Here is a 72089-nt window from a genome sequence, read left to right on the forward strand (position 1 = left end):
CTTTCTTATGGTGGAGTCATGAACACTCACCTGAACTGAGGCAAGCCAGGCCTGCAGTTCTTTGGATGTTGTCATGGGGCCTTTTGTGACTTCTTTGATGAATTGTTGCTGTGCTCATGGAGTAATTTTGGCCAGCTGGCCACTCCAGGGAAGGTTCTCCACTGTTCAATGTTTTTGCCATTTGTAAATAATGACTCTCATTGTGGTTTGCTACAGTCCCAACGTATTAGAAATGTCTCTATAACCTTTTCTAGACTGGTAGATCTATTGGTAGTTATTTTCGTTCTCTTTTGTTTTGGAATTTCTTTGGATGTTGGTTTGAGGTTCTTTTGGTTTACTTCACTTTGTCAGGCAGGTCCTATTGAAGTGATTTCTTGACTGTGAATGTGTGGCTAGAGAAAGTAAACTCAGGTGTGATAAACAAGAGAAAGAGAGAGAGAGAGAGAGGGGGGGTGGGGGTGGGGGGGGGGTTGTGCTGCAAACACTTTTTCACATAGGGCAATGTAGTTCTGCATTTAGTTTTTCGTTATTATTGTCATTCTTTATCATTATTGTCATTATTAATATGATGTATTTACTTGAGTTATCTCTAACTAATATTTAAGATTGTTTGATGATCTGAAAGAAAAAATGTTTGATTGGCTACAGAATAATCCACTTTAGTCCAATGGCTTGCCTAGTTAATACAGTTAAGCCTTTAAATTGCACTTTAAGCTAGCATCTTGTAAAATAACTAGTTAAATATAAAAGACAAAATACATCAAGAAGATGGTAAATAACATTAAATGACAGTAAATATTGAAACAAAAATTTCACAAGAGGGATAATAATTTTGTCTTCAACTGTCTATATGAAACATATAATGCAAGCCTATTATATGAACTTGATCATTTGCTAAAGGGCAGTGCATTAAGACCAGCTCCTGTGGTCCAAAAAATGCCATGAAATTTGAAAAATATTCAGCAATGCACACATCACGCTTCTTCCAACACTGTCGTGTTCTTCTTTCTCCTTTTTTTAAATACTTTTCTGCCCCCCCCCCCACCCATGTCCACAGCCTGCCATTACAGAAAATTACAACTTATATGTCTACATTCTTGGAAGTGGATAATTGGACGGAGGCCCATTATCAAGCACTCAAGCCATGCATGGAGCTGTATTTCCTGCTTTTAATACTCTTACTCTTTCCTACTTAAATTTTTGGCTTTAAAAAAATATGAATACTGTAAAATAGAAAAGAAAAAGATGTGCGGTGAAATGATGTCTCCATCGGCAAGAGTTCATGGGACTCTTCATTTTTTCTTTTATTTTTTTGTGAAACTCGCTGCATTAGTCTGCTTGCCAAAAATCAAAAAAAAAAAAAAAAAGCGAAGTCATTTTTCATATATCAAGACAAATGTGAGTGACTATCAGTGAAGACATGGCAATACATTTAACAGCAAAGTAATTGGAGAAAACCTAAAAAACTAATTTTTAGAATCTATTGTATTTTGTTTTTGTACATTACAAGAATGAAAATGAGAATTTAATTAGCAGATTTACTAAATAATAGAATACCATGTTAATGTAATGTTAACAATAACAAAATTATTAATAACATATCGCCAGTGATGGGTTGCAGCTGGAAGGGCATCTGCTCAGTAAAAAACATATACTGGATAAGTTGGCAGTTCGTTCTGCTGTGGCGACCCCTGATTAATAAAGGGACTAAGCCGAAAACTAATGAATGAATGATTAACATAAAGATGTTATAAACATAAATCAGAAAAAAGTGTATTTGACACTAATATAACTTTATTTTATGAAACATATTTTGACGCTAAAAGGACGCCACATATATATTTGCACTCACATTTTATTAGGTACACCGGTCCAACTGCTTGTTAAAGCAAATTTCTAATCAGCCAATCACATGGCAGCAACTCAATGCACTCAGGAATGTAGACATGGTCAAGACGATCTGCTGCAGTTCAAACTGAGCATCAGAATAGGGAAGATAGGTGATTTCAGTGACTTTGAACATGGCATGGTTCTTGGTGCCAGATAGGCTGGTCTAAGTATTTTCAAGGGATTTTCACGCACAACCATCTCTAGGGTTTACAGAGAATGAAAAAATTATCAGTGAGTGGCAGTTCTGAGGGCGCAAATGCCTTGTTGATGCCAGAGGTCAGAGGAGAACGGCCAGACTGGTTCCAGCTGATAGAAAGGCAACAGTAACCCAAATAACTACTCGTTACAACAGAGGTCTGCAGAAGAGCATCTCTGAATGCACAACGTGTCCAACCTTGAGGCGGATGGGCTACAGCAGTCACCAGATCTCAATCTAATTGAGCACCTTTGGGATGTGGTTGAACAGAAGATTCACATCATGGATGTGCAGCCGACAAATCTGCAGCAACTGTGTGATGCTATCATGTGAATATGGAGCAACATCTCTGAGGAATATTTCCAGTACCTTGTTGAATCTATGCCACAAAGGACTGAGGCAGTTCTGAAGGCAAAAGGGGGTCCAACCCGCTACTAGTAAGGTGTACCTAATAAAGTGGCCGGTGAGTGTATGTTGATCTAAACAGACCAAAACGCTTTTTTTCTCCTTAATACAAAATTAGAAAACTTCAACATTTTGCATAATAAAGTCCAGGGATATTAAAATATGTGTTCTGAGGTTGTCAGATAACAGACAATTTTGTTATTAACCACACAGCCAAATTGGAATGATAAAGCCTGAACAATCCTGGACATAGAATTTGTTTTAACAGTTTAACAGCAATTCAGTACTACATGCTTCAAAATCTTTGTAATGTGTTTCAACAATGAATTTCTAACATTTATTATGCCTTTAGAAACAATTCCTAGATTTATTTTTTTGACATTAAAGTAACACTCCACTTTTTTCTTGAACTATGTTCATTTTTACAACTCTCCTGAAGTTTAACAGTTGAGGGTTACAATTTTTTAAATCCATTCAGCCACACTTCAGGTCTGATGGGAGCACTTTTATCTTATCTTAGCATAAACCATTCAATCAGATTAGACCATTAGCATCAAACTCCAAAAATATAGCAATAGTACATGATGTAAATACAGAAGAGTCCAGATTTAAATAGGAAAATGATCGAAACTCTTTTTGGTTTTTATTTTAGCGAGATGCTAACGGTCTAATCTGATTCAATGATATATGCTATGCTAAGCTAAAAGTGCACCTGCCTCTATGGGACTTGCAAAATGATCCTAACATCAAAAGAAGTGGAGTGTTCCTTTAAGGATCTTAAACATTTGCAATGTTTTGTTTGTTTAGTAAAAACTGCAATTTTTAGAAACATTTATGTTTATCTTTCAGGCCAAGATAGACCTAAACTTTCATGGATCAGAAATTTGCAAAGTAAAACACTACATGCTCCACATATTTTTATGAGTTTAACCGATGTACAGTAAAAACATGGTCCCAAAGCACTTTTTAAGCACTGTTTAGCGGGTCTAATCTGATTCAATGATATATGCTATGCTAAGCTAGAAGTGCACCTGCATCTGTGGGACTTGCAAAATAATCTTTTTTTTTTTAAGTGGAGCGTTCTTTTAAGAGTCTTAAGGGTCATTTGCAAAGCTGTTTGCATTGTAAAACTATGCAATTTTTAGAAATGTTTAAGTATGCCTTCTAGGCCAAGGTTGATCCAAATAGGATTTTTCACAAAAAATTCAATGAAACAGTAAATAATGATAAAATGTTTTAGATTTTGAAGTAAAACACTACATTCTCCAGATATTTTTATGAGTTTAACCCATGTACAGTAGAAACACGGTCCCAAAGCACTTTTTCAAGCACTTGTAGTTTAGCTTAGCATAAATCATTGAATCAGATTAGACCATTAGCATCACACAAATGTAACAACTTTTTATTTTCTGTCAGTCTTAGTATACGATGTAACTACAGAAAAGTCCAGTTTTAAATAGGAAAACACTTTTTAAACATTTTTTAATGAGATGCTAATGGTCTAATCTGATTCAATGATATATGCTATGCTAAGCTAAAAGTGCTCCCGCCTCTATGGGACTTGCAAAATTACCCAATTTTCAAAAAAGTGGAGCATTCCTTTAAGGGTCTTGAGCATTTGCAAAGATGTTGTTTGCTCAGTAAAAACTATGCAATTTTTAGAAACGTCTACGTATATATCTTCCTTGTCAAGGTGGACCTAAATATGATTTTTCACAAAAACAAACTGCAGAGAAACAGCAAATAATAACTTCAGATTTTGAAGTGAAACGCTTCATTCTCCAGATATTTCTTAGTTAAACCCATGTACAGTAGAAACATGGTCTCAAAGTACTTTTTAAAGCACTTTTAGCTTAGCTTAGCATAAATCATTGAATCAGATTAGACAATTAGCATCAAACTCCAAAAATATAACGTTTTATTTTCTGTCAGTCTTAGTATACGATGTAACTACAGAAAAGTCCAGCTTTAAATAGGAAATTGATGAAAGCTCTTTTTTTGGTTTTTATATTAACGAGATGCTAATGATCTAATCTGACTCAATGGTATATGCTATGCTAAGCTAAAAGTGCACCCGCCTCTATGAAACTTGCAAAATAATCCTATTTTCAAAATAAGTGGAGCGTTCCTTTAAGGATCTTAAGCATCTGCAATGTTTGGTTTGTTCAGTGAAAACTGCAATTTTTAGAAACATTTATGTTTATCTTTCAGGCCAAGGTTGAGCCAAAAATGATTTTTCACAGAAAATGCAATGAAACAGTAAATAATAACTTGTAGCTTAGCATAATTCATTAAATCAGATTAGACCATTAGCATCAAACTCCAAATATAGTATAGGATAGGATGTAACGACAGAAGATTCCAGCTTTAAATAGGAAAATGGTCAAACACTTTTTTAACATTTTTTTAGCGTGATGCTAATGGTCTAATCTGATTCAATGATATATGCTATGCTAAGCTAAAAGTGCACCCATCTCTATGAGACTTGCAAAATGATCCAATTTTCAAAAAAGTCGAGCGTTCCTTTAAGGGTCTTAACTAAGCATTTGCAAAGTTTGTTATTTGCTCAGTAAAAACTATGCAATTTTTAGAAATGTTTATATCTTCCAGTCCAAGATTGACCAAAAATTTGCTAAGATTTTGAAGTGAAACACTTCATTCTCAAGATATGAGTTTAACCCATGTACAGTAGAAACATGGTCCCAAACTGTATGCATATATAAAGAAACCCCATGGCAGCAATCGTAGGCTAAAGGACAAAACAATACAAGCAAGAATAGTCCACACAGTTCTGTACAAATCTGCACAATGCACATGTCAAGCGAAAGACTGTAGGTCCATTATTTTGTATAAAGTATATACTGCTTTTCAAAATGACTGCAGAGCTGCAAAATTACGCTAGTTAAGGAACTGAATTAGAGGTTTTGGAAATATAGGCGCATAGGAGGAGGTCTACCTGAAAGGTTAGTTGGCTAGATTGTCACTTGGAGTTGTTGAGTAGCCCGACAGCTTGCGGGAAGTCTGTTAAATGAGGAGACGGCGTTCACAACAGGGTTACAGAATGTGTAAGTGCTCAAAAGATTCGGATAAAGCTTTCCAGATACAATATGTATGTGGTATTCCAGTGATTGCCACATACAAGTCTGCAATTAAATAGAGAATGCACATTATGATTGCAAAATCTATGCAGATATCCAGCAGTGTATCTCCCTGCCGCGTATGAAAGTGTGTGCTACTAATATGTGCAAATGGATGCCTGAGTAGCTCTCATTATATGGTTCCCTGGGTTACTCGGGTCCGGGTCATGTATGCTTCCAAATCCATCTGCAATATTTACTGCCAGTTTAACCCTCGACCTCGGAGGAAACTTAAGTGAAGGCAAAATAGCATCCAAGTAAAATATCCATTTCAAGAGAATGGCACGTTATAACAAATTATTCGCTGGTACACAAACAGAAGATGCAGAGTGAATAGGGGAAAGGAAATTGAGAGAGCATTTGAAAGTTATCAGTTTAGCAGTATTTATTAGGTATGTAGGTTTGAGGAAAATGTTAAAATTTAGGGGTTTTGTTTGTGCTGTTAAAGTGTGATGAGATTTATTTTCAATTTTAAATAAAAACACCTTCATTTACATATCTATTTAGGGGGAAATTAATATAAACATCTACAAATTATTTTTTCTACTTTATACCAAAAATAAAGGCTCTAAATCAGGGGTCACCAAACTTGTTCCTGGAGGGCCGGTGTCCTGCAGATTTTAGCTCCAACCCTAATCAAACACACCTGAACAAGCTAATCAAGGTCTTACTAGGTATACTAAAAACACCAAGGCAGGTGTGTTGAGGCAAGTTGGAGCTAAACCCTGCAGGGACACCGGCCCTCCTGGACCGAGATTGGTGACCCCTGCTCTAAATGACTTGTGTTTGACTAACACAAAGGTTTTGTTTTATTCTATAAATTAGTGATCACATTTCTTCCAAACTAAAATAAAAATATCAGCATTTAGAGCCTTTTTGAGTAAATTGGTCATAATAACATTTGTTTTCATTGGCTGTATTTAAAAAGCATGATTAATCCACCATCCACAATTCATATTTGTATCGACCTTATTCTTCAATGTTGAAATGCGCTCGTTTTTGCAATTTTTTTTAGAACTTATGACTTAGTTGCCTATGGGGGAAATGACTAGGAACAATAAATGACAGAAAACGGTCAAACAACTTGCTCTTTGACTATACAGACAAAGAATAATATTATAATAAATCATCAGCTTGAAAAATAAATAGAAGCTAATGAGACCGGAAGTCTTGAGCCAAAAAGATTCAAATAGTTGCGCCCGCTTGTACACCGAGAATAAGGTGAATAGGGTTTGAATGACACCAAATTTCTTTAAAATTTTAAATACAAATATTGTCATTTAGAGTCCTTGTTTCATTTGAGTTATATTTGGAAATCAGGGTTAATCCAGAAGATTTTGACTTTTGAACTTATCTAAAAGTCAAAATATTAAAATTATGTTGTCTAAAAAGGAATATAACATCTGAAAACATGGTAAAACATGGTCTTGCTACATTATACCATGAAAAGACTATAAAAACTAAATTGTTTTTAAAAAAACCCAAATTTGTCATTTACAGCCATTTTTGCATTAAAAAACTAACAATATCATTTTCCTGACTTTTATATTCTTTTTTTCGACAAACATTAAAACTTTTCAATGTTTTAATTCAGATAAGTTAAGAAAGCAATATTTAGGAACAACCCCGATTGTCAATCACAACAAATAAAAACATTTGTTTTTCTGATTGTCATTTTACTATGTATTCTAGAAAAAAATCTAATAAGAATCAAACCAGAAAAACAGCAAATAAATGAAAATAGACATGTTTTAAAGCTGGATCTTCTAAACATCAGGGGCCTCATGTACGAAGACTTTCGTTGAATTCATACTAAAACGTTGTGTACGGACAAAGCTGTAAATGTGTGTATGCAGTAAAAAGTTTAGATGTATGAAACACTGCATACGCGGAATCCCACGCATATTCTCTTTGTACATCCGAATTAACGTGAAACTGAGCGCACGAGCGCAAAACCCCTCTTTGCCTCCTCCCCCTATTAAATATGGTAATGACTCCACTTTGGCAAAACCAAATGAAAAAACAATGGCCAAAGCAAGCAAGAAGACAAACTCCACAGAATGTGAATTGGAGGTGGTCCTATCGGAGGTAGACTGTGTTATTTGCAAAAAACCTGTGTTATTTGCAAGTTTGTCCTCTGGAATTAATAAAAAAAATAATAAAAATACAGTGGAAGAGTTTAGCTGATGCGGTTAATGCAGTGCGGTCTGAACGTCGCACTGTGAGTGAATTAAAAAAGAAATGGTCCGATATAAAGGTGCAGGTAAGAGGAGAACAGCAGCGCACCGTCAAAGTGTGGACTGAACAGGTAGGGGAACAGGGGATGCTGAACTAACACCCTTTGAGGAGAGAGTTGCCTCAATTGTTGGTGACACTTTACTGTCTGGAGTAGTATCTGTGTCTGTGGGAGACACAGATGTATTAAAGGAACACTTTGTTAGGGCAGTATAGCAGCCCCCCTCCGCTCTCAAGGCAGCGCCACCAGCAGTTCAGCTGCCCAATTGCCCGCTCTACAACTGATGAGTGTGAGAATGGGCGTCATTGTATCTGCTCTCTTGGTCAGTTTGTGGGTTGATAACAGCCACGTCTTTAATAGATAACTGCGAGCTCCTGATATGGAGTTAAATAATTACGTTCAATAATAAATAAAATTAGCTGGAATAATATCTTTAAATACATCACTCACCAAGAAGCCACCCATCGCGCACCCTGCCACCTTGGAGCCTTCGGATTCGACCATTGACAATGTCCTCTAATAAGGCCAACACTGCCATTGCCATAGATTAAGAGTTGTATACATTTGCAAATGCTTTTATATGTTCTAAATCACATAACTGGTAAAAAAAAAAAAAAAAAAAAAAAAAAAAAAATTATATATACATATTGCCAATTAACCCATTTTATCAATTATAAATTAATAGCAATGTTTTTCACATGTGTTGGTGAGATACCTTGTAGAGTGCAATTTAACATAATTGCCTCTAGGAGTCACCAATGGAAATAAAACAAACACACACAAGAAATACCAGCCTGGTCTCATGAAAAAACAGTGTTTTATGTTTTGTCAGTTTAGTGGCTAATTCGTATGAATTTGTACGAGTTCAGTCATACGAAATTGTACGATTTTAAAAAGGAGGCATGGTACCTATCCTAACCCCACCCCTAAACCCAACTGTCATTGGGGGATGAGTAAATTGTACTAAATTGTATGAATTAGATCCTACGAATTCATAGGAATTAGCCACTAAATCCAAAAGTTACGAATCGCCGTGAGATTGTGTTGGAAATACACGTACACCAGACATGAAGTTGGCGCGGACCAACGCACATTCTCACGTTAATTTCATTATTAGTAAATCCAAACGCGAGCATGAAACCTGGTGCACACAAACTTTTTGTGCATACGCAGCGTTGATACATGAGGCCGCAGGTCACTAGCACCTAAAGCACTTATTATAAATGAAATAATAACAGACAATAATCTTAATGCATCTTAAACAAAATGACTACATTAGTTTAAACAAAGCCACTTCTTCAGGATATATGCTTGAGCCTCGTTCAGACTGGTCGTGGTGGTGGAGTTGCATCAATCTTTAGTAATATTAGTGAGATGTAGAGATGATGCCAACCATCGAGGACCTCAAGGACAACACATACAAAGAGATGAGGACAACACTTATGAAGAGATGAAGAGATGAAGCTAACCATCGAGGACTTCCAGGACAACACATACATTTAATACACAAATACACTTCATTAAACATGTAGACATCACCTATATGCTATAAGATTGCAGGTTAACTATGCCTTTATATAATAATTAATATTTGATAGTAACTATAACTTGATTTGATTGCAATGCATTCACATGAATTGAATTGAATCATTTTCTGAAATGTTATCAGACCTATTCAGAATAAAATTAATATTCTGTAATGGTATTTTGCATTTTTTACAGCTGCACAAACAGATTTGGTAGTTTGTGGCATTTAGCATCCTGATACACACGAATGTCAAAACCAGAGAAACTGAACAAAATCCCCCAGTGGAAGTTATAATTTCAGTGCAATCAATTCAGCGATTTGTCACAATAGGGAAAGGTGAGATTTGTGTGGTACTTTAATTAGGAGCAAATTGTATCTTGAAGTAATTGCATAATAACCCATTAAAACTTTCACCTCTCAGCGATTTCCAAGTGCATTTGTTGATTTGTGAACAATGTGGTTTAAAATGCAACCCATGGTTCAAAATAATCAAGTATTAAGTCTTGCGTGGCAAAACGGTCATGCTGCATTCAAATAACTCTGTTATTTGCTTTATTCACAATATTGAATTAAAAAAAACAACATTTTATTTTTAAGTTATTAGTGGTACTTGCTAATGCAAATCTCTCTCATTTTGAGTTGAGAGAATTGAGGTGAAGAAACCTCTTACCTAAGAATTAAAGCTTGGGTCTCATAAATAAATACCTCAAAACTTCGGGATTTTAATAAATAAAATGTGTAGAAAATAGAACAGATTACAGATTAATAAAGATTAAAAATTATTAATCTTACACAACATGTAAAATTGCATCCAATTATTTTAATAAAAAGTGTTACATATTTGCTGACTTTTTTCAACACGTTTCTAAACATAATAGTTTTAATAACTCATTTCTAATGACTGATTTCTTTTTTATTTGCCATGATGACAGTAAATAATATTTGATTAGATATTTTTCAAGACACTTCTATACAGCTTAAATGGCACATAGGTTACCCCTTTTTTCATATTTAATATAAGTCTTTTGTGTCCCCAGAATGTGTCTGTAAAGTTTCAGCTCAAAACACCCATCAGATTATTTATTATAGCTGTTTGAAGTGTCTATATTATAGCTGGAAAAAAGGTTTTGCTATTTTTTGTACTTGCCCTTTAGGGCTAGTCCTCCCCGCCCACCGTTCCCACGTGCCTGTCAGCAATCGCCGCCCTCGGCTGCCTCAGGAAGCAGATCTCACGTAACGTGTGTGAGAAATACTACAGTAAGAACTTTAACAATCAGTATTTGATGCATTTTTTTGTGGATTTGCAACAATGAGTCACACACAATGTCCTTACAAAGTTCACGCACACACACACAGCAAGGACACAAACACATAGCGCGCACACATACACACACACACACATAGCTCAGACGCGGACACACACACACACACACACACTTAGCTCAGACACGCAGACACGCAGACACACACACAGCTCAGACACGAAGACACACACACACAGCTCAGACACGAAGACACACACAGAGAGAGAAAGAGAAAGAGAGAGAGAGAGAGAGAGAGAGAGAGAGAGAGAGAGAGAGAGAGAGAGAGAGAGAGCATTAAGCTTTGCACTCGTTTTGCATGCATGTGACATGATACTGGTAATATCCACTGCTGTATGGATATCTCTTTTATTAATGTATATTAATAACCGGGATTGAAGCGTCTTCTTTTATAATTGTTCTGACACGCAGCTGTGCTGATGAAGTAAAGCTGAAGTGAATCGCTGTAATTCATTACACACCTGCTCTGTTTTAAAACATGTTAAACTTGTAAAACTCACTCTTGATCACGTTTGATGATGATTGATGATCCTAGCGAACTGAACAGACCTTTTATTCCCGGCTGCTTTGCGCTCGTCCTGTCTTGATTATATTATTATACACGTGACTACCGGACATGTTAATGCGCGCAGCTGTCAATCAATATTGGTGGGCGGGGGGAGCGCTCTCCTACGTAAAGTTGCGGTCGATCTGAAAACCGCTCCAATTGGTCCATCGTTTTTATGTTGTTAAATTTGAAAAAAAAAGGACTGGGTGTGTTTATATCACCGTTTATACACTATACTTACACACATTTCTGTTTAAACAGCTTGAAAAGTAAATTTTTCACCATAGGTGCCCTTTAATGTAACATTTAAAGACTTAACTAGGTTAATCAGACATGTAAGTGTAATTAAGCAAATAATGGTATGTTCCGTAGACTATCGAAAAAAATGCTAATAATCTTGACCTTAAATGGTTTTTAAAAAGTTAAAAACTGCTTTGATCCTAGCCGAATAATAAAACTTTCTCCAGATGCACCTTGACTTTCTCCAGAAAAAAAAATATTATCGGAAATAGGCCTACTGTGAAAAATTCCTTGCTCTGTTAATATATATATATATATATATATATATATATATATATATATATATATATATATATATATATATATATATATATATATCACAAGAGAAATACAGCTGAAGTACTGAAACCTCATTTGGAAACCATTGTCCATCGAGCAGGAAAAGTAGTAGATCTACCTCAAAATTTGAACTAAATGTATTTCTGCATTATGACTTCACAAGCAGTTTTAGAGCAAAACTGTTTCTCCACTAAATGTTTTTCGGTGTTCAAAGTTTGTAAATACCTATAAAGAGCACCTGCAGATCAGCTACTGACATTTGAAACAGCCATTGAAGTATTGCCAGTATGGCCATTGTAGAACTTTATATTGTTCATCTTATTTTCTTGTCTGATTTTGCTACCTGCTACCAAATATACTCCTACATTTTGTCTGTTACTTTCTTTATATGTGTTGCATAATTTCCATCCATACTTCAAGCATTGGCCACTGTCTTCAATATTAACCAATTTTCTGATCTGATCTCAAGCCTTGGCAAATAACTGAAAAAGCACCAATTTTTATGATGTCGTCATGTAGACTTTACAGTATTTAAAAAATACAAAAATACAAGACACTAAAGTATTTCAATAGAAAATATTAAGCCATTTTCATAAACCCCATAAAATACAAATTACTAAATACTATTTTGCATTTAAAATACATATTTAAAATACATGTATCATAAATACTGCCCATCCCTGAGTAAGCCTACCTCAAAATTTAAACTAAATGTTTTTCTGCATTATGACTTCACAAGCAGTTTTGGAGTGAAAACAATTTCTCCACCAAATGGTTTTCGGTGCATATCTAAAGTAGCTCTAATGCCAAGAATATGATGATTTAGAAATCACACATATTGCAGTCAATCAACCTTGTTGGCTTCGGTTTCTAATCGCTGCCCACAAAATCCCAGCAGGGATGCTCAGGTTCCGTGTCAGAGCCTCCACCGGATGCACAGGCTATCTGAGGACATCTGAGAAGCTCGACCATCTGCGTTAAACGTTAGTAGGAGTCACACTTTCGTTGCTGTATGGCAAGCCATTTTGACATTTAATCTACAGTGCATCCGGAAAGTATTCATAGCGCGTCACTTTTTCCACATTTTTTTATGTTACAGCCTTATTCCAAAATGTATGAAATTCATTTATATCCTTAAAATTCTACACACAATACCCCAATATTAGGGAGAGTCTTGGTGTTTCCAAACATCTTCCACTTACGGATGATGGAGGCCACTGTGCTCATTCAAACTTTCAGAGCAGCAGAAATATTTCTGTAACCCTCCCCAGCTTTGTGCCTCGAGACAATCCTGTCTCGGAGGTCTACAGACAATTCCTTTGTCTTCAAGCTTGGTTTTTGCTTTGACATGCACTATCTATTTTCATGTTACTAGTGGATATTTTTTTGATACTAGTGCCTATTCTTTACTACTAGTATCTATTTACTAGGTATCAGTACTTATTCATTAGGTAGTAGTGCTTATTAAATAGATTTCTATGGGATCTGTCATTGAGATATCAACTGTTCAGTTTAGACTAGTATGCATTCCAGCTGGGACTAGTACATATTTTTATGAACTAGTAGTTAATCATTAGGTACCAGTAGTTATTTATTAGATACTAGTATGTAATTAATAGATACTAGTACTTATGTATAAGATACTAGTACTTATTCATTAGGTACTAGTATTTATTCATTGGATACTAGTAACCATTTAATAGATACTAGTACTTATTAAATAGATACTGGAACCAATTCATTATATACTAGTGACTATTAAACAGATACTAGTAGTTTTCATTAGTACTAGTATTTATTTATTAGACACTAGTGTTTTTTATAACTATTACTTGTAACAATTCTTATTTCATGAGTCAGATCTGTTTTTTTTACTCGTCTTATGTTTCGACTACAGTCCAAATGGAATAGTAGTGTTCAATTAAACATTTTACTAGTAAAATAAAGATTTTTACTAGTAACATTTTTAAAAAGTAATAATATTTAATAAATGGTAACTAGTATATTTTAAATAAGTTGTAGTATCTATTTTAAAAGTGCTAGTATCTAAATAATAAGCACTAGTATCTATTAAATAGACACTAGCACCTAATGAATAAGGACTAGTATCTAATTAATAGGTACTAGTAGCTAATAGGGTTGTGGCGATAGATGATGTCATCATCTATCGCCGATGGCCAATAGACATCACGATACTGAGCCGGCATCGCAATCCTCCACCCCGGCCCCGTTTACACTAATACGTCTTAAAATAGCATTTAGAATGAAAAGGATCCACGTTCACACTGACAGTCAGCCAAAACCCCAGAGAGCAACGCATGTCGAACGGATGTCCCACTGGATCGCATCTCACTCTGGTTATTAAACGGTATAATTAATTAATCTTGTCTCTATCTAACGACTCTTCTGTCTTTTAAATCTATCAGGTAACGTGTCACAGCGTCGGTACACTGCTTAAATCTTTGGCTTTCACGCTTGTACTTAGAAATGTTAGCGAAAACCTGATACTGTTGGTTGGTTCCTGTTGTTTGTGCACCTTTTTTACCAAACAAGTTTGTCGATGCCATTATAACGACACAGATCACTCTGCCTATTCATGCCAGAGTCCTGTGGAAATAGTGATCAACAGGTGGTAATTTGTGTGTAACTTATCTTTATTTACTTATGGTTTGGTTATGGGTAAAACAAAGACCCTGCGGGTCAGTTAGTTGAAACGGTAGGCTACAAATAATTAATTCGTTATGAATTAATTGATTATTTATAAATAATTAATTTACCACCGCCTATGACATTAATGACATCGTCCATCGCGATGTTCACATTAGACATTGTACGATGCTAAATTGGTCGACATCGCCCAACCCTTGTACCTAATGACTAATACCTAATGACTTGTACCTAATGACTCTAAACTGAATAGTTGATATCTCAATGACAGATCCCATAGAAATCAACAAATTTTTTTACATTTATTGCTAGTAACAACAAAATAGTTACTTGTCACTATTAATATAAGTTCTAGTATCTAATAAATAAGAACTATTCAGAGTCACACTCAACTTTATTATCCCGTTTAGGGAGACTAAAATTGCAGCAAAGTGCCATAACCCAGGCGTAGTTTCATGTACACATTAACAAAATATTACCACAAAACATACAAAACATCATTTTGTAGGTGCATCTCAGTATCTAATGAATAAGCACTACTATCTAATGAATAAGCACTACTATCTAATGAGTAAGTACTAATATCTAATGAATAAGCACTACTATCTAATGAATAAGCACTACTATCTAATGAATAAGTACTAATATCTAATGAATAAGCACTACTATCTAATGAATAAGCACTACTATCTAATGAGTAAGTACTAATATCTAATGAATAAGCACTACTATCTAATGAATAAGCACTACTATCTAATGAATAAGTACTAATATCTAATGAATAAGCACTACTATCTAATGAATAAGTACTAATATCTAATGAATAAGCACTAGTATCTAATGAATAAGCACTAATATAATGAATAAGCACTAGTATTATGAATAAGCACTAGTATCTAATGATTAAGTACTGGTATCTAATGATTAAGTACTGGTATCTAATAAATAAGCACTAGTACTTAATGGAAAAGATGTTAGTATCTAAAAATAAGTAACATGAAAATAGATACTAGGATTGGTTATTGATTAAATGTGAACACGGCTTGCCATAGTCGCAGATGAGATGTGTTTATCAGTGGCTCTGACTGGAAAGAAAACCGTAAAAGACACTAATGCTTAAAAACTGCAGCTCCTCCACAAAAACGTTAGCTTAATTTCATTTGTAGAACCGAATCCTTCAGCAAGACGAAACCACAGATGTCCTGCAAGCTTATACATCGTTAACATGTCCGGGAATAATTTCCTGTTGTCATTTATGTCTCTCTTTTTGTGTGTCCTCCAGCAACAGCGTGCACTAAAGCTAGTATAAAAGCAGATGTGCGTTGCAGGCCTGACCTTGGTTGCTATGGGTACGAGGGACAGACTTATATTCAACCGCCTGCCTGAGTTCCTGCTAATTGCCGTTGTCATGGCAACGAAGCACCTGATGTAATGGTAGGAAAGGGCAATAATCTTACAAGGGTCCATTTATTTATAGGGAGCTCTTCCACCCTGCGCCTGTCAACTCGGAAACGGACTCGAATGAAGTGCTAACATATGGAACAATAATGTTTATTAAAAAGAAAGACAGTGAGAGGAAAAAAATTGTGTTCGGGAGCACAGGGTTGTAATTTTAGGCAATTTCCTGAAACAAACAGCCGCTATAACAGCCTGTCACGTGTTTCTGTTTGTAACACGTTTCAATTCGTCTTAAATACACTGGAGTCCAACAGTGAAAACGCTTTACTTTTTAAAGTCCCTCTGAAATCAAAATGGACGCTTTTTAGTGTTAATATATCAATATCTTAATCTTAAGGTCATCTTTAAGCTGGTGTGCTCCAAAACAAAGACAAAATTGCCATTGAGAAGATACAAGCATTCGTTTTATTACTTCTGCCAATAAGCATCAATGATTTTTATGACATCATCATGCACTTTGCCTTATTATAAGATTTTCTGACCAATCAAATGCTCTCTAGTATCTAAGCATCTCAGAATCGGTCAGTTATTTAGCTACTTCCAGCAGCATAACGTGCCATGTCATAAAGCGCGAATCTGGTTTCTTGAACATGACAATGAGTTCACTGTACTCAAATGGCCTCCACAGTCACCAGAGCTCAATCCAATAGAGCACCTTTGGGATGTGGTGGAACGGGAGATTCGTATCATGGATGTTCAGCCAACAAAGCAGCAACTGCGTGATGTTATCATGTTTATATGGACCAAAATTTCTGAGGAACATTTCCAGTACATTGCTGAATCTATGCCACGAAGGATTAAACATGTCATTCGTTGATCAGAGTTATAAGGTTTATTTTTCCCCCGGTGTAAACTGTGGCCCCATCTTGGCCCCTGCCTTTAAAAATTCCAAGATCCACCACTGGATATAATAAACAATATCTGACACAGAGTTGACCTGAACTCCTCAATGTTTATTAGTCTAACGTTTAACAACGTCTAACCCAAAAGCCAGGATGCCAATATATAATATATACTCACCAATCTATGTCACAATCAAAGAGGGAAAATGCATTACACACGCACACACACACGCACACGCACACACACACACACACACACACACACACACACACACACACACACACACACACACACACACACACACACAGTCAGCATAAAGGAAACTAGGACATTCAAAATTAGGTCTGCAATACGCTATGCATTATATAGGGGATTTAAATAATTCAGAATAAATATGTTGGGATGTAATAAGTCTGGTTTTGAGTTTTGGTTACACAAAACTGCCAGAGCGCAAACACACTCTGGTCTGGAGACACAAGAGCACAGAAAAGATCATAAGAATTTGCATAAATTATACAATCCTTCAGACTCGTATCAGAATTGTATCCAGAATGCTGTATTTTGAAGTGGAGAAATGGTTAAACAGACTCAGCATTACTTTTATAGACTGTAGCTGTCATGAGTCACATGCTTTAGCTGGCAGAGCTGTGATCTATACAAAAAGCTATTGGCTATTTAAAAAAAGAGGAGGGGCTTCTTCATATGCCCTGCCCCATATTCATATTTAAAGGGATAGTTCACCCAAAAATGACAATTTACTCACCATTTACTCACTTTCTAACCTTTATGAGTTTTCTTTTTCTGCTGAACACAAAAGAAGATATTTTGAAACATGTTGGAAAATGGTAGCCATTGACATCCATGTTAGGAAAAAATGCTATGGTGGTCAAAGGCTATAGGATTCCTTAATTCTTCAAAATATCTTCTTTAGGCAAGTAAATGATGACAGAATGTTATTTTATTTAGGTAAACTTCTCCTTTACGTTAAATATTAAACTACACAAATCTCCAAGGCACTTTAATATTTAGTGCAATTATATTCTTATTTGTATTATATAAAATATACATAAAAAGTTTCATTTAAAAACTACATAAAAATTATTAAATCCGCATTTCTTTGTATTTTACCAACAGCAATGCTCAATTTGTATGAACTCCACAAGCTGAAAACCTGATGCCATTGACTTGCAATATATGCTTTGTTCTTTCTATGGATGTCAATGGCTCCATTTTCCAACATTCTTCAGAATATCTTATTTGTGTTCAACAGAAGAAAGAAACTCATAAAAGTTTAGCAGTGCGAGTAAATGTTAAGGAAATCTTCATTTTGGGGTAAATTATGCCTTAAACTCTACATCATACACAGTTATGTGCAATAACCCTACACCAAACCTAAAACATAACACTGCTTATTAAAACTGCACTTAAGTATGTACATTTAACATGGAACTATAAAATAAAGTGTTAGTGCATTAACTATTTAAAAGGCTATTTTTAAAAGGGGAGGGGCTTCTTGGTATGCCCCACCCCATATTTATGGTTAAAGGGATAGTTCACCCAAAAATGACAATTTACTCACCATTTACTCACTTTCAAACTTTTATGAGTTTCCTTTTTCTGCTGAACACAAAAGAAGATATTTTGAAAAATGTTGGAAACTGGTAGCCATTGACATCCATGGTAAAAAAAACCCACTATGGAATTCAATGGCTACCGAATTCAATAATTCTTCGAAATATCTTCTTTAAGCAAGTAAATGATGACAGAATGTTATTTTATTTAGGTGAACTGCCCCTTTAAATTAAAAACTAAACTACACAAATCTCCAAGGCACTTCAACATTTAGTACAATTATATTCTTATTTGTATTATTTAAAATATACATTAAAAGTTTCATTTAAAAACGATATAGAAATGATTAAAGAGCCCCTATTATTGGTTTTTAAAAATGACCTTAAATGCTGTGTGTAACAGCTCTAAGTGAAGTGAAATATGAGGCTTAAATCTGAAAGTGTGTTTAAAACTATTGATTCATCTATAAAAGTATAGACTTCGAGTTGTTTAAATGAATCGTTTGGGTAACGAATCTTTAGCCATGTCGGTGTGACGTCGATACGGAACTCAAGCCCCGCCCATTTGTTGCAGCGCAGACCCAGGAAAATTGAAACCCTGGCCCCGCCCACATACACTGTAGAAAGAAAAAGAGGAAGACAAACACTGTAGCAGATCCTGGTTGAATCAAGTCGCGAAGACGCTGTGCTCTGAAGTGTGAGGGAAAGTTAGTGTCATTTTCTCTACGCAAAGATGAGGCTGTGAAGAGTCAGTGGATGAAGTTTCTTTTTGCAAAAATACCTCCGCATTATAGCCCCAGCCTTGTGCCGTTTGTTAAAAGAAGGATCAGAAAAGACTACTGATGTATGGGACTTTGTTAGAGCTTGTCAAGAACTTTACAGTACACAGTTTATGGATCGGTTTCTTCCTCCATTTCACAAGTGTAAGTAATTTAAATTTTTAATTTAATTTAAGTGCGATTAAAATGGTTACCTCCTTGTTTTCTTTAGCTTGCAAAATGTGTATTTAAATCAGGGTTTCTGCAGTTTTCATCAAGTCAAATTTAAGATATTTAAGACCCGTTTAAGGCCATATGATCAAGATTTTAGACTTATACGGGGCTAGATACTAAACAAATTTTGTAATGGCCTGGTTGGACCAATCGAATTGGACAAAAACAAATGTAGATATTTCTTAACCACATATTTTAATGCGTCAAAAGAAGAAAACTCTAGTTGACTTTTTTCAACAATGTTTCTTTTTTTTTTTTTAAATGACAAGTTTTACATTGTTAAAAGTATATTTAAAATTAAGAAAACTACACGAATAATCAAAAATATATATATTTGTTTGCTTTAGGTGCATAATGAATTGAATATGACTCCTATTCAACCTAATGCGAATTTTCATGCCTATTTATAAATATTACGTCTACTCACTTTCTTCTGTAAATTGTTTTTGTAGAAATGGAAGATTATGTATACGACTATTTTGCTGGTATTATCATAAGGAATTGGTTAATTGTTTTAAGTTTTCATTTCCTGATTAGGGAATTTAATTCAACAAATTTGCTGTAAAATGTCTAACAGCTGTTGTGAAAAACATCTCTGCAATAAACCCTTTTTATAAATTATTCATATAGATTATTGGTGATTACATGAGTGTCAGCCTTATTAGGTAAACCTACAACACAATATTTCTGTAAATTTAAGACTTTAAGGCCTAAAACTTTGTTTATGAAACAAGACATTTCAAGACTTTTTAAGACCCTGCATACACCCTGTTAAATGTGTTTTGTTACTTGTAACCCCTCCACGTGGCTTGTACTGTATCTGGTTAACTCTTTATATTCTCATATCGCGTCTAAAGCCACGTTGAAAACACAAGGCGTGCCGCTTTGGTTACGTATTTAAATGCATTTTTTAGCTCGCGATCCTCTGCCGTTTGTCATTGCTATGGCCACCATCAGCTGTTCCCACACACGTGCAGTTTCAAAATACTTCAGCTTTTGCCCATGTGTGGATTAATACTGAATGTGTGTCACTGTTTTTACTTATGGTTAAGAATAGAGCAATATGCTGGTGTTAAACTGCATTGCTTTAATGCACTCCTGCATTAGGCTCACACATATACTCTGCACTCTGACTACTTCAAAATTTTTAATAACCTGCGCTGAATGCAGTCGACCAAATCGCAACAGACTGGGTCATTGGACCAATTCGCGCAGATTAGCATCGCGTTAAGGAGGGGTTTGGGAACAAATGAATCGCTGAACAAATCATATGGGAGTTGTTGGGATAATTAGGTAAAACTAAATGCATATTATAAGACAATGAAAGTGTTTTTGACCTTGCATGCATATCAGCCTGTTGTTGGAGACCCCATTTACACTTTATTTTATAAATGGGCTTAATTCAATGTGTTTGTACTACATTTTATTTAATCTGACAACTTCTCACTATATTTATTACATTTCATTAAGATTTTCAATCCCAGAGCAACTATATATATATATATATATATATATATATATATATATATATATATATATATATATATATATATATATATATATATAAATAGCTGAATGTCATGCATGCATTTATAATAATGGAAACAGTCATGATGAATTACATCTTCGCTCTTTAATAATTATCAAAAAACGTAAATAACACACACGCAGCATTTTAGTAATGCAGAAGAAAAAAAAAATGTTCTTGAACAGTGTTGACCTGAATAACTGAGCAACCTCTCAGTTCGGATTGGATGGTCGATGATAATACAGAGAGAAAGGCAAACAAGACTTCAGGGTTCAAGGGGTTTCTTCCTGCTCACATCCTCCGTGCTTTGCGCGGGCGACAGCCATTGTGTGGCACTGGGGTGTTGTCGGTGATGGAAACAACCTCCAGTCCTCCCATGGTTAACCCTTTAATGGCAGACTACAATCGAGGGAGCAAAATCAATTTAGGTCAAGTCAGCAACAAGATACAGTGTACAGAATCACATCCCCAGAGGATGTGCTTTACACATTTATGAAGGTTGCAGATTTACTCAGAAATAACGTCTGTGGCCCTGGACCACAAAACCAGTACTATTTTGGACGGGTATTTTGGTCACCCTTTACAATAAGGTTTCATTAGTTAATGTATTTACTAACATGAACTAATTATAAACAATATTTGTACAGCATTTATTAATCATATCTCAACATTTTATAATGTATTATTACTAATTCATGCATGTTAACATTAGATAATGCACTGACAGTTAACATGAACTAACAATAAACGACTGTATTTTCATTAATTAACGTTAACTAACATGGACAAACACTGTAATAAATTCTTTGTTCATTGTTTGTTCATGTTAGTAAATTAAACATCGTGCTCTCACAGCAATACATAACTTGATTTAGTGGCTAATTCGTATGAATTCGTACGATCTCATTCGTATAATTTAGTACGATTTGCTTATCCCCCAATGACAGTTGGGTTTAGTGGCGGGGTGTACTTGTACAGCATTTATTAATCATATTTATTTAAAGTTTCATAATGCATTATTGCTAATTCATGTTTGTTAACAGTAGTTAATGCACAGAGTTAACATGAACTAACAATGAACAACTGAATGTTCATTATTTAACGTTAACTAACGTGGACAAACACTGTGATAAATGTGTTGTTCACTGTTTGTTCATGTAAGTAAATGCATTAACTAACATTAACAACACAATCTCACGACAAATTCGGAACTTTTTGATTTAGTAGCTAATTCGTATTAATTCGTACAATCTCATTCGTATAATTTAGTACGATTTGCTTATCTTCCAATGATGGTTGGGTTTAGTGGCGGGGTTGACTTGTACAGCCTTTATTAATCATATTTCAACATTTATTAATGCATAATTGCCAAATCATGTTTGTTAACATTAGGTAATGCACAGAGTTAACATGAACTAAGAATAAACGACTGTATTTTTATTAATTAATGTTAACTAACGTGGACAAACACTGTAATAAATGTATTGTTCACTGTTTGTTCATGTAAGTAAATGCATTAACTAACATTAACAACACAATCTCACGGCAAATTCGTAACTTTTTGATTTAGTGGCTAATTCATATGAATTGGTTACAATTTTGTATGATTTGCTTATCCCAACAACATTTTAAGGACTAAACAATATATATACAGGTCTTTAAGTTAACAGATTGCCATTGGTTATGGTGTCAGAAAAAAACAAACAATCAATAGCACGTCGAAGAGTAAGGAAAATATCATTATTATTACTCAGTTGCTATCATTAGTGTTTACTTAAAATACAGCTCTTTATTGTGAGTTCATGATCACATTAGGGCTATTAAGTAAGAAAAGCTGACTTATTATTAGGAAATAATGCTCACTTCAGATGATTCATGTCATGCCCGCATTACCACATCAGGCGTAAATTATCAAAACTGACTTTTCGTGTTCTCACCATATGTGCTTGGTTTTATACTAAATCAATAAAGTGTTTACAAAGTTTAGTCTTTTAGAATTTATCTACGGTATACAATTTGGTCTTTTAATGCGTTGAGCCACGTTAAACATTATTATTATGGTGTTTTTTTACAAGATGAAAATGCTAATTACTTTTAAATACTTCGAATGTAGTCAACTATAGCTAAATGCAAGGTAATTTACGAAATTCAGGCACAGCAATGTATGACAACGTTTCAGATGACTGTTATATTGCCTACTAGAGCTAATCTGTCAGACTCTGGAGTGCATTAATGTTCTAAATAAAAGTATAAATAATAATTATCTTAAATAAATAAATTTAAAAATAAAATAATATTACTAAATTAACTTTTGATTTTGCAAAGCCACATAAAACAAAAGCACAAATGCAATATATATGCAAAGTTCACCAGCTAGAATCAGCTGAGATGATATGATGGCCAACAGCAAATAAATGTCATTGAAGTGGCTATGCCTTTATTATTATGCAGAATTTTAAAGCTTAAAATAAATAAAATAGATGAGTTACAAAAACAATTCACTACCTTATAGCTGTCATTAGGGGTAATATTAGTTATACACAGCAATTTTTTTTTTTTACTCTTACCACCCTTTTATTTCTGCTGTAAATGTGGGCAATTTAACATTAAAAATCTATGGAATTGACTGCCTTTTGGAGCCAGCCTCTAGTGGCCAGTTGATGAATTGCCGTTTTAGTCACTTCTGAACTAAACAAATGTAAAAATGTAAGGAAGAGGTTTCAAAATGAAAACATTCCAAAACCACATTCAACATGCGTTTCACATGGGTTCCACATAATTTAGGTGTGATATTCACGCATGAGACTCGTGTGGTTCTTCTGTAAGGGTGTTAATTAACCCTTGTGTACTGCTCAAATTGACTACTCTTTCGTTATGCTGGTGGCTGCTTTTGCCCCATTGACTTCCATTATAATGATATACAGTGTTCCCTCGTCATAATGCGGTTCATCTTTCGCTTTTTTTGGGGCAATTTGACATGTTTTTTGCAGCACATTGTGTTCTGCGTCCTAATTAGCCAATTGTCTTCTGCGCCCTGATTGGCTGTAGACCACTGTCAATCAATCTCATCCATGCTGTGTCTCCTGTAGAGTACAGAATGTGTTCAGCTTGTCAAATTTACATAAATCTTTAATCGCTAGGGGTTTAAATATTCTTTATTAATAATAATAATAATAATTTAGAAATTATTATGTTACTTTATAATAATTGTAAAAAATAAAGTGGATTACTTTGCGTTTTCATTATGCGGGTTATTTTTATAACGTAACTCATGTGAGAGACCACTGTATTTTGATTGCAAAGCCATGACACCATATAATCATGCATTCTTGATTGTTGGTGGTTTTCCATGTTGGGAAGAGATAAAATCTGTCATTTTGACTTTTGATACCACAGGTGAACTCCAATTCAGCTGCTGAAACTGATCAAATCAAGATTGATCAGTGGAAACAGAATGTACCTGAGCTCAATTTAAAGGCTGTGTCATTATGGGGTATTATGTGTAGAATTTTGAGGAAATAAAGGAATTTAATCCATTTTGGAATAAGGCTTTAACATAAAAAAGTGGAAAAAGTGAAGCGCTATGTATAACTTCTGGATGCATTGTATGTGCATTTCTCAGAACTGAATTTGCTTCAAGAAGAGTAATGTGCTTCATACACCATCGTCATGCATCTTTTCAGTTGCATGGGTATACAATCTCTGCAAATCTAGAAATAAATATCCATTTTTCAAACTCCTAAATTCCTAAAATCAACATAGGAGCTGTAGTGAAATCAGCGATGTTTCAATCCAACTACCCAAATCTATTTTGCTACAAGCACAATATTTACCTTGGCTTGCTTATTTAGTAATTCGATTCAAATAAGTCAGCGCTGCAGTTGTGAGGTTTGCATTGATTTATTTATGCCCAACCGCCATTTGCTTAAATGCAACTTAGTCTGGAGGCTTCTGACTGTGAATAAACCGAGGGTAGGTAAAAGAGTAATGCATGTCTTAAAAGCCCCCTGTTGCCTGCAACTCTGGAGGGGCTCATTAGATTCTCACCCAGCCCTAATGTCCTCCCACCCGACTCGAGTAAGAGCATGCAGACGACTGCTGAGCTCGCTGAACCCATCGCTCACTTTCACAGTATTGATTGTATAGTCAGCATGCATAACTGTTGCTTTTCCATCTGGGAGCGTACAGAGAATGATAAATACTCATTGCTACTAGGGCTGCACGAAAAAATCTGACATATTTTGTTTTTCAGTGATATATACACTCACCGGCCACTTTATTAGGGACTGCTTAAAGAGCCCATATTATGGGTTTTTGAAAATGCCCTTCCATGCAGTGTGTAACACAGCTCTAAGTGAAGTGAATTATCCAGCTAAGGCTTAAATCTGTAAGTGTACAGTGTTTAAAATTATTGATTCATCTATAAAAGAGTCGACTCATAGTGCTTCAAACGAGTCGTCTTGATAACGAGTCATTAGGTGTTTCGCGATGACGCAGCTACGAAACACAAGTAGTTGGGCGCGCAAACCCGGGAGATTTGAAACCTGCGGCCCCGCCCACTAACAGAAAAAAAGTCTCACACACAGAGACACACACAGACAGACACCGGTCAATGAAGTCACGCTGTGCAGATGGATATTATGGACAGTCAAATCAAAGATGAAACATCAGCAATATATCTCAGCCTTGAGCAGTTCTGAGTGCTTCTGAAAACTATATGCTTTCAAAGAAGACTTCATCAGTTTGTTAAAGGAAGGATCAGTATAGACTGTCAGAACATGGATCAGTGCATCATGAATCAGTTTCTACCCCCATTTCACAAGTGTAAGTAAGTGCGATTAAAATTGTTGCCTCGTTTACTCTAGCTTGCAAATTATGTATTTAGTTGTGTTTTGTTACTTGTAACTGCGTGTACTGTATCAGGTTAACTCTTTATATTCTCATATCGCGTGTAAAGCCACGTTGAAAACGCGACGCGTGCCGCTTTGATTACGGATCGTCAGCTGTTTACACACATGCAACGGACAAGTTTCAAAATATTTCAGCTCAATGTTATTGTCTCCTCGTGTGTGTAACGCACGGCTATTCGCGGATATAACTGAGCGCCGCTCCTCTATAGACGCGCCGGCCCTGTGTGTGTGTGTGTGTGTGTCTGTGTCTCCTCGTGTGTGTAACGCACGGCTATTCGCGGATATAACTGAGCGCCGCTCCTCTATGGACGCGCCGGCCCTGTGTGTGTGTGTGTGTGTGTCTGTCTGTGTCTCCGTCTCCTCGTGTGTGTAACGCACGGCTATTCGCGGATATAACTGAGCGCCGCTCCTCTATGGACGCGCCGGCCCTGTGTGTGTGTGTGTCTGTGTCTTCTCGTGTGTGTAACGCACGGCTATTCGCGGATATAACTGAGCGCCGCTCCTCTATGGACGCGCCGGCCCTGTGTGTGTGCGTGTGTGTGTGTGTGTCTGTGTCGTCTCGTGTGTGTAACGCACGGCTACTCGCGGATATAACTGAGCGCCGCGCCCTCTCTATTCAGCCGGTCCTCTATGGACGCGCAGGCCCTGTGTCTGTGTGTCTGTGTGTCTGTGTGTCTGTGTCTGTGTGTGTGTGTGTGTGTGTGTGTGTGTGTGTGTGTGTGTGTGTGTGTGTGTGTGAAAAGAGCAAGAAGACTGTGACTAGGAGGCTAGGAGATCTCGCCAGTTCTTGGACTTTTTGCTCAATAAAATAGTTAGTCGTCAGTATTTTCTAGTCCATCGTCTGTGTTTACATTCACCCACTGGCAGCCAAAATCCACTATGAAGCGCGTGTGCACTGTGACTACTTTTATATTGTAGATTAGCAGCTGGGCATTTCACTCTGCCTCGTGCTGAAGCCTTGTCCATGTCGACCAATCGCAGCAGGCTGTCATCGGTCCAATCAGCGCAGATTAGCTTCGCGCTGAGGAGGGGTTTGAGAACAAATGAATCGCTGAACGATTCAAATGGGAGTCGCTGGGATAATTAGGTAAAAATAAATGCATATTATAAGACCATCAAAGTGTTTTTTGACCTTGCATGCATATTAGACTGTTGTTGGAGACCCTTACAACCTAAATATGACCCTATTTCATGTATAATATGGGCTCTTTAACGCAACCAACTGCTTAACGCAAATTTCTAATCAGCTAATCACATGGCAGCAACAGAATGCATTGGATCAATCCTGCCTTATATCAATGGTTCAGGCTGGTGGTGGAGGATATTTTCTTGGCACACTTTGGGCCCATTAGTGCCAATTGAGCATTGTGTCAACGCCACAGCCTACCCGAGTATTGTTGCTGACCATATCCATGCCTTTATGACCACACCCATCTTCTGATGGCTTCAGGATAACACACCATGTCATAAAGCACAAATCAACTCGGACTGGTTTCTTGAACATGATAATCAGTTCACCGTATTCAAATGGCCTCCACAGTCACCAGAGCTCAATCCAATAGAGCACCTTTGGCATAAGGTGGAACGGGAGATTCACATCATGGATGTGCAGCCGACAAATCTGCAGCAACAGCATGATGCTATCATGTCAATATGGACCAGAATCTGAGGAATATTTCCAGTACCTTGTTGAATCTATTTCACGAAGGATTAAGGCAGTTCTGAAGGCAAAAGGGGGTCCAACCACGTACTAGTAAGGTGTACCTAATAAAGTGGGTAGTGAATGTATATTGCAATATGAATATAATTTCACCAGATGAATTGAACAGCTCTTTCTGGAATGATTTCATTCATTTAGATTGAGACTGGGATGATCAAGCCTTTTCCTATAAGTTTCTACAAGCATTTAGAAATACAGAGCACTTCATAGTTTTCTGGAGACTCTAACAGTATTCAGGTACAGAAATTAAACAGTCCAACGTTAAATAACATGGTCATCATTGTATAAATGACTTACTATTTAATAATGCCTTTATCTTTTAATCTTTAATGAATAATCTAATCCTGCAAAGTGAGTATTGTGGATCCACACATTGCACAATATATCGTTTGAGCATCAATATCGCAGTGTTACTATTCAAATGAAAGGATCAAGGTAAAATAAGAGATATTTTTTAAAGACAATGCCTGCAAAAAGTCACTAGTGTGATAGTTATCGGTCTTTATGTGTTATGAGTGATCCTGTTATTTATTTAACTCTGTACAAAACGCTGACTGAAATCTAATTTTACAATGGCATTCATCATGCATTTACACTTGGTTCTCTTTTTTATTAATTCTGTACAAAACAGTGCTGGTTCCCTTTTAGGCAATTTGTAAACGGGTAGATAAAACGGAAAGCTATGGGATAACTGTATTGAAATGTGTTTATTTATACCTTAATTATTTTTCTCTTATTATTAGTAGACAGTGTTTTATTTTATAGTTAGTTTTTTATGTTAAATAAATGTTGGGGTGAGAAAATACATTCTGAAATATTATATCATTTAATATTCTGTACTGTTCACTTGGTTTATTAAGTCCATTTTTTGGTGCGTTCCAGAAATTGAATGACAAAGTTCATACTTATTTAATCAAAACAGTCCTAAAAGAGCTATTGCTCTAGAATTTATTTAAATCAAACCTGCCTAGTCTGAACACGACCTTACTGACTTTTTTTGTGATATTTTTCCAGATTCAACCTGTAATTGGTAGATCCTATTGGTTTATTCAGAGTTTGAACTTGCTCTTTGTTTGTATTGTTTTCATTTGTAAACGTTTAGCCCTGATGAAAACCTGTGGGCTGAAATGCATTGGCACAATAAAGGACTGATTTTCAATAGCGCCGTTTTTATTTGCTGATTTCTGCACTCCACATGTGTTGATGGTTTTATGCCTAATAAGTACTTTTGCTTTTTATACACACCTTCTTTATTTTGTGAAATTGCACCAGAATAATAATCACAAGGCGTGATGTAAGTCATATAAGTAAAAAAGCCCTGCCTACATCTCAATGCCTATTTATCCATCCATGTAGTCTTATGCACATTTTAAGATGTCACATTTAAAAGTGCTGTTATATGACTTGATCATTAAATGATAAAATGTGGATTTTAAGAAATGCACGCTCTCCACTGAGTTTTCTTTTTACAGAAAAACGTTGAAACACATCTACTAGACACCTTTTTTTGGTTTTCTTGAAACCAATTCCTCTTGATAGTAATATCATTGTGCCTGCGGCAGCCAAAATGAGAGAATAGTTCCTATCGAATAGTTAGAAAATAGGTTTTCATTTCATGTTCCATCAGTTTTAGTACACGATGTAACTACAAAAAAAGTAAAGCTTTAAATAGGAAAATGATCAAAACTCTCTTTTTGAATTTTTTTGCGAGATGCTAATGGTCTAATCCGATTCAATCATTTATGCTAAGCTAAGCTAAAAGTGCTTCTGCCAGACCTGAAGATCAGTTGAAAGGATGGTAAAACTCAACTGTTTAACTCTCGGTGACTTGTTAAAATTAACATTTTCCCCTCAAAAATTAAGTGTTCCTTTAATAGTTTTTAATTTATTTTATTTTGTCTGACAAGAAAAATAGTAATGCCGAGTTCAGACTGCATCATTTTAGCCCTGATTTTGACTCACCGACAAGGTTTTGAGAAATTGTTGACAAATGCCCGAAATCACAGGCAAATCGGAGCTGGTTCACGTGAGTAACAATCACAGTAGTGTGAACCATCAAAGACATGATCTGAGAGATTTGCTGATGAATCGCCTATACCCATCAGATATTTGCCATGCTAAATATCTGGACCTGTCGGCGATTCAAAATCATGCAGTGTGAAATGTGTTCTGAATGAAAATAACATCAGCGATTACCTACAGCCAATGAGAGAGCAGCATCCTCTAGTATGGGTCTCTGCAGGCCAGCGGGAGGTTGGAGGAGAAGTTAAAAAGGCTTCTTTTTGGTCTATTTGGACCCAAGAAATGGAGGAAAAACTTTGGCAGGAGCACCCTGTGTCTGTTTCACGCGTGATCTGAGCAATACCACCACCAGGTCGAAAAAAGTGAACTTGCTAACTTTCAATATGTAGCTAATAACAAAAGATATACTACGTGATATACTACGTGACATTGTGTTGTTTCCATGTCACTTCTCGCATGTTTGGTTGTGAAACATAGGTTTGTAGCACAAATAGTACAGAAGGAAAGAATAGTAGTAATAAGATTGTCCCCTTTTACTACACTGAAAAAATGCACACAATCGATCTGTGTTGGGACACCATGAAGGAATTTAATTTAGCTTATTCGTTTTTACAAATTCAAGTGAATTGAACTAAAACCAGTTAAGTTGCTCCTAAATTTTCTTGCTACAACTTTAAAGTAGTTTGAACAAACAGCAAATGTTATTTTATAAGTGTACAACTCTAAACCAGTCCATTTGAACCAAGCATTTTCTTTGTGACCCCTGAAATTGTTTTTGCTCATTTGCAAATCTGCGCACCTCACACTGTGAACAGCACCTCTGAATGCACATTTGCACCCTGTGCCGCAGTGTTTAACAGCACTTCCACTGTACTAAACTTCTTTTTTCTTCTTGTTTATTAATATTAGCTCTGTATTGCAAGTCATCAGGAGGGTTAGGATGTGAACTAACAAACAACAGATGAATCAACAATAAAATAAACTTGGTTTAACACTGTTTTGTTGAGAAGAGGTGTGCCATTACAACTTTCACCTTGCATATATTAAACAGGTTGAAAATCTTATATACTGTACACATACATAATAAGCCAATAAGGGTTCTCTCTTTCTTGGTAAAGTCTAGATCGGATATGCGGCCGGCCGGAAGTGCAATATCCACATTAATAAAGCAGCATGTTTTTTATGACACTGTTTAACAATAATACTGTGAGGGTTGGGTTTTGGTGGGAGTAGGTGTTAAAAATACAATTTATTGGGTAATTTAATAGATAAAATAACTAATACTCGGTACAACTAACTGTTTTTACATTACTGTGACGATTGGGTTTAGGGTTGGGGTAGGGGTAGACGTAAAATACAATAAATGAGAAATTTAATAAATAATAGAAATTATTATTGTTAACTTCCGGCCACAAATGTATCCGATCTAGCAACAACCGTCTTTCTTGAAAAATATTAATCAGAATCAAAACGCATTCAATTTATTAAAAGTTACAGTAACAATTTATATGACAAATAAATGCTGTTATTTTAAACTATGTAAAACTAAAATATGATGAACAACTGTTTTTAAGATTGATAATGAAGCAAGTAATCATTTAAAAATGTTTTCTGTGTAAGAGGGATCATGTGACACGAAGGACTGAAAATACAGCATTATGTGACAAGATTAATTACATTTATCAACATATTCATTCATTTCCTTTTCGGCTTAGTCCCTTTATTAATCTGGGGTCGCCACAGCAGAATGAACCGCCAACTTATCCAGCATATGTTTTACGCAGCGGATGCCCTTCCAGCTGCAAAACATCTCTGGGAAACATCTATACATACTTATACACTGCGAACAATTTAGCCTACCCAATTCACCTGTACCATGTCTTTGGACTGTGGGGGAAAACGGAGCACTCGGAGGAAACCCACGCGAACGCAGGGAGAACATGCAAACTCCACACAGAAACGCCAACTGACCCAGCCGAGGCTCGAACCAGCGACCTTCTTGCTGTGAGGCGACAGCAATACCTACTGCACCACCGCGTCACCCTCAATATATTTAATTTATAATTAATTATTTGGTCCCGTTATATTAAGGGGCCTTAACTAATATGTACTTGCACTGAAAATAATCCTTTGTTCCAATCTACGGATTGTGTAAACACATGTTTTTACATTGTACTTAAGCTTTATTAAATACCTGCATGTAATTATGTCTGTAATTAATTTCTGCAATTACATCCTTAATTACACTGTTGAATAGGGATGTAACGATTCACCTGACTTACAATTCGATACGATTAATGATACTAATCTCACGATTAACAATTTAGTCACAATTTTCTAACAAAATTATTTTGATCAATTTTAAGGTGAAGAGCCCTTTAATTTTTTTTCTTAAATGCTGCACATTTTTGCAAAATTTATTTCCCGCCATAACTAAATTGCTATTTTAAAAACAAATTCCAAAACCAAATAATCTAACTTAAAAAGAAGACTCATTAATATAAACAAACTAAAACTGTGACTGTGCTGGGATTTTACATTTTTTAAAAAGAGATATCAGCATATCTCTGTTTTCTGGCATAAGGCTGAGGTCTTTGCACATTTACAATGTCCCCTGCTGATGAAAAACTCTTTCACTGGGGACTGAGATGGCTGGTGTGGAGAGGTAAGCCTTTCCTAAACCAGAGAGCAGTGTGTACAGAGGTGGTCATAAAAAAAATGATTATAAGATTACTAAACGTATAGTAGGATTTAGACAGGAGTTGAACATGATTATGAAGGTGAATAATTAATATTACTCGTATAATTAATTAGTATCAGTGTGATACACTTAAGAAGAGATAATCTTGAACATTTAAAAATTTTCAATCTGGTCCATGTGGTTTGGCTTATTAATAGTTTTTTTTTTGCATATAGATATCTGTGAGAGTAGTTTTTCACCGTGCTGACGGTTTATGTGCATCATATTCGTTGTTCTGTTAGTGTTTACTATTAAATTTAACAGTAAAATTTATTTTTTTACTTGTTCAAACTACTTAATTAAAATGAGCTGAAACAACACAATTCTTGGCATTTCATTGGGACAATACATTTTTTTTTAATGTTTAATCCACACAAATTTGTTAAAAGTGTTAACTAATCAATTTGTGTTGGGACAGTATATGTGTTGTTTTACAGTGTAAACATCTTTTTTTACAGTACTTGCAGAGTTTGGCTGCGTCCGAAACCGCCTACTACTCAGTAGGCACTGCATTTGAATTTAAACGTATTACTCGGCTGTTAGAAAAGTGCGTTCTTTACAGTATGAATGTGAGAAATATGAATAGAATTCGGACGTACTACATCCGCCATTTGTCATGGTCACGTGACCTACCTACGTCAGTTGCGTTGCTTCACTCATGAATTCTCTCACGGGGCATCATGGGATAGCACAACGTGCATGGGAATGCGCACTTCAGAATCTCGTCGGTAGTAGTAAGTCATTCGGGTACTTCTCGCATACTGATTTTCGACTCTATGAATTCGGACATACTCCTCGGCTCGATTTTAGCGTACTGTATAGTATGGAAGTATGCGGTTTCAGACGGTTGTTGCTAGATCGGATACGTTTGCGGCCGGAAGTTAACAAAAATTATTTCTATTAATTATTAAATTTCCTATTTATTGTATTTTATTAACGTCTACCCCCACCCCATCCATCACAGTAAAGTAAAAATAGTAGTTGTACCGAGTATTATTTATGTTATCTATTAAAGTGCCCAATAAATTGTATTTTTAACACCTACTCCCACCCCAACCCTAAACCCAACCGTCACAGTACTGTAAAAATTGAAATTATTGTTATACAGTGTCATAAAAAAAAGCTGCTTCATTAATGTGCATATCGCACTTCCGGCCGGCCGCATATCCGATCTAGACGTTACCGTTTTGGACGCAGCCTTTGTGTTTTGACTGGCGCACTTCAATGACTTCATTTTAGTCTGTCACTCCACCTCTGGTTTGCAGGTAAAGTGAGTTTGCACCTGTAAACACAGCACCCCCTCTGTTCAAAACATCGTGATTCATTCAACACTTCTACTGATTTGAATCGTCACATATTTCAATCGATTTTCAACCGACCGTTACATCCCTACTGTTGACCATCCCTTACACCTTAACCCACCGTTAAACCTATCCAGACCACCAAACCTGTCCATAACCCTTCCCATATCCCACCTCAAGAGCACCAGAAGTCCTCTGCAATGCATTATGAACACAGTAGATTGTATTTACTTTTTTTGATGCAATAACATAGTAGTTAAAGCCTCATATAGTTGGATCAAATATTTTAAAATGTAATAATAATTAAAAGTATTAATGTTTACTTAAATGTATGTTTGCTGTATAACTGCATGATTAACTACATAACTGCATATTAATAATAGTCTTCTATAATTAAAACAAAATCCTACCAACTGTACATTATTATTTGACTTTTATGAATTTTGTTTCTTCTTGTATTCATTGGTATCCTAGTGTTTATCTTTTTTTAATGCTTATTCTTTATTTATTGATTTTAATAATAATAAACAAAATAATCATCCAGACACCAAACTATCGAAAGTAAGAGTAAAATGTAAATAACTAAGTAAGAAGTCTTATACATGGACATTTTTGTTGTACAATATATTGCACCAAAATTTATTGCAATAAACAATATTATTGTCATTCTAAGACCATTTTATGCCACTCATTATATAATGCCAGAGGGACAATATAATATCATCACAGTGCATGTACACTCTTCCAAAGAACACATCATATTTTACTCTTATGAATATTTAATTTACAGTCATTTTAACAATTTAATAACTAGGCATTGGAATCAGAATGTGAAAATGCATATCCTAAATACATAAATAATAATAAATGTTAACAAAATAGTGCAAAGTAAAAGCAACAGAGGCTGCAATATCTGTTACCAGATCTATTTTCAGTTGTTAGACACCCACATGAAAATATACTGTAGTAATTTACAGTAAATAGAAAAACTATAGAGTATTTAACCATACTGACACTGACACCTCCGATAGTGATAGAGATGTTGCACAATCAGCTAAAATGTAGCTAGAATTGGTTTTTATGTAAGCTAGAGTAAATAAGTGAGTAAAAAGTCCCATACATAACCTAAAATATCACAAGATGATATTAAAGGTGGGCTCTTTAGACCTATGGGTACAGTAACATATAAATAAAACTCATAGCAATGCTTTAAAAAACAATCAGAAGTCACAAAGCAATGCCCTGGCAACATGCATCTATTTTAATTTACTTACAATCATTGTCATTTTCTTTTTGTATTTATTAGTTATGCATTTTGATTTATTTTATTCATTTCTCCATGGCCTTAACAGCTGCAACTCCCCCTAGCAATTTTTTTCCTTCTCTCTATTGTGCGCATAATTATGTGGTGAATAACAAAACAGAATATTTTAATTATTATTTGCATTTTTTCACGTCTTTGACATTTTTATAATAATATTTGCTTATCTGAAAACATACAGCAACAGTTTATGCCTTATATAAGAAGCAAACAGCAATATCAATAGCTGTACGGCCTAAAGATGCCCAATTTGCATTTAAAGATGCACAGGTTTTAAGAGAGTTACCATAATAAATCTTTAATGCGATCATTTAAATGTGAATAAATGTCAGCTGTCACAATAAGTAATTGGTTTAACAGTTTTATAATGCCCTAGCAATTCTAGTAAACTCAATTTATTTTAAGGAACTAATACAGATCCGTTTTTATTGTGTTGTATTTTATTGTATTGTATTGTATTGCATATCTTTAAAGCTGTTAGTTAAGAAAACTACTTACCAAGCGACCCGGTCCGAGTCCTTTCACCAGCACGCGGACGTAAGTGACCCCCTTCGCCCTCGCTTTCTGCTCAAGACAAACATACATACATTTAGGACATTTAGCTTAATAAAAACTAATGAATCACTGAGGAAAAACAAAATTGCAGGAGCCTAGAATCGGAGGTCTGTCCGAAGCGACTAATTTAGATCATAACGCTTGTGTCCATACAGCAAATGAATGGTTATCAGTGGGAAGTCATATACTGATTACACTGCCTGCTGCGACTCAGGACTGTCATTAAACTCTTCATGGCACACGCTGATGAAATTACAAACAAATTGCATGGAAGTAACTCAAGAGAAGTACAAACATGAAACGTAAGATTTGAAAGGCTATTTCCAATCGTGCAATTTCTCTTGGCCGGTTTAATTATCAGTATGAACGTCAATGAAATGGTTGATAAAGATGCTGTTGATAAGCAAGAACAAACTATACAAACAAACAAAAACCTGAGGATGCATTTGAGCTTTTCAGAATTTACAAAGGGAAAAATTATTTAGTAAAGTCTTCAAATCTTCTAATTGTTTTGACTGGCCTTGTGTCTAATATTACAACATGTCTACTTTAAATCTGACCAAATTTTGCAGGTTGGCTTTAACTTAGAAAAGAAGCAAATCCAGTTTTACACAAACAAAACGAAGGCTACTTTTACAATTAAGAAGGGTGTGGTGCATGGCTACAAAGAAATGTGCTGCCATCAAGTGGACAATATACAAATGACAGATCAGAGACTGTGACAAAAGGATTCACAGATTTAATTATAAAAATATTAATGAACTCTTTTGAAAAACAAAATTGAATGTCTGATATATGTCTGCTAGACAGTTTAAATCTAATAATATATGGTTTATACATTTCAAGAAAGAAAATCTAAATTAGAACCTAATACAATGGGCAGACAACAGCATAGATGTGGTTATTTTATATTGGACATTCAAAAAGTGGTCTTTCTCCTACATGCATAGGCATGTCATGATATCCATTTATTTGTTGTGCGATATATTGCACCAAAATATATTGAGATAAACGATATTATTGGCATTTTAAGAGCATTCTATGCCAGTCATTATATAATGCCAGAATGACAATGTAATATCATAACGATGCAAGCACACTTGTCCAAAGAACACATCATATTTTATCCTTAAGAATATTTCATTTAATTATAGCTATTTTAACAAATTAATAACAAGGCATTGGAATCAGAATGTAAAAACGCATATCCTAAATAAATAATAATAAATGTTAACAAAAAAGTGCAAAGTAAAAAGTAACAGGGGCTGCGATATCTGCTACCAGATCTATTTTCAGTTGTCAGACACCCACATGATGGCTATATACTATTAGCAATTTATAGTAAATACTTTAGTCTTTTTAACCATACTGACAAGGACACCTTAAATAGAGATACAGATGTTGTGCAATCAGCTTAAGTGTTGTTAGAATAGTTTTTTTATGTTTGGGTAATATTATTGCATCACCAAAAATGACTGAGCTCATGTCCATGTGTTATGCGATACGTCGATATATTAATTATTGTGACAAGCATATATACACACACACACACACACACGGACGCGCACACGCACACGCACACGAACACGCACACGCACACACTACCTGATAAAAGTCGATCCCAGTTATAAGAGCAACAAATAATAACTTGACTTCTAGTTGATCATTTGGAAAAGTGGCAGAAGGTAGATTTTTCTGTTGAACTGCATCCCAATCCTCACAAATACTGCAGAAGACCTATTGGAATCCGCATGGACCCAAGATTCTCACAGAAATCAGTCTGAATAATCATGGTTTGGGGTTACATTCAGTATGCAAGAGATCTGTAGACTGGATGGCAACATCAACAGCCTTTTGATCAACAGACATTTGTGCTGCCCATTACATTACAAACCACAGAAGAGGGCAAATTCTTCAGCAGGATAGCGCTGCTTCTCATACTTCAGCCTCCACACACAACAAAGTTCCTGAAAGCAAAGAAGGTCAAGGTGCTCCAGGATTGGGCAGCCCGGTCACCAGATATGAACATTATTGAGCATGTCTGGAGTAAGATGGAGGAGGAGGCATTGAAGATGAATCCAAAGAGTCTTGATGAACTCTGGGAGTCCTGCAAGAACGCTTTTTTATACCAGATGACTTTATTAATCAGTTATTTGAGTTATTGCAGAGATGTATAAATGCAGTCCTCCAAGCTCATAAGAGTCACACACAATATTAACTATTTTTGTCCACTGCACCCTGACTTTATATTTTATACTGTTCATTATTTCTGTTCAGTGACAAGACTTTTGTCAAAGCAAAGTCAGACTTTACTGTCCTAATTAAATAATTTAAAATCAAGGCATGATCATATTTTATTGTGGCAAAATAAGCGTAATCTAGAGGCCTTTGCCTTTCATATAAGCCACTTTAGATACCAAATGATCAACTAGAAGTCAAGTTATTATTTGTTGTTTCAGGTAGTGTACATACATATATATAATTAATTAAACCCCCTGAATTATTAATCCCGTTAAATTTTTTTTGCCAATTTCTGTTTAATGGTTTTTTTTCCAACACATTTTTAAACATAATAGTTTTAATAACTCATCTCTAATAACTTATTTATTTTATCTTTGCCATGATGACAGTAAATAATATTTGACTAGATATTTTTCAAGACACTTCTATACAGCTTAAAGTGACATTTAAAGGCTTAACTCGGTTAATTAGGTAAACTAGGCAGGTTAGGGTAATTAGGCAAACAAAATATATTGCTTAAAGGGGCTAATAATTTTGACCTTAAAATGGTTTTTAAAAAATTAAAAACTGCTTTTATTCTAGCCGAAATAAAAACAAATAAGACTTTCTCCAGAAGAACAAATATTATCAGACATACTGTGAAAATTTACCTTGCTCTGTTATTTGGGAAATTTTTAAATAAGAAAACAAATGTCAAAAACAAAAGGGGGGAGGGGGCTAATAATTCTGATTACAATTGTATATAGTTAAACGCAAAATTATTAGATCGCCATGATGACAATGCATAACATTTTCCTAGTCATTTTGCAAGATACTAGTATTCAGATTAAAGTGCATGCTCTTCAAGCACCAGACAATGCAAATGAGATTTAGGAAAACAGTAATCAAAATTTGAAGTGGATCACAAAACAACAACTAATAACAAATCAAATATTGATCCATATGCATATTTATCAATCTTACCGCAGCAGCTGAAATCCCAGCAGTCTGTGCTGCAATAGGAGTGGATTTCTTCACATTTTTGAAGCCCTCTGAACCACAGGACGTTCTGACCATGTACTGACCCGCACAATCTGTGACTTGGATATGTGTGCTAGAGCAAGAAATTAAAAACAGTTCAGCGATTCCAGCGTTATAGATGTGACATTTGCAGTAAAGACGTAAATCAGAAATTCACAGCAAGTGTATGTTAACATTGTATTGAAACATTTATTTATATTTTCCAAAGCTATTAAGCACAGAGTTATGGGATTAGAAAAATATCAATCTGTAAACATTTTTTTAATTTTAAATAAGGAAAATAAACATGCGTTATGGCTGTGACCAAAAAAGTTAGCGAGTTTGCAGTATACAACATACTTTGTAGAAATTCTGTGAATTAAACTGCACAACCCAAAATAAATAATGCTAACCAAAAGGATAAGAGTTGTCTCTCTATAGAGCAAAAATGACTGATCTTATTTTATTTTACATTTTTGCATTTATGATGGGAAAATTTGGTTATGCATGTGACAGATGTGAAATTGCCACTTGTGTGACTTTGGTAAATAAAACATAATTGTTTGAAAACATTGACAGAGATGTTTTTGAGTATTTTTTACAGTACCGTAAAACGCAAACCTACACAAAAATATAAAACTTTAGAAAGGGTTTCACTATTTTGGTCATGGCAAGGTTGACATTTGCATGGAATTGTTCAGTTCAGGTAAAAGAGATCAGGTAAAAATTATGAAAGCTGTTCAGTTTTACAAGATTGTAGACCTTTTAATTGAGATATTTGCAGGAACAATATTTGCTAATAGCCTCTTGTTGTTCCCAAAATAGAACAAAGAATAAAGCTTTAAAAAAAAGAAAGCATATTAAAAAGAAACTTTACATTTAATGATGTTAGACAATTGGCTAAGTGCATCTGATTGTTTATACTTTAAATTTAAAAATTGTAGTGTTTGAAAATCTAATATTAATTCAAGAGTATTGTCCAGCAGATGTCTCTATAGCATGGGGTGTTTCGAACTGAATTCAAAACAGTTAATCATTTTGTGAAACTATTGGATCAGCTGTTTCAAAGGTTTAAAAGGCCTTATTAAACAAGCATAATAAAAGCACACAGGACCTAAACTATGATGCATATCAGAGCTAATGAAACTTTATTATATATGATTTTTGTAAGGCAACTTACTTGTTATATGTAGCTTTTACATGTGCGATTGGTAACTCTTCAAACTTCTTGCTGTCCCACCTCAGGGGGCTGTCTTCACCCGGAAATGGAGGGAAGAGACTAAAATGGGGAAAAGCAAAAACAATTATCACAATTTTAGCATGAAATCTAACCAATTGATAGATAGATAGATAGATAGATAGATAGATAGATAGATAGATAGATAGATAGATAGATAGATAGATAGATAGATAGATAGAGGAGGTATTTAGATAGATATTAGGATTTCATTAAAATACTGTAAAACTATTTAAAATTACAATTTAAAAGTACTTCTTTTGTATTCTAATGCATTTTCAAAAATTTCAGAAATTGCTCTAACATGCTGATTTTGGTGCTCAATGAATATGTACTATATTATTAATTGTGACAATACCCGGTACAGATACATTATGTCTTTCATGAAAAACCGTCAGTACAGTTACACTACCATATATATCTTGGGAAGTCCATAAAACACATTAACACATAAAAATAAATAACAAGAAGAAAACTAAACTAAACTAAAAACAAATAAAACAAATACAAAAGTGACATTAAAGGCATGCATAATGTCAAATAATAATCAACATAATAGTATGAAAGGACTTATTTTTGAATAAAAAAAAAAAAAAAAAACATGGTGTGTTGACCTGTCTGTCAGTGTTTGTGTGTAAATCATACCTTTTCTGTCTTCTGACTGGTTCTGATGGACTTTGGGTTTCCACTGGTTTGGCATCAGACTCCTGTAATCGGACTGCACTGCACAACAGCGGACGCTGAAGCTCCACATTTCCAACACTGCAGGACACAACAAACGAATTAGATTCATCCTTAATTAAAAAATAAAATAAACAATAAATAAATGAACAAATACGTGCATGGTTGGAATATGACCTGATTTTCAATCAATCTCAAATATAAAAACGTATTATGTTGTGCTTTTTATACAGTTCTAAGGACTTCATTCATGTTATAAAATGTGAAAAAAGTATTAATTAAAATAAGTATGTGTGCACAAAACAAAGATACATCAAGACCATAGTAATAGCATAATACATTCCTAAAGAGAATAGGATATTATCATCATACGATATCCTAAATGTTTATAGTAAATTGGCACCAAATAACAAACAAAACATTGTAATATTATGACAGCATTGACAGTCGGTATATGCATTATGTAAAAAGTGACACCACGTAAACACATTAACAAAGAATCGTTACTGCTATTAAAACCAAATACGCCACTTACATAAGCCGTCCATGCGAATTCAAGCTTTTAAAAAGCTGCTGACATGAACCTCGAACGAAGCTGTATAACGTAGAATACATAATGTGTTTTTAAATGCAGTTCATTCGCGAACATATAAACGCATGACTTTTGGCTGCTTTGCGGACATCGAGGGTCGCGCAGTATGTGTGTAATGAGAATGTCCAAATCGTACCATACATTCAGAGGGGTGTTTACATTTATTATACACTCCAACGTATCAATCTTTACATTATATTAACAATACATTAAAAAATATTTTCTATATTACATGTGTAATAATTTCACTTTACTATTTCATTAATCGTCCTTTGCAAAATCTCTAAAAAGTTGTATTCCAAAGTCATCTCCCCCTATTTTAGAAATGGTCGAGTCAATTTCGTGACCTGCGCAAAGAACTGCGGGAACACGTGTGGTCAACATGGCTGCGCCCTTCACAAGAGTTTATCAACCTTTATGGAGGAAATTAACTACAACTGTATTAAGCACAGGGGTTAGAAATGTATCGTCCACTAGACAACAGTGGGCAGAGCTTAATGTTAAAACTGCGGGAGCTGCATCTCCGTGGGTGCTGCATGGAGCTGTGTGTCTTCAGAGACTGCCTGTAGTCTCTCAGGACAGGAGCCCCATAGAGGAGGACTTCATGGAGCTGATGCGTCAGGTCAGACAGAATTGTATTTATATCGTCTTATTTTTATTATTTTAAATGGACACTACTCGTAACACAATGTTTTTGAAAATGCTGTAAAGTGACGGGTGTTTATTTGTAGGCTATTTAGTTTTTTTATACGTTATTTAGCTTATTTTCAGGCCGAGTGTGAGGTAAAGTTGGTTTTATAATCGCACATTCGTTCAGTGACAACTTGTCACATGCTCCTTATATTGTTTACAATGGTTCTTTGAATATGAAATGTTATATATTATATTGTCATTTTCCTCATGGGGACCAAAAATGGTCAAATGTACTGATATTGCTATACTTGTGGGTATATCTGGTCAGGAATACACACACACACACACAAACACAAACATAAAAGAACAAACAAGACTTAAAAAATGTAGAAAAGCAGTACATAAATACTTGTTCAGGTTGTGAGAAGTTAATAGATGTAAGATAACACAGAGTTTAGTACAATAAAGCGATGACGACGACAACAACAACAACTACACCTCAAAAATAATAAATGAATAATTATTGAGGTAAAGTTGGTTTTATATTTGGACATTTGTTCAGTGACAACTTGTCACATGCTCCCTATATTGTTTACCATGGTACTTTGAATATTATATATTATATTGTCATTTTCCTCACTGGGACCATAAAATGGTCAAAATGTACTGATATTGCTATACTTGTGGGTATATCTGGTCAGGAATACAAACAAACAAACAAACAAACAGAAAAGAACAAAATAGAAAAGCAGTACATAAATACATGTTTAGGTTGTGAGAAGTTGATAAATGTAAAATAACACATGGTATAGTACAATAAAAGCGATGACAACTACTACTCAAAAATAATAAACAAGTTTTGAGGTAATTATTGAGGTAAAGTTGGTTTTATATTCGCACATTCATTCAGTGTACATACTGAGTCTGTACATGCAAAACAATCTCTGATATCCACACCAACACAATCACGTAATTATAATCACATAATTTAAGTTAATTTAGCCAGAAGTGCTTGAAAGGAGAGATTATTTGCTCCACATATTGAGGTAAAGTTGGTTTTATATTCGCACATTCAGTTTCTCATTAATAATATAATTTTAGAAAAGTATTCTCTGCAGATTCTGAATAGTGAAATCATATTAGCAGCCAATGACAAAGTGAAACGTTATTTACAGTCAATTAAATGGTGCTAATGTTATTTTGAGTCATATTTCATGTGATTTCAGACCAAATATTCAAAGTAGCGTGGTAAACAATATAGTGATCGTGTCACAAGTTGTCATTGTTCAAAAATGAACGAATGTGTGAATATAATACCAACTTTACCTCAATGCTCCACAAACCTGAAAAAAAGAAGCCAAAATGTTGAAAACTGTGCTTTAAGAAAGTTTAAACGTTGAAGTCAACTAAATAGAAGCCAGCTAACTACGAATATAGGCCTTTTTTTGCTAAGATAGGACTGGGATGAAATATTGAAGCTTTAATTTGTTTCAATCCCTTTATCCAGAGTGATTATTTGTTCCTAGTCTATAGCAGCGGTGCCCAAACTTTTGCTTATGAAAGGCCAAAAACCAAACTTGATTGAGGGTGGTGGGCAGAAGGTAAATATACCATTAAAGCTCGAGCTACACCAGTCAAACATTTCATTTCAGTTGGCTTTTTTGTAGCTCAACAATTAAACAAACAAAGAAAAGGTTACGTTAAAATGATGACCTCTGTTAAAGGCATTCCCCCCAACCTTCCCATGATTCTAAATCTCTTCTCAGATTGGATGGCGGGCCAAATTAAAGGTTACGCGGACTCTACTTTGGGCATCTCTGGTCTATAGGGTATATGCAGAAGGATGTTTAATTTTCAGTAACCATCTTAAAGCACTTCTGGTGAACTGTATGCTGTTACAAAATCGCCACGTTTAAGGTCTGTTTTTTTTTAAATCAATGATCTTCACTGCCTGATTGATATACAACATAAAGTGGATCTCAGAATGTATAAGAAGACCTGTTTTAAATTACATTTTTCACCACCTTCGTCTTTAAAATATGAAAAATTAAATTCTTCAGTATTTTCAGCGGAGTATCTGCACTATCCTGCTGCTACTGACGGTACATGCATGAAAACGGCTTTTCATCTTGTTTTACACTAAATGAATGCTTAAGTATATTTAACAGATTAGATTTTAATTACATTACAACATCAATGCTGTAAAAGGAACAGTATAAACTTGAAAAAGTCACATTAACCGCTCACCGTAAGTTTATCGGTAGAAGAAGAAGCACTAGCTGTGCGTATACCCTATTAATATGCTTTCTATCAAATTCATATACGGTTGCTTATCGTTTCAGATCGAGTTTGAGAAAAGTCTGCTTGCGGACCATGAGGTGAAGGTTCTGGAAGATTCTGCGCGGATGAGTCGTAAACAAGATGAAGATTACGATTCGGACGAAGAGGACGATTACAAAAACAAAAAAATCGTTACAGCGCAGGATCTGGAGGATGTTTGGGAACAAAATCTGAAGCGGTTTCAACCAGCTCCGAGGTCACAAGGTGAACAATCCACGAGCATTGCTTTTATCGATTCATGACTAGGCATGGGATGATAATCGGTTAAGGTTTACCGTGTTTTGGAAAAGTCAAGTTTTTTTTTTAGGGCAACAGAAAAAGACCCTCCACATCAAAATCTACTGGTCAGCCCATGATTCAGCAAACAAATCGCTTATCAACCAACTTCCAAGCATGCTGAACAGTGTAGTGCCTTACTTTTATATCCAAAGCAAAGAAAGATATCCTAAGATGGCTTTACAATTTGTAAAAAAAGTTAATGAAGACAGCAGAATTCAATGATTTTTTAAAATTATTTAGCCTGACATGTTCCAAAATACTTTAAATGTTTCTTAAAATTAATTATATTGTGTTCAATGAGGGAAAAAGTTGTTGTTTTTGGACATTTAAAAGAACATATTTTAGAGCAGTAATCACAATACCGTGATACTTTTATCCAAGGTTATGATACCGTCAGAATCTTATACCGGCCCATGCCTATTCGGGACATTTCAGAATAATTAAAGCTGCTGAATATGCCATGCAACTCATCTCTCTGTCAATCACGTTACAGGTGATGGTGAGAAAGATCTGAGCTCCTCAGAGCGTTGTTTAGCAGATAGTCTCGTCCTGCTGGTAAAGAAGGATGTTGGCAGTCAAAAGATTTGGCTTCTGCCTCAGATTGAGTGGCAGACGGGAGAAACACTTCGACAGACGGCCGAACGTGCTCTTGCGAGTCTTCCAGGTAATATTTCTATTGTAATGTTGAATTAATTTGCTTCAGGTAGGATTTTTTTATGGTAAAGCTGAAAAAAAATATTTAGTCACTAAAATTGTTGCTAGATTGAGCTACTGATTTCCAGCCCAAAAGCACCCCAAATCCCACTCAAAAACGTTCACTGCCAAAAAAAGTGATGGAGATCTATATCCACATATTTCCTTGAAAACACACATGCATTGTTGTGTCATTTGCAGAAATAAAATTGCGGATAATAAAGGCTGCTTTTAAACGTGTGTGTTTTTGTTTTAAAACAGCATTTTAGAGTGAAAACACTTTTTGTTGGGACTTATTTGATTGAGTTTCAGAAAAACAATCTCCGTCCACAATATACAACCTAAAATGCATTATATGTGACCATTTATTTCACTGGGCATATGCATATTTTGCCAGCATCCATACTTGCCACCTACTGATTGGGTAATGGTCTAATGGGAGGAGATCAGAGAGCAATACACAATAGTCAAGGAGACCAATCAGAGATTGATTGTGGATAGTCATGCCTCTGTCTTCAAATGTCAGCATTTTAGTCTGTCTGTAATTAAACAGAACATCAGTTTTGTTTTGTTCAATTAAGTTTTCTTAATAGCACTTTTTCACAATGTAGATTGTGTCAAAGCAGGTTAACGTAAATGCAAATTAAACTGCTTAATTTCCAAACTCAAATGGGATGTTCAGCATGTTCAAAGCACTTTGTTTTTGCAGATCGAAGATGACAGAGTAGTTTGGCCTCCAGATTTACCCATAACAAAATGTTTTCAAATGAAATTTAAAGTTAAAATGCACTAGATTAAATTAATGCTGTAATTAGGTCTAATTTTTGGGTTGACAGTCTCGCACACATGGGTCATCTCACACACATGGCACATGAAAACACCAGAACAATCAAGCTTGTTCAAAATAGGACCATTTTCTGCTAATCGGCATGATAGCCCAGTGATTAGTGCACTGGCATATAGTGCAACATCTATATGGGTGTCGAGAGTTCGAATATTGTACCTTTCCCACTCAAATCCCCCTCTCTCTTCCACTTTGCTTCCTGTCATTCTACCAACCTGTCAAATAAAGGCAAAATGCCGAAAACAAATATTAAAAAAAGAAACTATATATATATATATATATATATATATATATATATATATATATATATATATATATATATATATATATATATATATAAATATATATTCAGAAGATGACTTAAATAGCTAGTAAAGAATTCAAAATTTTAGATTGATTTGGATGATTCTGTAGGGGAGTGTATCTGCATAAAAAGTAAGAAAAAAAAAGGACAAGCATGGTTAATTACAACAGACAAAAGATGCAAATAAACAATATTTTATCATTTTCAGGGGAGTCAAACAGAATTCAGAAGCAGAATTTAAATAATCACTGTATAATAATTATAATAATAATAACACTATCATTTTAATTGAGTAAATAATTATATAATTCTCAATCTTTAAGATAGAAACGTTTAATTTATTGTGCCCAAATGGCTCGAGTTTGCTTCAGATTCTTACAGTCAGGTCTTAAAAACACATACAAATAATAAACTTTCAACTATGCCTTGAAACTATGTTCATTGTAATGTCTGGTCAACTATAGTTTCAACTACATGCAGATCCTTGCGATGTGACTATTGTGGACTCGCACATTGCAATATCGATGCTGAAACAATATATTGTGCAGCCCTTATTTATGAACATAAATAATAATAATGCACGTCTTGTTGCTTAATGTTGTACAGAATTCCTTTTTCTTTTTTGGTAATTTTACAGTAACTGTAGCTTTAATTTATTTTATGCCATATCGGCATAGAGATCACTTAAATATATGTTCAAAATCTGATCATCTGTAATGTTAAAAAGCCATTACTGATATTGTTGTTAATTGGCATTTTTATTTAACGATTATTAATAATTTTTCGTCTTGCTACCTAAAAATTATTTCAACATACAGTCAGATTACTAAAAAAAATTTTTGGCAACCCTGATCTCAAGCAGGGCGAAACAAAATACTAAAAAAATGCAAATTATTAACAAACACATTCTGGTTAGAGAAAAGCTATGGATGCATGTTAAAATAAATAAAAAAAAATTAATTCATTCATTTTCCTTCAGCTTAGCCCCTTGTTTATCAAGGGTCACCACAGTAAAATGAACCGCCAACTATTCCAGCATGTTTTACACAGCGGATACCCTTCCAGCTGCAACCCAGTACTGGGAAATACCCATACACTCTCACGTTTACACTCATACACTGACCAATTTAGTTCTTCCAGTTCACCTACACTGCATGTCTTTGGACTGTTTGGGAAACCGGAGCACCCAAAAGAAACCAACGCGAACATGTGTAGAACATGCAAGCTCTACACAGAAATGCCAACTGATACAGCCTGGACTCGAACTAGCGACCCTCTTGCTGTGAGGCGACAGTGCTAACCACTGAGCAGATAAATAAAAAACCCAATTTGGCAACACTGATCTAAAACAGGGCAAAAAAATATAGGCAAATTTTGAATAAACATATTTTGGGTAGAGAAAAGCTCGGAATTGGTTAGGAAAAAAAAAAAATTAATTGGGACAAAGTTTGATGATAAAAAAAAACGTCCTGACAGTGATAATATAACAAGTAGGTCTGTGCGATTAATTGAAATCGAATCACAATTGCGATTTAAAACGTTGCGATTAGCTAATCGCAAGAGGCTATTATGGAATATATATGTATTATTTAATTTCCCCCACCCAGAGCAAATGCGTGACTGCCGTCTCTGTGTGATAGTCTTACTAGCCAATTGAGTGAGTACACTTTTGTTCTGCCCAATCAGAATTGCACAACCGAACTATGCTGACAGCCCACAATAAAACAAACAGGAAAGCAAGGACAAGCGGGAGGATGGTGTCTGCCACTTCAGAAGCATTAATAGATGAATACATATTAATAAATGCCGGTAATATGGGAATATTTTGGTTTTAAAGTCACAGACACCGAACAAAAACGTGGCATTTGTAAGAGCTGTCGCAGAATTGTTGCCACAGCACGAGGAAATACAACAACCAGCACCTAAAAAAGCACAACAGGCAGCTATATAAGGCGTGTCTTGCTAAAAAGTAAACAAAGTATTGCCAGTGACGCTCTATCTAGTAGCGAGCAACAGCAAAGTACAGTTTCAGAGTTGTTTGCAGCTGTTGCACCATAAGAAAAAACATCACAAAGGCACCTGGAGATAATTAACACCATAACTCACTACTGTTTGCTCTACTGAAAAATTAGGGTTTAATTTCTGAATATTTATAAACAATTTTGAATATAAGTTGAAGTTGGTTGATATCTTTTCAGTTCCTTTTTTAACTAACACACACTGCATTTTAGAAGTAAGAAGCTACGATACAGAATATTGAGCTGAAACTTGACTACAAAATTAAATCGCAATATCTGTCAAAAAATAAATCGCAATTAGATACTTTCCACAGCCCTATTAACAAGAATGTCGTTCATAAATGATACGTGCTTCAGGTTAAATTATTAACCTTATGTTTAATCCGATTTCTGCAGGTGCTGATCTGAAGGCCACTTTCCTTGGCAATGCACCCTGTGGATTTTACAAGTATAAATACCCAAAAGACGTTCAGAAAGAGGGCCTTGTCGGAGCCAAGGTTTTCTTCTTCAAAGCTGTGATGTCCAGCCAGAAGCACTTACCCCTAGAGAAGAATACATTTGCCTGGGTAAAAAAAGATGAACTCCAGGAGTTTCTGAAGCCAGAGTACCTGAAACAAGTCAGGCGCTTCATTATGGCTTTGTAATGTTGCGGGAAAAAATGGACAAAATAAAGAATATGTTGGTGGAAAATGCATACTTTTGGATTGTGATTCATATATTTAAAACATTTTCCATCAGATGACGACAACAAATAATATAAATCATGTTCAGATTGTCTTGTAGAAGTATTCGGTTTCCTTTTATAAATAATGCTCTGATCCATTGTTGCCCTGTACACTTATGTTGCCATTTGTCATGTAAATGTATTAAAAATAATAATGTTTTTCACTTATACCATGTTATTTTTGCAAAATGTGGCATGAAATATTGAAAAAAAGTGCACATAATAATTTTTTTTTCTTAGAACATGCAATAGTTCCACCACTTGAGGGCAGTAGATGGACAAAAAAAAAAGATAGACGGACCTTCCAGTTGGGGCCCTTTATGAAAACACAAAGGATATCCAATTATTCTTTTGGCCAGCATATTTCTGTCTTGTCAAATTTAAATGCCTTGTACTCTGGCTTTCTCATATGCACTTTTATGTCACTCTCTCTTGCTCGGTTGTCAAATAGTCATTGACTTTTGTGCTGTGCTGGTGGAAACGCGGATTAGTGATACTATGAATTATTTAGCCACCTTGATTATGTAGGTCTCTAAAAATTGGCTGTAGACAGACATTTCTGCCAGCGTTTTGGGATTTGGAGAAGAAATTACTTTCAGAACTCCTCATAAATAGTGCAGCTGTGGGCTCTGCGTTGTGTCATTTGTCTTTTTCTTTTAAGAACACACTTGAGAATAGTCAGTTTTTGTAGGGCTAGGTGACTTTTTTTTGGATCTAAAACGTTGCCTAATTAATTTACCTCAAGCATTTGAAATATAAAAGGTCTTGATTTTTATGTTTTGTGTGAAATCGAGTCATGGTCTTCACAACACAAGTGTACACTATCTTAGCTGTACACTCAATAATAATTCAAGAGTTCACACTTAGCTGATGATTGATTGTATGGCTTGTTTGGCATGCTGTCCCGGGAGAGAGCCCTGAGCTCATAAGCTTCTCAAGCCCAGGGCTCCCTCCCGTTTGCAGGACGAGAGGGGAGTTTGAGCTCAGGTAGATCTCGAGAACTCCCCTGCTGTAGTATCTAATGAACAGATAGTGATCGCTCTTAAGAGATAACTACTTACTAGGATATCTATGCTGCCGATTTGAATCAGTCAATTAACTTAAGTTGCATGTTTTTGGACGGTGGGAGGAAACCGGGGAACCCAGGGGAAACCCATGTGAGCATGGAGAGAACGTGTAAACTCCGCACAGAAACGTTGGCTGGCTTGGTAAGAACTAGAACCAGTAATGTTCTTGCTGTGAGGGAACAGTGCTAACCACTGGGCCACCGTGCCACCCATCTTGGAACGGAGGAGGAGGAGTAGTGGTGGAAGGGGGGATTCTTCACAATGAAGATGGCTGTTATATGGAACTTAGAGTATTTATAGTGAGTTAGGAATCGTCTGATTGGTGAATCATAAATTGTATAATGCGGGACCAGCCGCAAGCAATCATAAGCATGTGATCCTCTCGAAATTAGTTTATAAATAAACTTCACTAATAATAAAAATAATAATTCTATAGTTTAATTAGCTTTGCTTTTTGTGATTTATCAACAATTCAATTCATCTTTATTTCTATAGCTCTTTTACAATGTAGATGGTGTCAAAGCAGCTTCAGATAGAAGTTCTAGTAAATTGAAAATGTCGGTCCAGATTTCAGAGTTGAAGTTCAATTTAGTTCATTTCAGTGTGGTTTAATTTTCACTGCTGAAAGTCCAAACACTGAAGAGCAAATCCAGCGACGTGAAGCACCACAAGTTCCAAACCAAGCCATCCAGTGGCGACAGTGGTGAGGAACAAGAATTATTTACTCATGTCAAAGTAAAAAAATAGTTATACATGTAAAAAAAAAAAAATCTATTGTAAAAGTTTTCACCCCATCAGCATTTACAGGGTGTCCGCAGGGTCTTAAATTAAAACAACAACAACTAAATTTTAGGCCACAAAAAGTCTTAAATTCACTGAAAATATTGTGTTGTAGGTATCCAATCATTTTAAACAGGTCTTCATTTTGCTTTGTCCAAGTAAAGCTACTTAATTGGGCTGACATTATCCTATGACCGAGAATCAGGGCTGGGCGATTAACCAAAAAGTATATATAAATATATATGTATATATATATATATATATATATATATATATGTATATGTTGAGATTGAGATACAACTATTTAAAAACCTGAAATATGACCGTTTAAAATATTGTGAAATTGAAGTGAATAGTAATGCAAATTACCAAATATTGAATTTTCATATATTTACTTTAGTGGAAAATGTACAAATATCTTAATGGAGCATGATTTTTACTTAATATTCTAATGTGTTTTGGCATGAAACAAATCAATTATTTTGATCCGAACCATGTATTTTGGCTATTTCTAAAAATATACCCATGAAAAATTTAATTCGGACTTGCTTTTGTAGTCCCAAGTTCATATTTAAGCCATTCCTGTGTAACTTTAGTTCTCACAAGCCTTTGAGGGCTTTCCCTAGGGAAGCATCTCAGCATACCGATACTGCCATTACCATGCTTAACAAAAGATGTGTAGTTTTTGGCCATCATGCATTTTGTTCACTGGCCAAAAAGCTTCATTTTGTACTCTAAAGACCACTGAAACATCTCTTTCGGCAGACTCTCGGTGACCTTCTTCTTAACACGGTCAGTTGGTTTTTGAGGACAGCCAGCTGAAGGCAGATTTACAGCAGTACTATGCTCTTTCCATTACTTAATTATTGATTTAACTGTTCTCCCAGGGATATTCAATGACTTCCTGAAGTCTTCTTGTAGCCACCCAGGACTTGTACTTTTCAATTACTGTTCCGCTGAATAGCTTAAAGTGTTTTTTGTTGTTGTTGTTGTTGTTTTGTCTTAATGATGTACTGTACTGTGCATGCGGAAAGTATTCTTCGCGCTTAACTTTTTCCACATTTTTTTATGTTACAGCCTTATTCCAAAATGGATTAAATTAATTTATATCCTAAAAATTCTACACACAATACCCCATAATGACAATGTGAAAAAAGATTTTTTGAAATTGGTGCAAATTTATTAAAAATAAAAAACCTGAAGAATCACATCTTACTTTTTTACTTACACCTGTACACTGGAAGCTTCTGTAGCCAAAACAAATTCCTTGTGTGTGTGAAGCACACTTGGCAATAAAACTGATTCTGAATTTTTATGCTCATTTAAGACAAAATTTATTGTGTTTAAAAGAAAACCCACCAAGATCTACATGTTTAACACCCAAAGCCCCGAGTGTCCACTTTCGCTCCGCTTCAAATCGCATGTCTATTTATCAATATGGAGCGCATCTGATAGTCACGCACTGCTACATAAACTTGACTGTTTTGAGGATTTCATAGGAATGTTTTTTCATGCTTAAATAAAATTAAAGCAAAGAAGAGATTCATATTTATGAGCAAGGGACGAATCTTTCATTTTTGAGTGAACTATTCCTTTAATTGACCAATTTATGTGCCATATCCAGTAGGGTTTATATTTAAGAAATAAACTAAGCATAATTTTTATGTCCAGTATTATTATTTAAATCTCAACAAATATCAAAAGAAGCCCTTTGTGATTCATTGCTGTAAACCATGAACAAACAATCTTGTGGGCGCTGTATCTCAAGTCTACCATTAATGCAGTTATTGGTATATTGTTCTAGTTTCATTAGTTCATGTATACATACAGTGGCGTCTGTGCCTAAGTGTACTCTAGTGTCTAACCTATTAACTGTGAGAAAAAAACATTATGCAAGTTTGCTGCAAAGACATTTCGATCCAAATCCTTTTTCAAAAAAATACTATGGAAGTCAATGGGTTCCAACTACCAGCATTTTTCTAAATATCCTCTTTGGTGATCAACAGAGGGAAGAAACTTAAATAGATTTTGAACAATTGAAGGGTGATTAAATGATGGCTGTTACGTTCCCCCCTTAACTCTGTCTAGGGGGACACAGGAACACAACAGAATATTAGTGGAGTTTTGTGTGCGTGTCAGCAGTGAGGTCCCATGAGCAACTTCTCAAAGGACTAAACAAAGAAAATGCAACTTGAATAAAGATTAACAATATTTATTAAAGATTTAAGGAAGGGTTCCAAAAAAAAAAAAAATAAAAAAAAATAAAAAACGCTTCAACAGGGGGTTCAAGCCAAAACCACAAACAAACGTTCTCTAACTGAGAGAAAGGGAAGAACTGAATAATCTTTTAAAGAAAAATACATCAAAAATTCTCTCACTCCCTTACTAACTTAAACAGGAGAAAATGGTTACAAAAAGGAAAATGGCACCCCCTCCCTACGAACCCAATCCCAAATTAACAGAATAAAGAGTGGATAAAGTAGTTTTGAAAACAAAAATTAACTTACAATCAAAAAGAGTTCGAGGCAAAAGCTATTTCAGATGATCAACAGCATCAACAGAACTTAAACAAATTAAAGCTCCTAATCAACAAATAATGCTTAAAGGAGCAAACTAAATATATATTTATAAAGCCACACGCACACAATTCTAGTGAAGAACTGCTGTTTAAATGCCCACTGCTTTTCTCCTCCTCCAATCACGGAGTGGTTCATAAGTGGCAGCAGGTGACGGTCATTAGCTCCTACTAGGGTGTAGCAGAGAAAGAAAAAAACAAAACAGAAACAAAAACGTCCTGGGACGTAACAATGGCAAATTTAAAATTTTTGGTTGAACTATGTTTTTAATTTACCAATTTATGTGCCATACTCACTGGGGTTTATTGAGACATCAACTAAGCACACACTACCTGGCAAAAGTATTGTTGCCTATCCAAGTTTTAGGAACAACAAATAATAACTTGACTTCAAGATGATCATTTAGTATCAGAAGTGGCTTATATAAAAGGTAAAGGCCTCTAGATTAAGCTTATTTTACCAAAATAACATATGATCATGCTTTGAGTTGTAATTATTTAATTAGAACAGTAAGGTCTGACTTTGCTTAGACAAAAGTCTTGTCACTTAACAGAAATAATGTACAGTATAGAATATAAAGTCATGGTGCAGTGAAAAACAAAGAATTAATATTGTGTATAACTCCCATGAGCTTGGAGGACTGCATCCATACATCTCTGCAATGGCTCAAATAACTCATAAATAAAGCCATTCGAAATGGCAAAGAAAGCGTTCTTGCAGGACTCCTAGAGTTCATCAAGACTCTTTGGATTCATCTTCAATGCCTCCTCCTTCATCTTACCCCAGACATGCTCAATAATGTTCACATGTCTGGTGACTGGGCTGGCCAATCCTGGAGCAACTTGACCTTCTTTGCTTTCAGGAACTTTGATGTGGAGGCTGAAGCATGAGAAGGAGCGCTATCCTGCTGATGAATTTGCCCTCTACTGTGGTTTATAATGTAATGAGCAGTACAAATGTCTTGACATCTCAGGCTGTTGATGTTTCCATCAACCCTGCAGATCTCTCACACACCCCCATACTGAATGTAACCCCAATTTTTCCTTCACCAAATTAGACTGATTTCTATGAATCTTGGGTCCATGTGGGTTCCAATAGGTTGGGATGCAGTTCAACAGATAATTCATCAGAAATATCTACCTTCTGCCTCTTTTCCAAATGATCAACTAGAAGTCAAGTTATTATTTGTTGCTTTTACAAATGGGATCGATGACAAGACTTTTGTCAGGTATTGTACTTTCTATATTCAGTATTATTATTTAAATCTCATTATAGAGTCAACAAAAGCAGAACGAAGCCCTCTGTGATTATTATGGGCACTGTATCTCAAGTCTGCCGTTAATTCAGATATTGGCATATTGTTCTAGTTTCATTAGTTCATGTATACATACAGTGCCGTCTGCTTCTAAGTGTACTCTAGTGTCTAACCTAATAACTGTGAGAAAAAGAACATTATGCAAGTTTGCTGCAAAGACATTTCGACCCAAATCCCATTTCAAATTAAATTGGCCACATTTAGCTCATAAACGTGCTTTACCACAACAGCTTAATTTATAATTGAAGGTTAAAACGGTGGGGGGGCCTGGAGGTCTTAAGAGGCATCTAAATGGAGTCGGTGAAAGCAATAAATGGGTGCAAGTAGGAAACTTCCCTCCCTTTAAAGACCTCAAGCGCTGAGCTCAGCTGAATGAGATCAGGTGAGGTTATTGAGGGAATGCGCCACAATTAGCCGATCAGCATGTTTTCGTCCTCGCTCACGCCGTACACCTCTATCACGGTGCTTTGTCATGTCTGAGAGGATTAAACACTCTTTGACGATATTAGAATTGATATTTCCTCTGCACTCCCCCTTCTCTCCTCTGTTTGTTTGTAGTCCCATTTCAAATTAAAGTGAACGACGGCTCCTAAAAAAAAACAAAGCCCGGAATCAATCGACCGTTAATAATGTGCAGGACACAACGCAAAAATCTTTGGTTGTACAGGATAAAGTCCCACTGGAAAAATTTAACCCCAGTTAACCTAACATGGTTTCCATTAGCTTTCCCTTTAATCCACAAAAGCCAGTTTAATTGAACAAGTGAAGAGTCTATTTGTCTAGAAAAAGACTAGAGCAAGAAAACATTATTATACACTTAGTCCTGAGAGTACAATTTGGGTTCAAACTTCTTTTTTTTTTTTTATATATATAGCAAAAAAGCCCCAAATTTAATATCCCTTTTCCTAAAATACAAAGTCAGCTATTTATTTATCATCTATAAAAACTCTTTTAGGACTGTGCTATAATGTTGCATAAAAAATTAAAGGGCTAGTTAACCCAAAACCAAAGACTATAGAATACACAAGACATGTCACTCTTATAGTTTTGAATGGGGAAAACGGTCAGTGTTGCCAGATATAGCTGTCTTTTTCCAGCCCAAAAGCTGTCCAAAACCCACCCATACGCAAAAAAATAAAAAACCCCACCCAAAATATTAGATTGATATTTTGTTTATTTTAATTTATTTAAATCAACCAAATTAACCTAGTTACTTTAACTGTTAAAAATGTTAACCATACAGCAACCAACATCAGAAGTCACAGAACCACATAACCAGATCACATCGAAACACTGCCCCCTCTCACCCATACACTGCACTTAATGTTGTGTAGATTACATTACCTATTATGATGCGTTCACACCAGACGCGTAAGAAGCATCAAGTGCGAGTGATTTACATGTTAAGTCAATGCAAAGATGAGAATAGACATCCTGCGGCACGATACGTGTGAATGAGGCGGCGTGAATGACACGATTCGCGTGAGCGAAGCTGCGCGAGTTGAGCGTTTTACCCGATTGACGAATCGCTCGGGTTCGAAAATCTGAACTTCAGCAGACATTCGCGCAATGTTAACCAATCAAGAGCTTGCTCTTGTGGGGGTGTGATAATAATGTAGCGGCTGTTGTTTGTGTCCCGGGGGAAAATCCTCCTGCCGATACCGACAACAGTTCATCAAACTGGGCTCGGCTCAGTCGGAAGCACCGCTGAAAGCCTCCATCATCCAGGTACAGTTTCTGGAGGAGTTGATGAACTCACAGAGCTGGGTGCACCTCTGAAAGGATCTAGTGGATTCAGACACGGCTCCAAATGAATCGTCGCTGTTTTTCAGTCCTCCTAAAGCACATCAACACAGCTATTCTCTCAATAAAATCCATGTTAGCCATTTAGCAACGAGGCTAAAGTCAAAAGTTAAAGGCAGACAGAAGCCCCGCCCATGACGTGAATAAGCGTCTGTTGTGAAGTGAATTTCACGCGCAAATTAAGCGTATTTGACGCACGATGTTTGTTTGTTTGCACGCTTCTATGTTTGTTTTTGCTGTCAATTGTGGAGAAAAGATCGATAAAAGTGTCATGATAAACCACTGTGAGTTTAACTGCAGGCGTTGCATGATGCGCATGCACGTGAAGGGGAGTCAGATTTGTCCAGGGAACGATATTAGATCGATATTGGAGCGATACAACTTTCCTTCACCTCCTCTTGTGGGTGGGCCGACGCTGTTTGCGCTATGCACTGGTCACTACTAACTGAATGGAGTAGGAACACACGGTTATGATAAGTTGCGTGTAAAATTTACGTTTTAAAACCATCAAGTTTGCCAACCCGCAAATGCCATTTTTTAGCCACACAATCAAATTCAAAACACTCAATCTGGCAACACTGGTTATGGTCAGAATGGCAAATAAAGCCCCGTCTACTAGTACCGGTGCCAATCATTGATTGCTATAGACTGACGTTTCCACGGGGAAAAGCTCAGACCAGATGTGTGCTTTCACGAGTTTGGTGCTCAACAAACACACTGGAATATCAGCGAACACTTGCTCCACAGACATAAGAAATATATTCCCACAAAGCTTGAAATCTTGAAGCTGTTTTGGTTTTATAATCTGTATGAAATGAACGCGAGGTGATTCACCATCAAGAACAAGTTGTGAATTACTTCTGAAGAGCAGCGCAATCGGATGAGGCATTATTCAGAGGATGATAATGTGTAACATGGCCATAAATGAGGTTGGTGTCGTGATCTCCTTCATTTCGAGAGCGCATTAGCTCGGACAACCTGAAAAAAATGCATTTCGTTTGATTCAAACGTTTAGAAACGAAACTTACGTTTTATTGGTTATTCCAAATATGTAATCGTAAGCTTGGCAAACAGTTTTGGAGTATTAGATGTTTCCCTATTCAGACCGAATGCTTGAGAGGCGTTTCAAACATGGCCGCTGAGTGAAATGACTAGCCTTAAAAACTCAAAGTTTCTGGTAGTACCTAGAATAGCAAAGTCGGGTAAAGGAGGTCGAGCCTTCTCATTTATGGCTCCTAAACTCGGGAATAGCCTTCCTGATAATGTCCGAGGCTCAGACACACTCTCTCAGTTCAAACTAGATTAAAGACATATCTTTTTAGTAACGCATACACACAATGCATCACATAACAGTATGATGCATGAGTGTGCTCCACGCAGGTGAGCTGGCTTGACAACCACCTGTAGGACACACTCCTCCTTAATACACCAGACATTGTGTTAGAAACCCTCATATGCTTTACATGTTTGTTTCTATAACTGCTACCTTATTTATAACACTTATTTTTGCATCTCATTTGAATACACTATGAACTCTAATTATTTTCTTTATTCTCTATTTCCACCTGGGGATACTCATTCCGAGGTCCCTAGAGACTATGCAGCACCATCGATGCGATCCGAGACCTGTGAAGAGATGATCCCAAGGTATCCATAATCATGGACCAGGCCGTATCCTGAGCTGATGCTGTGGTCCTCATAGAGGAAGGGAGTGCATGACACTGATTCTTGAAAGACCTCAGTGACAAGTGAGTCTCCGCATTGATCGTGTGGGCCAGCCTAACCTCCCGTCAGTTCTCTACTCACACCTGCAGCTTCTCCACGATGGACGTCCAGCTTCTCCAGACTCCGGCGCCTAGGCTGCATCTCCACACTAGGCTGCATCTTCTGGAAGATTGGCTAGAAGAATAATGGTCGTGTTTTTTTCCCCTTCACGTCGTCAATTGGTGAAGTTTTTTCCTCGCCACTGGCTTGCTTGATAGGGACTTGTGGAGCTGCACTTCGGTGGATTTGCTCTACAGTGTTTGAACTTTCAGCAGTGAAATTTAAACCACACTGAACTGAACTAAACTGAACTTCAACTCTGAAATCTGGACTTTACTAGAACTATGTTGAGCTGATTTGACACAATCTATATTGTAAGAAGCGCTATATAAATAGACATGACTTGAATTGAATTGATTTAGCCAAAACTGAAAATTCTGTCATTATTTGAACATTATTATTAAAGCTGTTTCTTTTTTCAGCTGAACACAAAGAAGATATTTTGAAAAATAAAACCCGTCACAATTGACTTCCACAGTATTTGTTTTTCCTATGGAAGTCAATGGTTCTATTTTTATAGGTTATAGTAGTGAACTGTCTCTTTAAATATGTAAAATTGATTAGTAATAATGATTACAGCTGAGCCAATGTTTACTTATACACCTGATTCATTTTCTACATGTAATTAACATACTCGATTGACATACCATATGTTTATTTGGAAAGAACAATTAACAATTTTGTTAAACAAGAATACATTAAAGAGATCCAATGACATTGAAGGCATTTCATTCATTCATTCATTTTCCTTCGGCTTAGTCCCTTTACTCATCAGGGGTCGCCACAGCAGAATGAACTGTCAACTATTCCAACATATTTTTTACACAGCGGATGTCCTTACAACTGCAACCCAGTATTGGGAAACACCCATACACACTCATTCTCTCACACACACACACACACACACACACACACACACACACACACACACACACACACACACACACACACACACTACAGCACATGTCTTTGGACTGTGGGTGAACCGGAGCACCCGGACGAAATCCATACGTACACGGAGATAACATGCAAACTCCACACAGAAATGCCAACTGACCCAGCTGAGACTCGAATCAGCAACTTTCTTTGTGTGACGTGACAGTCCTAACCACTGAGCCAACGTGCCGCCCGTAACAGCATTTATAATGTCATATTATAAGAAATGCTGTTCTATTCTTTTGCACTGTAAATGCACTATGTAACGCAGCACATTTATAATAATAATCAATGAGTTTTGAGCATCAAATAAGCATATTAGAAATATTTATGAAGCATAATATGACCCTAAACCTGGAGTAATGCTGTTGAAAATGCAGTTTTTCCATCACATTAATCAATTCCATGTTAAAATTTATCCAAACAGTTATTCTTATTTTGTACACAACTGGTTTTACTGCAGGTTTGGACATTTTAAAAGGAATAGTTTACCCAAAAATGAAAATTATGTTATTATTTTCACACTAGTTATAAATCTGTTTGGAGTTTTTTTTTTTAACACAAAAGAAGATAATTCGAAGAATGTTTGAAACTGGTAACCATTAATTTCTATTGGTTCTATGGATGTCAGTGGTTACCGATTTCAAACATTCTTCAAAATATCTTCTTTTGTGTGGTTTATAACAAGTCAAGTGTGAGTAAATTATGACAAAATTTTCATTTTTGTGTGAACTACCCCTTTAAATACATCTTAGTGAACATAAGATACTCATTTCATAATAGAAAATCTTACTACAATACACTGGGAAGTCAAAATAAAAGCGTGTTTGCATTTAACTCAGTTCCCTTTAGCCTATTCTTTGCTTTATAAGGGGTTGCCACAGAGCAAGGAATCACCAATTACTCTGGCAATTGTTTTGAACCTAGAGTAACACTGTTGAAAATGCAGTTTTTTTTTCATCACATTAATCAATTCCAGGTTAAAACACACCCAAACAGTTATTCTTATTTTGTACACAACTGGCTTTACTGCAAGTTTGAACATTTTAAAGGAATAGTTCAATCAAAAATAAAAATTACATAATTATTTATTTTGTTCTTTGAACACAAAACAAGATATTTCAAAGAATGGTTGAAACCACTGACTTCTATTTGTTCTATGGATGTCAGTGGTTACCGGTTTCGAACATACTTCAAAATAACTTATTTTGTGTAGTTTGTAACAAGGCAAGCATGAGTAAATGACTACAGAATTTTTATTTTTGTGTGAACTACCCCTTTAAATACACCTTAGTTAACATAAGATACTCATTTATGATACAAAATCTTACTACAATACACTGGGTATTCAAAACAAAGGTGTCAGCATTTCACTCACTCAGTTCCCTTCAGCTTATTCTTTGCTTTATAAGGGACGCCACAGAGGAATGAACCACCAATTACTCTGTCAATTGTTTTAAACCTGGACTAATGTTGTAGAAAATGCAGTTTATCCATTACAGTTATTCTTATTTTGTACACAACTGGCTTTACTGCAAGTTTGAACATTTTAAAAAGAATAGTTCACCCAAAGATTAAAATTCTGTCGTCCTTTACTCACCCGTTTTAAACCCGTTTTTTTTTTTTTTGCTCTTTTGAACATAAAATAACATATTTTGAAGACTGTTTGAAACCATTTACTTTCTATTTGTTCTATGGATGTCAATGGTTACCGGTTTCTAACATACTTCAAAATAACTTCTTTTGTGTGGTTTGTAAAAAGTCAAGCATGAGTAAATGACGACAGAATTTTTATTTTTGTGTGAACTACCCCTTTAAACACATCCTGGTGAACATAAGATACTCATTTAATAATACAAAATCTTACTACAATACACTGAGTATTCAAAACAAAAGTGTCAGCATTTCACTCACTCAGTTCCCTTTGGCTTATTTTCTGCTTTATAAGGGTTCGCCACAGAGGAATGAACCACCAATTACTCTGCCAATTGTTTTACGCAGCGGACTTAGCATTTCATAACAATGAACAAGCAGTCAAACCACCCGTGAGGAAAACCTGACACTGGATATCCTTCACAGAAAAAGCGACATAAAACGTATCACTGAATATGGCTACCTTGAGCACTAAGCAAAAGGTGTCATTAGGTGTCATTACCAGTTATAGTCAATGATCGGTTGCTTTTTCCCTACCTGGCCTTAGGTCAGCTCTCAAACACTGTGCTGCGGATGCACTTTTGTGAATGCGCTCCTTTGAAAAGTCATTAGATTTGTGAGAAAGCAAGATGGGTATGACCCCCCTTGGCAAAGCTTCTGGAAATTGCCCCATCCATCATAATTACACCTATTGGGCAGCACTAAGAAAGATGGGATGAACACTGACCTGGTGCAGATCCAGAGAATAGGAAGACTGAAATTGAACTTAAATCCCTTTGGGGGAAAAAAAAGAGGGATTAGGAATGTTTGGAGAAGTCCTGGAGAACTGGGTCTAACAATGGCTTTTGGGATATTTGCCTTTGTCTGGATATTATCCGCCTCTACTGAATCCATCTGATGCAAAGCCCTCTCTGATTTGTTGCCATTTCCAGCCATTTACGACTTCATCGTCTCACTCTAAAGCCTTATTTCTAGTCATCATGTGTTAATGGCAGAAGCTATTTTGAGAAGGTGTTGGCAAATTTAAAATGTTTGCTTCTGAAACAGTGTCAGGAATTAAACACTGTGTGGATGCACATTTATTTGACAGCAGTTGCTCTTGCCAAATGAAGCAATTAGAGCTCGCACTTTTTTTTGGTCATGTTTAAATTAATCCATAGAAGCCAGGAAAAGGAGCCGGAGGTCATTCATTAATTAATGCTCAACTTTTTCACATTAACTGGCTGAGTTTGTCGTAGTCAATCCCTCCAGAGAATAAAAATAAGCATGTATTAAATGTTTATGACTTATTTATTCAAGAGCCAAACACATTTTTCATTCCATATTTATTGGGTAATGTGGATTTTCAGCTTTGTCTTTTAGTGAATTTCAGTTCACTGGAATCTACACTCACCGGCCACTTTATTAGGTACACCTGTCCAACGCAAACTGAGCGTCAGAATGGGGTTTATAAGGTGATTTAAGTGACTTTGAATGTGGCATGATTGTTGGTGTTAGACGGGTTGGTCTGAGTAACACGCCATGTCATAAAGCACGAATCATCTCAGACTGGTGTCTTGAACATGACAATGAGTTTACTGTACTCAAATGGCCTCCACAGTCACCAGATCTCAATCAAATAGAGCAGCTTTGGAATGTGGTGGAACGGGAGATTCACATCATGGATGTGCAGCCGAAAAATCTGCAGCAACTGCGTGATGCTATCATGTCAAATCTCCGAGGAATTTTCCAGTACCTTGTTGAATCTATGCCAGGAAGGATTAAGGCAGTTCTAAAGGCAAAAAGGGGGTCCAACCCAGTACTAGGAAGGTGTACCTAACAAAGTGGCCTGTGGGTGTAATATCTTGCTTTTTTGGTGAAAAATTGAAAGCAATCAATCAGCCCAAAAATGTAAGACTTATAAAAGGATAGTTCACGCAAAAAACTAAGTTCTGCAGTGATTTTCTCACCATCCACTTGTTCAAAACCTATTTGACTTTCGTTCTTCTGTTGAACACAAAGGAACATATACTGAAGAATGTTTGGGGAAAAAGCCATTGACTTCAATAGTGTTTTTATTCACAGCCATTCTAAAAAACTAAAGCAAGAAGAAACCCAGAAGTATAGGATCAGCACTGTAAACATTGCAACAACATGCTGTGGACTACAAAACCTCCAGCTGTTGCCATTTAAAAGTGCGGATATGGTGTAAACACCATATTTTAAGACAAAATTGTAAGACAATTTTCAATCTGGTTTTAGACCACATCACAGTACAGAGAGCATCCTTATAAAGATAATCAATGATATCCGCCTAAATACAGATTCAGGTAAACTAACAGTGCGGGTACTGCTCGATCTCAGTGCCGCATTTGACACTGTCGATCACAGCATCCTTCTGGATAGGCTGGTAAACTGGGTTGGGCTGTCTGGGACGTCAGATCTTACCTTGAAGGGAGTGGTTACCGTGTCAGTATAGGTGATCATAGGTCAAGGTGGACATCCATGACATGTGGAGTCCCACAAGGCTCGATTCTGGCACCTCTCCTGTTCAACCTTTATATGCTTCTTCTGAGCCAAATAATGAGAAAAAAACAAATCTCCTACCACAGCTATGCTGATGACACTCAGATCTACCTAGCCTTACTGCCTAATGAGTACAGCCCCATTGACACCCTCTGCCAATGCATTGATGAAATTAACAATTGGATGTGCCAAAACTTTCTTCAGTTAAACAAAGAGAAAACTGAAGTGATTGCGTTTGGGAACAGAGATGAGGTTCTCAAGGTGAATGTGTACCTTGGCACTAAAGGTCAAACAACAAAAAATAAGGTCAAGAATCTTGGTGTGACTCTGGAGTCAGATCTGAGTTTCAACAGTCATATGTTTAGCAAACTTCACACAGAAATGCTAACTGGCCCAGTCGGGACTCAAACCAGTGAACCTTCTTGCTGTGAAAGAACAGTGCAAACCACTGCGCCATCGTGCCGGTCTATATGCAATTTCCTAGTTTGGTGTAATAAAATTGTCATTATCGTCCCCTGTAGATGCTCTTAACATGCATCACATCGTGTTTTTGTGTTGTCATGTGGATGGAGGTTTTTAAAAAAAATGAAAGCAGGGAAAACTCCATTTATATGTGTGTATCTGTGGATAGGACCAAAATCACAGGGAAAAGTTCACCTCAGATTGCTGACCTGATTTTACTGTGAGCACTCCAGTCAGCTCTTCCCCAGTCTCAAGCTAAAGCCGCGTTCACACAGCACTTTTCACCCCATAGACTTCCACAAACGCAAGCTTGTGCGATAAATTTTTGCAGACCAATCGGCGATCACCACCTCTCTGTAATGAAATTTAAGATATGGACTAGGGATGCTCAAAATAACCAAAAAGAGTGCGTTTGAAACCGTTTAAGGGTATCTGTTAAACAATTTAAAAATATTCTTTTGTAAATTTTTTAAGTTTGGTTTACTAACGGCCACCAGTGTTTTACGCGCTGCTTATGCACCCTATGCACCTCGCGTTTTGCAGTTGCGTAATGTGTGCTCAAGTGGGAAAAGCATGTTACCTCAGTCGCGTCTTTTTCATTCTTCAATCAAATATAAGCAGAGGCGGGGTTTCCTTTAAAGTGACAGCAGGGTTCGTGTTGTCAAGCCGACTACAGAGAACTTTTAATGATGGAGGCTTGTGGTCGCTGTTTCAAGTTATCCAGAGCTATATGACTTTACAAATCTTGAATGTCATAATGTTATTAAAAAGTACAATTATAATACCATTGACAGCAACACTGGTGCACAATACGGCTCGGCTGATTCAGTCGTTTCCTAGTGACATACAAAAGAGCACCGCGCTTCTTTTCTTGTCAACATAAAAGGCGGTGCGCCTCGCGTTTTTGGAATGGAAAAGCATGTTCGCTGTGGCCCCTTAAATGTGCAACACATATTTGTTAACTCTCGGGATAGTAACACGTGCAACCACACGTGCCTACAGATGTATTTTGCCAGAGCAGCAAAATGAAAGAAGGACATTTCTGGTCACAGTTTGACATAGATGAGTTGACACAAACCAGAGCTGATGCTGATGGCCTCTGTGCTGCCTGAAACCACGTCATAAACTTAATAAACAGGCTATTGATGATTTAGTGTACAATCAACAAACCACCCTTTTTTTCCATTTGGAAAATTAAAGTTATTAATAGTTCTTATATAATATACATTTTTGAAATTCATAATCTACAAATCAAACAAATCCAAAGATTTTCTTGATGTTTGCATAATGATAACTCTGCACGAAACTGAGGCTTTAATTTTACAGCTTATAAAACATGTATGCAAATTAATGCAATATCATATGTAAACAACTAAATTATTATATGCTATGTAGTAGCCTATACTTTATAAAAAGTCAACTTATAAGCCTAATTGTCTTTCATTACACGCAGCCCACGAACATGAACCACGAGTATGAGGAAATAAGTCATTATCATAATCAAAATTAATAAGACTTCTATTAAAAATGTTGACAGAGGTTTTGTAATATAATACTAACAGCGGAGCATTAATTAAATGCATATTTTCCATGGAGTGATCGATTTGAGGTAGCATAATATTTTTATTTGACGGAAGAAAAAAACATGATTGGACAAACTGCCTGTGTCGGTTCTTAAAATGGTTTCAGTCAGTGTTTTCGTTTTGTAATCTAAATTTCTCATTTAAGTGAAAAAGATCTAGGGCAGGCCTATTAATTTTATTCTTTTTATTTAGTTTATTCTGTTTTTCTATGCTGCTGGAAACACTGCAGGTGCGTGAAGGTGTTCTGTTGTTCTGTTGTTCTGCATGCTGCTGTTTACCTGTTAAAATGAATCAGTATTTTAAAACACAATATTTAATGTATCACACAAAATAGACACGTAAATTCTATATTTTTAAAAATTAAATAATATTTTAATATTAATAACGGTTAATATTCAGTTAATGAGCAGTGGTTGTCGGATGGCAAAATTAAATCAATTCAATTCAATTCACCTTTATTTGTATAGCGCTTTTACAATGTAGATTGTGTCAAAGCAGCTTCACATAAAAGATCATAGTAAATTGGAACAGTGTAGTTCAGTTTTTTAGTGTTTAAGTTCAGTTCAGTTTAGCTCAGTTCAGTGTGGTTTAAAATCACTACTGAGAGTCCAAACACGGAAGAGCAAATCCAACGATGTGCAGCTTTACAGATCCCGAACCATGCAAGCCAGTGGCGACAGCGGAGAGGGAAAAAAAACTTCACTAATTGGCGAAAGTGAAGAAAAAAAAACCTTGAGTTTCTTAAAATTGAGTTTCTTAAGATCTTAAAATTAACCGAAATGAGCATCCCTAATATGGACCAATCGCACACTTATTTGAATGTCTAATCATCTAGTTTAATCCCGCTCCTTTTCGTGTCGCCATACGACAGAATAGGCTCTATGCACAACTAGAGTTTTAAAGCCAACGATAAACTTCCGGTGAAAGCTTAATGTGAGTATTTTCAACTTCACAAGGTTGTTTTTACAGCATCAATGTTCAGATACATTCAGATAAATAGACTTAAGCATTCATTTATTTGTTCAAGCATAAAACGAGATGAAAGCCCGTTGTAACCACTTGTGCCGTCAGTAGCAACAGGCTAGCGCAGAAGTTCCATTGAAAATACTGAGGTAAAATAAACTGTCATATTTTAAAGACATGGCAGGGGGGAAGTGGAATTTAATACAGTGCTTCTTGTTCGATCTGAGACCCACTTCATATCGTTTATCTAACAGGCAGTGAAGATCGCTGATTATTAAAGAAAATAGATCTTAAATGTGACAATTTTGCAATGGAAAGTCTGTTCACCGGAAGCCCTTGGGCTGCCTGGCTTAAAATTAAAAGTCTGTGTGCATATACCCCAAGCTCAAACTTTAGTGTGACAGTGGCATTGCTCGCAGATTGCACATGAGTTAGCCACGCCCACTTATGTACATATCACAGTTTACACAGAATTTAAAAAACTTATTACGGTTGACCATTAATTCTGCAGTATGGATATACCATCATACCGCCCATATACCCTAAGCCAAAGCAATTTCGCAGGTTAATTGAAAGTTTACCGACATTGCCCTTTCTATAATTTTATGCCCAGTTCAAGGTTTAATCACCTCAAAAATCTACTGATAGCACTAATAACCACTTTTCACTCCAATATCATCTTTTCCCCGGGAGGATTATCTGAGTCCTTGAGAAATCCACTCTCACTAGAAGGAGATCACATAATTAGATCTGTCTGTCTTAATGCATTCATGATATAGATGGCGTGAGGTGTTGAAACCACGGTCACATAATCACCGATCGTGCTCCTTGGTGGCGTTTTTAAATGGTTTATTTGCTTTCGTGGTCTTGTTTTCTGCTTTTCTCCATACGGCGGTATCGATCGGGTAGCGTTTGTGAGTCAATAGATTGCTATAGATTTGAATGACTGCAGTGTGGCTCTCTTAGCCGCCGCTCCATCATGTTGCCTGAAAACGCCGGGCCTTGTTTCGAGGTGACGTAGAATCAATACACACTTCACACCGCAGCTTTCACCGAGCAGTCTGTTTGTCATCAGTTAGCTGAGTTGGTGTGGAATAGGAAAATGGGGGAATTGGTATGAGCACTACCTATACTAGGCGTTTAAGCATACGCTTTGGTGTTTTCCAACCCTGTTCCTGAACAGTACACATTTTCAGCCTCTACCTTATCAAATACACCTGAATCAACTCACCAGAACATTAGAAGAGACCCCAAAACCTGAATTGAATGGGTCGGATAAGACAGACCTCTAAAATATGTACTGTTGGTGTGCCTCCTGGAACAGAATTGGGAAACACTGCACTAAGGTATCTGCACAAAGAACGTGGCATGAATTTCATCATCAGCAAAGTACGCGGAGTGTGTATTTCCTCAGCATGGACCAAGTCACACTTTAAGGTAAAGTTTATTGTAAGGATGAAATGGGGTGGTAAGGGAACAGTGGGATGAAGGGGAACTGAAGTAAGAGGATAAATAGTGAACAGGTAGGTAGGTTGATCGGGCGTCCTATGATGATGCCCAGAGATTCAGAGTGGGTGTACCATCTCTGTAATATTTTGGTAGTGATTAAGACCCCCCAATTCAACCTAGGAGGGAAGAGAGGATTATAAGGATAATTAATGGGAAGCAAGGAAATAGCTGGAGGGAGGGAGAGTGGAATCGAGAGAACGAGAAGAACAGTGCTAGAGGGATGGTCTGCCTTAAATAAGTTTTAGGGAGTAGGTGATTGGTTAAGGAGGCAAAGTGAGGCGTGATGTCGCTGAACAAGTTAACTCTATTAAATTTTTCTAACTGCTTACACATGCTGCTTAATTTGCACTAATCTATATGAAAAAGTTGTAAATGTTTGGGTAAAGCTGCAGTCACACTGGACTTTTCTTCCATAGACTTTCATTCATATGCACGCACAAGCGTCAGACTGGAAACGCAAGGTCGTGTGTCAAGTTTCGCAGATCGCTGCGTTGGAAAGTTTAGGCTAGGTGAACTCTGAACTGCAAAATCACATCACTTGACTGCGTGAGAATATATAATTATCTTGTTTAATCCTGCCCCTTTTCGCAGCGTCATACGTCAGAATTTCGCAAGCTCAAACTCTAGTGTGCCCGCAGTATTCGGTAAACGCAGGGTACGCACACACACACAAATAATAATAAATACAATAAAATATAAAATGAATAAGAAAAAAAACAATAAGTTTACAAATAGTTGTTGCGTTTAACCGCACATTTTAATTGTCAATATATCGAAGAAATCAGCCTGATCTCACAAGGGAACGTAACTATTAAACGTTTTGTCAGTTTAGTGGCTAATTCGTATGAATTTGTACGAGTTCAGTCGTACGAAAATGTACAATATTAAAAAGGAGGCCTGGCACCAAACCCCACCCCTAAACCAACTGTGGTTGGAGGATAAGTTCGTACTAAATTGTACGAATGCGATCGTACGAATTCATACGAATTAGCTATTAAATCAAAAAGTCACAAACTGCCGTGAGATTGTGTTGAATATATAGAAATGTGCAGCAGCTGTAATAAATAAAGTTCCAAGAGATCTGGTACGGTGGCTGAGAGAGCTTAAAGCGCTACAATTTAAGAAAACACATGCAATTACCATAAACAGCAGCAAATTAAGAAAAGATCTTCATTGGCAAACATGTTGCAAATTCTCAAAATGCAAACAAATTAAGAAAACAAAATAAAACATTTCATGTCCTTCTAGTCAGCAGTAATACTTTTAAACAAACAAACTAACTAACTGTCACACTCACGAAAATACTAGTGGGGTGTACTAGAGGGCCCTTAATAGTATCTGGGGGCCCCAAAATGCCCACTCAGATATAGCCGTGGTAATTAGCCACAGCTATGCGGCTTATCAGAACAACTGATCGGTGTAGCAATAAATAAATAAGCACATGACAACAATACAGACAATACCAGAAGCACGCACACACCTACAACCGTGACACTAACAACTAACAAACTAACTATCAAGCAAACAAACAAACTTTCTATCTAACTACTAACTAACTAAAATGGAGGTCCCACTGGCAATGGCTGCTTTCAAAACACTTGAAACCTTTAGTAGCTTTTGTTTTAAATCAGTGGTCCGGAGCACATATCAAATTGGCATCAATTCTTTTAAAGACATGAAAAGTTTAATTTCTCTTACCCTTGTGAAGTAACAAAAAAAAAACAAAGAACTATCTAGGCATAACATGAACAAAAACAAGATACATAAACTTAAAGAACTCACCAACAGCTGAGATTTCACTGAACAAATCTAAACAAACACCAAGTGTTCTTCTTCGTTTTGTGGTGGATTGCATTCATGAATTTTCAGGTGTATACCGCCACCTACTGTATCGTAGTACATACTGTATGCAGCATGGACTATATTTTACAGGATCTACTTTATTGAACAAAAAAAACATGACATTAAATATATATATATTTTTAACGAAAACTATATATTCTATCATAAAACCAATGATATTTTGATTATTATAATACATAATCATTTGAATCTTTAACCCATTCCCCTGTTGTTCCCAGCACGCCCTGAAGGTTCCATTTTCTTTCAATCTGACTTCATCATTCATTTTCTTTTCTGCTCAGTCCCTTTATTAATCTGGGGTCGCCACAGCGGAATGAACTGCCAACTAATCCAGCATATGTTTGACACAGTGGATGCCCTTCCAGCGCAACCCATCACTGGGGAACATCCATACACACTCATTCACACACATACAATTTAGCTTACCCAATTCACCTATACCACATGTCTTTGGACTTGTAGGGAAAACCACAGCACCCGGAGGAAACGCCAACATGGGGAGAACATGCAAACTCCACACAGAAATGCGAACTGACCCAGCCTAGGCTCGAATCAGCTACTTTCTTGCTGTGAGGCTTTGAATGTAATTTTTACTTTGTAAAATACTTTAATGTAATCCTTTTTTCCACATACTTACTACAATGCAGTAATATATGTTCTGCATTTTCTGTGGTTTTACATTCATACATATAGATTTCTTTGTGGGCTATATGCTAAAAAGGAAAACAAAGAGACTATAAGCTGATATTATTCGTATTTGCTTTCCAAAAATCTTACTTAAACATCTACAAATTCGTAAAACCGATCTGAGATCAGGTAAAACTTTGAAACTCTGATTAACAATTCGCCAATGGTGGGCAATCAGAGTGAACCATCATGATCTATAGGGGAATTACCAACCTACGTGACGTCACACGGGTTCAACAGTGCATACCAATTACAAAAAAAGACCGGTCACAATTGCAAACATGTCGGTAGGATGACAAAATCTAAAGTCCAACAACAGAAAACTTAAATTTTACAGTACACCACACTGCTTTTAATGCAAACTGCAGACGTTTTTGGCTAACAGCCATCAGAAGAGCTGAATGGAGTGAGGACCCTATTAAAAATGCTTGACTTTGCAGTTCTTATTTTTTATTAGGTAAGTTCACGCTGTGCTGAATCATACACATGGTTAATTACACTGCAGATACTGTATGCTTAATTAAATGTAAGTTCACATCCCCTGCCATACAGTGCAGTTTGCTGTCAGAATTCAGTTGTTCTGCTTGTTGATGATTGCCCAGCCCTGTATAGCTCCGTCTTCTTTCCTTGTCTTTGGCTAGGCAGAACTTTTTTTTAGCACTGCAAAGTTTTGAATCTGGTAATCATGGAACATTATTTCTTGCTCATGACCACACAGAACAAAACTGTAGGCATCCAAAGACTTGTAGGCCTTTAACTTTTCTCTTGTAAAATCACTTGGAATTTCAATGAGATAGTTGTATATTTGGGGTTGAATGCTTGACCATTTTGTCTTATCCAATATCCATTAAGAGGGTGCTATAGCAAGTGGACTTTTCAGACGAACGCTGCTCACTTTAACGTAATTTTGCCAAATAACTGTGCTTATCACTGGGTGACAAGCTGTTATAATACGCTGAAAGCATTATGTAAATTAAATATATAATATATAATCAATAAAACTTATCTCTAATACAACAAACTCTGTAACACATCAGATGTCATTCCCTCGCTGTAAATAATAGAGCTCCCGTTTTTTTTTCTGCAACCTCGATGCGCGCGCATCCTGAATGTTTACAAAGCGGTAATTTGCCTACGCTCTTACTCAGATCGTTCCCAGGTACAAACAATTGGATTTTCGAAACAGTAATGACATAATGAAGCCCTGTTTACTGAAATCACATGACCTTGCCAATTAAATACACACTCTGAATCACTGATTCAAAATAAAAGATTCATAAAGGTTTCAAAGCTTCATGAAGCAGTGCATCACTAATGTCTGGGGTTCATGGTTTTTCTCATGAAGTGAAGGACCTAAGGCTAATAAAAACAAAAAAATAACCAGAGTACATATTAATAAAACACCTTCTACTTGAGCAGGAAAAAAAGTCACATTTTGAACAGCAAAAAGATTTGAAAAGATAAAGTTTAAGTTGCTTTTTTTTTGGTCATCTACAAATATTTAATGGTA

General features: G+C 36.0%; 2 protein-coding genes across 2 annotated transcripts; one reads left to right on the forward strand and one right to left on the reverse strand.

Moving 5' to 3' along the window:
• Positions 1-20985: 20985 nt before the first annotated feature.
• On the reverse strand, positions 20986-41336 carry mrps11 (mitochondrial ribosomal protein S11). Its single transcript, XM_056461056.1, has 6 exons — positions 41162-41336; positions 40591-40707; positions 39889-39987; positions 38673-38802; positions 35412-35477; positions 20986-21298 (listed from the first exon to the last, which is right to left on the reverse strand). The coding sequence occupies exons 1-6, from the start codon at positions 41239-41241 to the stop codon at positions 21191-21193; spliced, it is 600 nt and encodes a 199-aa protein (XP_056317031.1). The 5' UTR covers positions 41242-41336; the 3' UTR covers positions 20986-21190.
• Positions 41337-41575: 239 nt separating this feature from the next.
• On the forward strand, positions 41576-49221 carry mrpl46 (mitochondrial ribosomal protein L46). The gene is made up of 4 exons (XM_056461058.1): positions 41576-41840; positions 44194-44395; positions 44964-45134; positions 48726-49221. The coding sequence occupies exons 1-4, from the start codon at positions 41601-41603 to the stop codon at positions 48971-48973; spliced, it is 861 nt and encodes a 286-aa protein (XP_056317033.1). The 5' UTR covers positions 41576-41600; the 3' UTR covers positions 48974-49221.
• Positions 49222-72089: the final 22868 nt, after the last annotated feature.

Source organism: Danio aesculapii, chromosome 7 (genome assembly GCF_903798145.1).
Source record: "Danio aesculapii chromosome 7, fDanAes4.1, whole genome shotgun sequence".
NCBI lineage: Eukaryota > Metazoa > Chordata > Actinopteri > Cypriniformes > Danionidae > Danio > Danio aesculapii.

Bases quoted from the DNA above. Each gene is read 5' to 3' on its own strand.
- mrpl46 (XM_056461058.1), top strand. From the start codon at position 41,601: ATGGCTGCGCCCTTCACAAGAGTTTATCAACCTTTATGGAGGAAATTA. The intron at 44,396-44,963 runs GTGAACAATCCA...ATCACGTTACAG, and splicing joins ACCAGCTCCGAGGTCACAAG to GTGATGGTGAGAAAGATCTG. The intron at 45,135-48,725 runs GTAATATTTCTA...CGATTTCTGCAG, and splicing joins TGCTCTTGCGAGTCTTCCAG to GTGCTGATCTGAAGGCCACT.
- mrps11 (XM_056461056.1), bottom strand. From the start codon at position 41,241: ATGTATTCTACGTTATACAGCTTCGTTCGAGGTTCATGTCAGCAGCTT. The intron at 40,708-41,161 runs GTAAGTGGCGTA...TGTGTCCTGCAG, and splicing joins AATTCGCATGGACGGCTTAT to TGTTGGAAATGTGGAGCTTC. The intron at 38,803-39,888 runs GTAAGTTGCCTT...TTCTTGCTCTAG, and splicing joins GTAAAAGCTACATATAACAA to CACACATATCCAAGTCACAG.